The sequence below is a fragment of the Dipodomys merriami genome, unplaced genomic scaffold, assembly GCF_024711535.1.
Source record: "Dipodomys merriami isolate MVZ:Mamm:240054 unplaced genomic scaffold, mDipMer1.0.p SCAF_8, whole genome shotgun sequence".
NCBI lineage: Eukaryota > Metazoa > Chordata > Mammalia > Rodentia > Heteromyidae > Dipodomys > Dipodomys merriami.
The window spans coordinates 42,628,953-42,701,041 of NW_027206401.1; the positions used below are offsets into that span (position 1 = coordinate 42,628,953).

Below are 72,089 nucleotides of genomic sequence, written 5' to 3' on the forward strand. Positions count from 1 at the left end.
ACCTGCACAGAAATTCTAGTGACAGCAAAGACAGGTGTCAGAAGGGCAGGAGCATGGAAAGAATGAAACAAGTTTGATCAGATCAGAAACAAGGCCTATGCCATGTGGGCCACATTGCCTAAAGTAAATAATTTGGATATTATTGTGTACAAAGTCATTAGAAACTCATGAGCCTGAGATCTGAGATTGAAGTTTGAAGTTTGAAGCCTACCCAGGCAGGAAAGCTGATGGCACCCTTCTCTCCAACTAACTACACAAAAAGCCAGAAATGGAAGTATGACTCAAGTTGTATAATACCAGCTTACAGTGAAAAATATAAGGGACAATGCCCAGGCCCTGATTTCAACTGCTGGGACCAGCACAAAAATATATGAATATTGAATAAAGGATTATACAAACGCAAATAAAGGGGTAGATTGTAACTGTCCAAAACTAGAAGCAAAGTTGAGAAGCTTCCGCTATGGTTCTATGGATAAAACCAAAGTACTTCCTAATGAGTGAACTAATGAGTGAACTCATTCCTAACTGAGGAAGCTTTTGAAAATGGAATGGATGTGGTATGTGAAATAAAGAAGAGACCGTCTATTGATTCCAAAAATTTTGGCAGGAGAAACAGAAAATATGTTGTTGCCACTCCCTGGAAAAACAAATGTTTATGGGTTTGGAAAGTTAAGAGTTCAGTTATTAAAACTTAACTTGAGTTAGGTAATAAAAATTAAAACATGGATTACATATATAAACTTGGAGTAAGGGGGAAATTCAGAGCTATGGGTATAGTTTGGGAAGCTATAGTTATATGTATGATTGTTAAGACCATGAAATTATTCTAGTTGGGGAATGAGGTTAGAGAAGATGTACAAGAACAGAATACTGGAGTATTGCATTTTTGGTGCTTAAGAAAAGAAGCAGGTAATAGAGACATTATACAACCAGACTCCAAATTATACTGTAAAGACAAATAATATATAAAAAAAAAACATGATACTGGCACATAAACCAGATACAGAGACCAATGGAATAGAAGATTTCGATATGAAACCATACAACTGCACATTCCAAAAGCACTTTCTGGAGAAAAGTTAGTATCTTCATGAATGGTGCTTGGAAAACATTCTGTCTATACTCTGGAGAGATGCAGGAGATGAGTTTGATGGAGTATCTTGTGTGTATGTATCTATGTCTATACAATAATGCATACCCTCTATACACACCTACTACATAGAAAATACATGGAAGGAAGGGTTGGGAAGGTGGCTTAGCTTGCCTAGCATTCATGAAGCCCTGAGTTTAATTCCTCAGTACCACATAAACAGAAAGCTGGAAGTGGTGCTGTGGCTCAAGTGATAGACCAAAAAGAGTTCAGGGATAGTGTCCAGGCAGAAAGGATTGACAAAAAAAAGTTGGAAGGAAAACAGGAAGAATTTCTAACGGGAGGAAGTGATCAATTGTGCCCCAGCTGAGAGACTAAATATGGCCTTTTTAAAAATTTAGAATTGTGGTCTTCATTTGGGATTCTCCTCAAGGTACTTTTAGGGTATCTCAGTGGCAAAGACTAATTATATGGAAAAGAAAATAGCCCCAAAGAATAAATGATAGCTTCAGTTCCTATGAGGGCTTCACTGTGAAAGGAAGCAGAGGACTGTACCTTGCAGGAAAGAGTCCAAGGGCAGGTTTTATTATTGCTTTAGGATGGGATTATTATGTAGGCTTCTATACAAACAAGAAAGAGGCCATAGGAAAATGGATAATGAGGATGATGGTGAAGGAAAGAATAGTTTCAGGAGCAAAGTCTTGGAGGAGGTAATGCAGAGAATCAGATCCGCAATTCTGAAGGTGGTCTCGGGTGCACAGCATATACCTCTCCATTAAAACAGAAAAAAGACAAGGTCAGGAAAAATATTGAAGGGCACTGAAGTACTTGTTGATGGGAGGATGTAGAACTCTACTGATGACATCTGTCTTCTCTATTCAAGAGAATGGTCACAACAAACAGGCATGCTTTTTAAAAGTGGTAAATAATCCAGGTGCAAGTGGCACACACTTATAACCCTGCATACTCATGACATATGGATCCACCATCAGAAAGCTGGAAGTGGATCTGTGGCTCAAATGGTAGATGGCCAGCCTTGAGTGAAAAAGCTAAAGGACAGTGTCCAGGTACTGAATCCAAGCATCACTACCAACACACACACACACACACACACACACACACACACACACACACACACACACACACACACACACACATATACACACACACACACACACACACATTCACACAAACACAGAAAATAAAAATACATCTTCAGGTTCTTGGAAACCTGTGCCCAAGAAAAATGAAATCTTTTAGCTTATGAATTATTGGATTAGCGGACATACAAGTCCAAATTTGAAAAAATAAAAAGGCTGAAATGTTGCAAGGCCTCATTAAAGAAAATCAATCTTTTCTGAGCTATCTTAATAATGTATGGAGTCATAATGCTGAGCAATTACAGAGCAGTTGTCAATTAGTGAAAGATACCTTAATTAAAGCACAGTTTGGGGTGTTTTATTAATAATTTAAACAGATCACTGAGCAATCTATGTCCCCATAATCATAGCTACAGCAAATCAGATGGTTGAGCAAAATGACTACTTATTTTATAAGAAGAATGTTTAAGAGGAAAAGCTTAAGAAGGTATAAACATACAGAAAAAGTTATATTAAATGGTGTTTTTTCTTAATAGTTTTATAAGCAAGTAAAACATTTCTACAATTTCCTCAAAGCCATCAGATTCTATATGAATATTCAGTTTCAAAAATATTCTTTTTGTAGATTAACACATTATTTTAATTGCCATTGTGATTCAAAAACTATTAAAAACCATTATAAACTTTCATATACAACCTCAGCTGCCTCAATATTTCAGTCACATTAGAAGAAATATTTGATTTTTATTATAATTTAACATAGTTCTATATTCTTAACAAAAACTGCTCCATTCAGTGTTTAGCAGCTATAGATAGCCTTAATTATGTCAAATTTCTGTTTGAACTTTTGGTTTTCATAAAATTCTTCATCTCAATTCAACAAAAGTTAGATGGTTTTGGGGTTTCCCTTTTATAGGAAATCTCAGTCTGCATTTTCTTTTTGGCATTCTATTCTGGATGAATTTTAATAACAATAACAAACATTGCATAAATTTTATATCCTAAAACTCTTTCCTGGAAAGAACACTTTAGAAGAAGCTGACAAGCTTTAAGTTCCCAGGTGTTAACTTGGGGATGTTACTTAACTGCTTTCTCCTTCTATTACTTAGTCAGTGATGATAGATAGCACAATCTACTTATTGCATATGATGTAGAGCATACTCGACATAGAACCTGGCATATGGGAATTTAGCAACTGAACAACATTTTCCTGGGCTAATGTACATGTCCTTATTAATAATTTATAACTCAAGAGTGACTCCTCTGTTCTCTTGGTGTTTCCTCAGGCATTGACACTCTTTTCCTTATATATATTTCCATATCTGCCTCAGTTTCAAGACTCATAACACTATATATAATTTTATTATTAATGACACTTTAAATTATATGACACAAGTTCAAATCATATTAGCTTAATTTAAGAAGGATGCATGTTTTCCCTTATGTGTGAAAGTTAAATTCAGTTTGTAAATATAGAAATCAACATGCTGCATGCTATGTAAGTGCATATAAATGTATTAACCAAAATATGGTAGATTTGAGAGAGAACTCAAATAGTGTAATTCCTTAGAAAGACAAAGTCAAATGAAAACAGAATAAACACCAGGAAGCCAGGCTTCAACGGGCTGGAGTGGCGTCAACAGGAGAAGAATAGAAAAATGCTGAGGAGAAAAGGGACAGAATGAAGTCAAGAATTTGATACCCTACAAAATTAAGAAGAGTGAGGGAAGGGGTGAGCAGGGGAAGGATGGGTGAAAATGCTTTGTTAAATGGCAACTCCTTTCTAGAACTATTTATGCATACTAATAAAAAATGTCAAAAAAAACCTGCAACATTTACTGCATAATAAATGGGGAAAAATAAAGGGAGGGATAATACAAGGTAGAACTTTGCGGTTCAAAATATGTTACCAAGACTTCTTCTGTTTCCTTACCTCAGGATTTTGCTTTCTTCTTTATGTTGGCTGTATTCTTCAACAGAAGCTTTCCAGGTAAAACAAAATACATCTGTGGAATGTTCCAAGTCAACCTTCTTAAAGCTCAATATCACTTGGTATGCAGGCCAAACCTTGGAGCAATAGCTGTAGCACACGGAATAGGGCAATTTGCCCAGCTATATCCAAGCCAAAGGCAGAGGGTTAATAATCCCCAAGGCTTTCATTGAGTAGAGAAGTATAGTTCTCCAATTTTATAGGAAAGCTTTTGTTTTTGCTTTATTTTTATTTCCTTTGAATCAAAATATGTTTAAAAAATTGGTCAAACAAGAAAAACAGATATCTACTGAAGAAATGATTATTTTTCTTCAAAATTGAGAACTCCTTGTGTATGGAAACAGTGTGTATGTTCTATATCCTTGTCTTCTAAAAGTAAGCACACTTTATGTGTTCAGTAAATAGAGGTAGGCTGTGTAACTTTAAGTAAAATTAAGTGGTCACCAAAGGACCTCACTGGTCATGTGATAGTTGAGCAAAGACCTGAAGCAAGTAGACTAGTATGTTCCTATGTTCCATTTGTCTGAACTAAGAAATTACATTGGTTTCTTTTGACTTTACTCAGGTTTCAGCATTTCCTCTTTATTTTCTTTTTACTGTTTCAGAATCTCAGAAACTAAACTGTACTGCTAGTCACACATTCTTAGAAGACATGGCTTAGCTTAGACAGGATGGATTTTCAATCTTTCCTTGTTATATAATCAGAACTTTTATGTGGATTTCTGGTCAGATATTTTATAGACTGTCCCTCAATCTGAGTTTGATTGAAGTGGGATTTTATTCCGTTTTACTTGGGGGTTTTGGTGACTAAAGCATTTTTTGGTTTTATTTTGTCATTTTTTTAAAGTTGGAATAATTTTAAAAAATCATGCTTGGTGAATTACTAGAAGATCATCCTCTTAGTAATGGTTTTGAGCAAAACAGGGAAAATAGGATCAAAGGCCCAGTGCAAGAGATTGGCCCTTAGAAGATTTAAGAACAGTTTACTCATAGAGAATGAAGGCCGAAAGAACATTGAAGAGCAAACACTTGCAAGAGGCCAACTGGGTGGGTGGTAAAGTCTTATGGATGATTTCTTGTGTGTGTGTGTGTGTGTGTGTGTGTGTGTGTGTGTGTGTGTGTGTGTGTGTGTGTGTGTGTGTGTGTGTGTGTGTGTGTGTGTGTGTGTGAAATGTTTTTTTAGTGTCAAGGTGATGTACAGAGGGGTTACAGTTTTGTAAGTAAGGTAATAAGTACATATCTTGTCAAACTTGTTACCCCTTCCCTCATTTTTCTCCTACTTTCCCTCCCCTCCCAACATCCCCCAAGATTTACAGATCATTTCCATCATATTGTCTTGTGAATATCACTGTTGCATTGGCTCCCCCTTGTCCTTTCTCTCTCTTTCCTCTTTTTTATTGTCAAGGTGATGTATAGAGCATTACAGTTACATATATAAGGTAATGTACGTTTTCTTTTGATTGTATATTTGTCATTTTGTGTTTTGTAATAAATTATTACATGCATAGCATCTTAAAATTTTATAGCATCTTAAATCTACATAGATTTCATGTTCTTGATATTTCCATGTATCCAAATACTAGGAGTGGCTAAAATGGGTGCTCTGCTGAAGATAACAGGTGGCTACAATTGAGATGTCAGCTAGAAATACTGAGAACTCATCCGAAGCACACTGGATGAGAAGTGTTCCTTCTAAGTCTTCCTATGTGGGATAGTTCCCAATGCAGTGTTCATAGATGGAGGCTTTTGAAAGTGTTGGCATCCTGACAGTTTTGATGTATCTGTTTATACCTTTAAATTTTGATTTCATTACTGGAAAGTGGTTGAAATTCAGATATGGAGTCTAGCTGGATTCAGTCATTAATGAAGGCTTCCCCTAAAAGGGGATACCTTGTACTCATTTTTATTTTCTTGGTCTGGAGCTTGAAAGCACACACTATCCTTGAGCTTTTTTGCTCAAAGCTAGAACTATATCAACTAATCCACAGCACCTCTTTCAGCCCTTTCTGGTTAATTGGAGATAAGAATATTATGGACCTACCTGATCTCAGCCTCCCGAATAGCTAGAATTATAGGTATGAGCCACCACTAGAGTCTAGCTTCCTCAACTTTTCTTTTGGCTTTATTTTCTTTCTTTCTTTCTTTCTTTCTTTCTTTCTTTCTTTCTTTCTTTCTTTCTTTCTTTCTTTCTTTTTTCTTTCTTTCTTTTCCTTCCTTCCTTCCTTCCTTCCTTCCTTCTTTTCTTTCTTTCTTTCTTTCTTTCTTTCTTTCTTTCTTTCTTTCTTTCTTTCTTTCTTTCTTTCTTTCTTTCTTTCTTTCTTTCTTTCTTTCTTTCTTTCTTTCTTTCTTTCTCCTGCCTGCCTCCCTCCCTCCTTCCCTCCCTCCCTCCCGCTCTTCCTTCCTTCCTTCCTTCCTTCTTGCCTTCTTTCTTGCCTTACTTGGTTTCTCTTACATAATTATCACAGTGAATAAAAATTAACTGACACATTCCACTTACCAGACTATTATAATTTTTCCCATTAAAATTCATTTTCCTGGATCTTGGCTTTCTTCTTCAAATCCAGTAAGAGAGAATATCTAAGTATTTTTGTCTTTAGCCCGTATGTTAGTTTGAGTCTGTCCAGGAGTACCTACCATTTGATTGGGGATCTCAATTACATTCAAAATTCTTTCGCCTTTGGTATCTCTGTTAAAAGTTATAGATTTTATCCACATTCAGAGTGAGAGAATTATGCAAGTTTAAAACTGATAGGACATCATCTTCATTGACATTTTCTTCCTTTAGTTAAAAGAAGGAACAATCTCTAATTGTGAGTGAGGTTAGTAAAGAAGACAATAATGTTTTCAGATGATGGTAGAAACGAATGTATCTATGTAAGAATGTATACACCATTTGACATTAAATAAGTTCTTCAGAGTTGTAATGTTCAAGCAACGTGTATTATCCTAGGATAGACATATTCAACAAAATTCTCATATTTTAGTTAAATATAAAATTTTCAGAGTGGCATTTATAGATTTTTTTTGGGGGGGTAGTCTGATCATGGGGCTTGAACTCAGGGCCTGGGCGCTGTCCCTCAGCTCTTCAGCTCAAGGCTAGTGCTCTACCACTTGAGCCACAGCACTACTTCTGGCTTTTTTTTCTTTTTGCTTATGTGGTGCTGAGGAATCGAACCCAGGGCCTCATACATGCAAGGCAAGTGCTCGACCACTGAGCCACCTTCCCAACCCCATTTATAGAATTTTGTCATAAAGAACTAGACAGAACTGATTCAACGGTGATTTATTTATTATTCATGAGGGATGATGACTAATAGAGAAATAGTATTCAAAACTTGGTTTTCTGAACCTTAACATTGCTTGAAAAGCATGTCAATATTTACCTTTTAAAATTTTCTGATGCATGTTCTATTTTAATAGCTGTGTTAAATTTAGCAAAACTACTTAATAGGAAGAGCACAGGGATTATGCAAACGGTTCAGAAGCTATCCTACAGAATATATTGTTCAAATATATAATTGATTAAAATTAGTTTAAATGGGATACTTCAAGAATTTTTGCCACAAATTTCTTAACTTGACATGAGTCATATTTCTATATAAGTAGTGAAGGCTTTCTTATTCATGGTTTTCACAGAACATTGTTTTTAAAGAAGACTGACTAAAAGCTCATTAAAAACCACATGAACTAGAAGTGCTTTTATGTTTTCATATTTTAGTTAATGAGAGTAAAAGGCAATTACCTAGTCTAGGAAAGTATTGTTTGGCTATAAATATCAATCACTGAAACATCTATAATCTTCTTGCAAGTAGCTTAAAAAAATAAGATTGATGAGAATTAATAAGAACTATTCATAAACAGATGTCTGTATATGACAAATGGTTTTGTATATGCAAAACATCTTATGAATTTTCCTTCAATTCGACAAACATTTAATTTGCAAACTACTTTGCCATGGGCCCTGGGAATATAAATGTAGAGGACATGTTTACTGGTTAGAACTTTAAAGATGCAGATGCTGCTGCATTCATTCCATTGAGTATTGGGCCCATATCTTTTAAAATACATTATTGTGTTTTCTCTTTTTTATGCTTATGTTCCTAAAAATTGGAAACCAAACCAGTGCCCTTTTTCTGGTTGATCTGGAGATACTCTTGTATAAAATTTACTTAGGCAGTGAGAGCTAGAAAACAATATATAAAGTTAGTATATTGTCAATTCATCAAATGTATTACTGCATATATAGCTAATTCAATTTTCCATTCTACAGCTAATTTTCTCTTCTATATGTATATATTATCTATTATTATATATTATATGTAATAAGTTTATAACACTTCATATATATTATAAATATATTTTAGCTATATAGTATAATTATATATATTGCTTTTCATTTTCTGAGAAATGCTTTGAGACAGATATAATTAATTAGACTTAATATACCCACAGATACAAATAGGCATAACTTAAAACATAATGTCTTTTCAACAAAAAAAAATCTATAACCGGGCAAACAGTGTTTTAAAAGGCTATTGTCTTAGTCATATGCAAATTCCTTACACTACAGTGTTATCTGGCAAAAATTAAAAGAAATATTCAATTCATAAATGATTAAAATATTTCAGAAAAACTATGTGAAGGACTTGTAATTCATGTATCCTGGTTATATATATATATATATATATATATATATATATATATATATATATATATGTATGATTGATTTCAATTAATCATGTTTTGAAATAACAATGTACTCATGTACTCTCAGTATATTTAAAAGAGAAAATATCATAAGATTTGGTATTATTATTCAGAAGCTGTTAATAATCATTTTCATTATATACGAATCCTCAGAATAAATTCTTCTTTAATAGCAAAGGAACCATACTGTTCTTGAGAAATTAATTTATGTCTTTTAACAGTGAACATTGTGCCAAGTATTGTTGATTAAGCATCACCTTTCATAATGGCTGCTCAAAATCATAGAGGTAAGGTCCTGACCATCAGAGTAATAAAGTGTGTTTCTGCATTATTCTGTTCACATTTAAAGTTGGGGTCAATGTAATTCACGAGTTATATTCCTAATTTTGCTCTTTGAACTGAGACTATGTTGTCATGTGCTATGCCATTAGCCACTCACATTGTTTCTGAAACGAAGCAGATTTTTAAAAAAAAAAATAAAGGCAAACAAACTAAGAGTGAGAGACAGAAAGATTGAGTGGTTGGCAAGCAGGGAACTTGGCAATGAATGCAAAGTAAGCTGCAAAACTCAGGGTAATGTATAGTTCCTCACTCCCAACTTGCCAAAGTGGACCTACATTTAATAAATGGATCTATATATAATAAAGAAGGTAGACTAATAGTATCAAAATTCTGCTTAGTGATTAAAATTCAAAGTAGCTTTAAAAAGGTCGAATTAGGAGAAACCAAAGAGGATCAGCCCAGACATAGACACCTGGCTAACTTCTTGCATGTTTTCATTTCTGATCTTGCATGCCATTAGACATAGTGAAAGCTCTTCCGGAAGCAGAGCCTTGTGTGGATTTTTTTCTTTTCTTGTTATATGCTTGGAGTGTATTCAAATCATTATTGTAAGTATATAATCATAGTACCTCTGAGTGCCACAAAATGTGGAAGACATTTTTATAACATAGTCACACTTTTTATGTCATAAGTTACAAACTAGTGGCCTCTGGGCTTGATTCAAGCAAGAAACATTTAAGAATAATTGGTAATATTTTGCCAACATGTTGTAGTTAGAAAAATTTATACAGACACACAAAAAAGCAGATAGACGTCTTCATGTCAGTGACTCATAAAAGATGAGCAACACTAACAGGAGCCTATAAACAAATACTCTCTTTAGGTAGGAGTAGTGCACAATCTTTAATTCCCTTGAGTGTCTTAAACCTGATGAACTCATTTACATAGCCAGATCATCTCCCACAGCCTTTGCATTTTTGGAATATATAATGGTATTGCTATGTACAATGTCCATCACATAAATTCATTTTAACTTCAATTGATTGGGCACAGTTTGCCTCTTACAGGAAAGGAGGGGTTTTGTATCTGACAATAAGAGTCCTGTAGCTTCTTGAATTAATTGCCAGTACACTGTTACTAATGTGAAGCCAGCCATCTGTGTAAAGACTATATGAGGACATTCTTTTGAAAAATTCCGAGGAGCTGGGAATGTAGCTTAGCAGTAGAGTGCTTGCCTGGCATGCATGAAGCCCTGGGTTTGATTTCTCAGCACCATACGTATTTTAGAAAAAGCTGGAAGTGGTGTTGCTCAAGTGGTAGACTGCTAGCCTTGAGCAAAAAGAAGCTCAGGGACAATGCTTAGGCCCTGTTTTCAAGCCCCAGGACTTGCAAAAACAAAAACAAAACAAACCACTGAAACTGTGAGCCAGAACAAACTTTGGGATGGGAATGTAACTCAGTGGTAGAATGCTTGCCTAGCATGCATGAAGCCCTGTGCTCAATTCCTCAGTATCACATAAGTGGAAAAAGCCAGAAATGGTACTGTGGATCAAGTGGTAGGGTGCTAGTCTTGAGCAAAAGAAGCTCAGGGACTGAGTTCAAGTCCCAAGACTAGCAAAAATTTTTTTAAAATCCATTTTGAATTGTGTTTTAATATTCATCTGTAGTGAAAAAAACTTCATAAATATTGTTTCTACAGAATCAAACGACATGCATTCTAATTAGAGATAGGGAGGCTGATAGGTCAAACCCAGCCCAGGCAATATCTTCACAGGCTCTATCTCAGTCAATAAAAGCTGGACACAGGAGTGGGTATTTGTCATCACAGCTATATGGGAAGCATTAATGAGAGGGCTACATTCCAGGACAATGAAATCATAAATTCAAGACAGATAACTAGCATTGGCATGAGGACAGCTTCATGATCATGAAAAACACAAAAATAACAAGTTGTGGCCTGAGTGGCAGAGTGCTTTTGCTAGCAAGTGCAAGACCCTAAGTTCGAACCCAAGTACCAACAAGGAAGAAGCAAAGAATGAATCAAGAAGGAAAATACAAATAAAAAGAAGAAACAACATTAAATTACCAGGAATTTTATTTAAGATTAGGAAATTAGCTACAAACACATATGCAGGTAAACCAAAATTTGAACTCAGCTGAAATGAACACATAAGGTACTTGTCACTAAATAGTTTAGTAAGATACTATAAAGAAAAAGAAGACATCAGGTTAGTCATATGTACACAACTATTGACCTCTTCTGCTAGTCCTAGACATATACTAGTTATTGCAGATAAGGGAAACCATAGGACCTATGTTTCTATGGGTCTGGCTTACTTCACTTAATATAATTTTTTCCAAGTTTATATAACCTGATGCTAAGTGAAATGAACCACAAGATAGGGACACAAGAGGTTTTATCTTTTTTGTTGTTATTTTTAATGTACTTAAAATGTACTATGTGATTTTTTGGTTTCTCTGTATGTTCTTGAACCCCATGGTACAACCCCTGTTGTCACTGTATTTGATTCTGGTGTCCTGCATCTTGTATATACATTTTCTAATTTGGGAAGGGGGAAGGGAAATAACAAAATGTTGAAATAAGGATGACCCATTATAGCAATGAGATGTACAAGACACTATGTTGAAAACGAACTTTACAACTTTGCCGAGAGGGAGGGGAAGGGAGGAGTTGGAGAGGTAGGGAGGAAAGGGATGGTGGGGGAAAAGCAAAGGAAGGAGTAACAATACTCGATAGAAAATGTACTCATTACCTTGCTTATGTAACTGTCACCCCTCTGTACAGTATCTTTACAATAAAAATATTTATTTAAAAAAGAAAGACAATTTCCAATAATGTACTTTAAGTACAGTAAATCAAATTTTCAAGTGAGACTTTTGCAACCGGTTTGAAGATTTTTTACATAAAAAGTAGTCTTCTCCATTTAAAAATCAATATGTTAATATTCTTCTAGGTGGTCATTGTATGTCTGGGGCATTACAAATGATATAAGAAAAACCACATTTAAGGGGAAGCTTGGTGACTCAAGTCTGTGGTCCCAGATACATCAGAGGAAGAAGTAGCAGGATCCCAGGTGACTCCAGGCAAAGACCTAAGACCCTTCCTGAAACAAATTCAAAGCAAAAGGTGATGCAAGTGTGACTGAAAAGGCTGAGTATTTGCTTTGCAACCAAGAGGCCATAACTCTAACCCACATACTGCACCCAAAAGTCACTATAAAGTATATACTAAAGTATATTACAGGGATTGGGGATTTAGCTCAGTAGAAGAGCACTTGCCTGGCAAATGTAAGGCCTTGAATTTGGTTCTCAGCTCTTGGGGGGATAAAAAGCTATAAAGTGTATACAAACAAAAGTATTTTTGATCCAACTTCACTTGTATTTTAAATTCATAAGAAACCTCATGAATTTTTTGCCACTAATTTTTCTATCTGGTTGTTAAGTAGCACTACTTCCAAATTGTCTAATCTTTCTGTAGATTATTTAGGATTATACATATAAAAGCATATTTAAATTGTCCATTCTTGCTTTACTGCAGTGGAAAGGGCTTCCAATAAAATACTCAGTCAATTTGTAGCCATAGGAATCCTTGATATGTTTCTTATTGCAAAGGGGAAAAAATTAAGTTCTGCCAGTAGTTTTACTTTCTTAGAACTTTTGGTGGATAGTACAGTTCAGATTAAAGAAAATTTTTTCTGTTCCTAAAAGGCTGAAAGTAAACATGTACAAATGTTTGTATCAAGCCCTCTGCCACATTTTACTTTTAGCCTGCTGGGGTGTGTGTGTGTGTGTGTGTGTGTGTTTTATCCTAGTGATTTGTACCAATTTGTGTCCATTAGAACGAATGGAATTTGTGTAACATAGCCTATCTACTCCTAAGACTCTTCCTTATGCTTTCTTGTTTTAATGCAAGCCTGGGCATCTTCAAGTCCCTATATTATATGAGGTAATACACCAATAATGGATGTATTTTGTTTCATAAAACATAGAATTTTTTGCATTTATGAAGACATTATTTTCTTTCTCATTAAACATGCTCCAATAGAAAGGCTATTCTTCAATACTTTTTAGGAACTCTATTCTGCTTAATTTGGATTTTTTTATTAACTGTAAATAAGTTTGTTCTCATCCTACATTTATATCTTTTTTTTTTCTTTCTTTCTCTTTTTTTTTTAACTAAATAGACTACTTAGCTTTTCTAATTTCTGGTATATTTATGTCAGATTGTGTGTGCTTCAATCATGTTTAAAAACAGATTCTTTGTACTTTGGCCACTGTGTAACTATAAATATTAATTTATAATTTAATGAGAATCTTTGTACCTACTTGCAAGTTGTCAAACTGTTACATAATTATCCTTTTTTTTTTTTGACTTGTTTTGTCACCCATGGGGCTCAGGGCTTGGGCAATGTATATGAGCTCCTTTAGCCAAAGGCTAGTGGTCTTTGATTTGAGCCACAGCTCCATTTTCAGCTTATTTGGTTAAGGAGATGAGTCTCAGGTTTTTCTGGGATGTTGTTTTTGACCTGCAGTCCTCACATCTAGTCTCCTCAATAGCTATGATTCTATGCATGAGCCACCATCATTTGGAGATATGGACAATTTTTAAAGGAATATATTTTTTTATAATTTCAACATTTAATGGTTGTTTCTTGAGGGTCTGTAATTTTTTAAAAAATTTTGTGTAACTCTCCAGATATAATTAAATATGTAAAACAGCATTTTAAACTATGAAAACTGGTTTGTTGCATATTCCTAGTTCATGAAATTGTGCTGATTTTGTTTCTGATCTTATGAAACAATTTTATGAAGAAAATAATATACAATAAAACTTTATCTGGAAAGACTCATTCATGTGAGCCCAAAAATGCTTAGTCAAAGAATGTTTTCACTTATTGAAGGTGCGGTATTCAGCATAATTCCATTGGATCTAAAATTATATGGGAGAATATATTTGACAGTTAAATTTTCAGTTCATAAGCATTTCTGTAATTCTGATTCTCAGTTCCTAAGGGGAGAGCATGTATTTCAATGAAAGTTTACTTCATGAAATTTAGCTTTCTTTACTTCATATTTTTAAGATCAATACTAAGACACTACATTTTACATTACATTACATTTTACCTTATTATCAATTTAACATAGTAATAGTGTTTTGATAATGGATTTTGGTAAAACCAATTCAGAAACATAAATTATGTTTATGTGTGATTGTAAACACTATTTAAATGTGGTTAAGTCACTACTGATTCACATTTTGAGCTGTTTACAGCGATCATTGCTTAGCTTTTAAACTATTTTTTAATTCAATTATCTTTAAGTAGTGTGCAAAGGGGTCTCAATTCAACATCAATTTATGAAATTAATTATGATGTCTCACTCCTTTAATCATTCTCCCTCCATTTATTTCAACCTCATCTATTCTTTTCTAAAGCTAAAAAATGAAAATCTATGATGTTCTATCAAAACTCAAATCTTGCATTGAATTAAATACAGCAGAATTGCCATTGTGCCTAAGTTTGAGGTCAAGAAATACTTATTTCAAGGACAATTTCTATAGGCTTTTAAACACATTAACATTTCTTTTTTATGTAACATGCGAAATAAGAAATATATGTTTATTAAAGTAAAATACAGAAAATTAATTAAAATGCCCCTGTTTTGATTTCTCTGGTTATCTTTATTTTGTTTGATACTACTAATGGACAACTATATAATAAAAAAGTCAATTGTATTGAAAAAGGCTTCTCCCTTCATGGATAGTTGATCTGACATCTCAGTTCTATGATCTAAGATAAATTAGTCTCTAGGAAGTAGTTAAGTCAAAATGTACATGAAAGTTTAATAGCAAACTACTACATTCAGACCACAAAATGTTTAGTCAGGTGGCTGTGCTTTAATGTGGTATTAAAAATAATTTAGAATGTGAAAGGATTGTTCTGAGTTAGACAGTCCTTTTGCTTGTGGCTAGACTAACTTTTCATTTTGCAATGGCAAATATTTACATGGATAACTGAAATTTTGTTGATCTTCAAAAAAAGTAACAAAAAATAAACTGCTTTTTCAACATGACAATATTTGGCAGTGACAACGATCAGTTGTCATTCAAAATTTCCCAAGTTCCTTATGTCTATACAACATAGTACTGGAATTTGTAGCCATGTTAATCAGGGAAGAGAAAGAAATAAAACACATCCAAATTGAAAAGGAGAAAGTCAAATTGTTATTAACATATTTTTAAATAAACAACGCCCCAAATCTTCCACCAGAAAATACTAAACACATTCTGCATAGTTGCAGTATACAAAACCCAGTAAATGACTATGCCCATTGTGAATAGGCTGAAAAATATAAATTGCTGCAAAATATAAATTGCAGATTTATAAAATATACATGTACATTATATATGCATGTATACTATATATACATATGCAATTTATATTTTGGATATTGCATATATATTGCACATATTTGTTACCGCTTGCCTACAATCCTAGCTACATGGGAGCTTTGGGATTGGGAGGATTATGGTATGAGTCTAGCCTAAGCCTATATGAAAACCCTTTCTCAACCAAGAGCTAGGCATGATGGCATACACCTGTAATCCTATGTGTGTATTGAAATTGTGACAATTACAGCCCAGTTACCCAAGGAAAAATGTTCATGACACTTTATCACAAGGGAAAAAGCTGAGCATGGTGACCTGTGGCTGTCATCCTGGCTGAGGTGAAAACACAGTGAGACCCAATTCAAAAACAACCAGTGCATAGAGGGATGGAGGCATGACAAAACCATACTGTGCCAGTGGAGCAAGCACAAGTCCCCAAATCTAAACTCCAACACTGCTAAATATATACCTATAAAGAGATGTCATATCATTGGTAATTTTATAAATATATAATTTATAAATAAATATATATTACAGAATCTAGGAGAAACCATTATGATTAAATAATTTGTACTTTCTAGCACATGGTTGGGAATGAGGTTGTAAGTGCTGAATCTGTCCCTACTGAAAATATATAAGAAATGATGCACACATATATATATACATATATATATACACTACCTTTTACCTATAAATAAGAAATAAAACATGATAAAATGAATGAACTTAATATAAGATACTATGTTTTCATGTATTTTTATTAAATGAAAATTAATTTTATATAACAAAATAGTTATTTTTCAAATTACAGTCTTCAAACAAAAATGTTAAGCTACAACACAGGTTCACATTTGTAATAGCAGTCTTTGAACCACATTGTTCCTCAAGAGGAACAAAATTTGGTCTCTCTCTATACAAACCAAACAATAGAGTGATAAGCCATAAAAATAACTTAAAAAGAACCCACTAAAATCCATATGTTGCATATATTATACCATTTTGCATTTTAAGTTACTCTTTGAATTTAGCAAGAATTTTAAAATAAGAAGTTGGTATTTCCTTTTAAACTTGTAATTTTTTTTAAACATAAGCTTTTAGTATTAAAAACAAAACAAAACTAAAACCACAAATAGAAGTAATTTCTAGTCATCCTTTTAGTATTAAAAACAAAACAAAACAAAAACCACAAATAGAAGTAATTCCTAGTCACCCTTTGGTATCCATGGAGGATTGGTCCATGACTCTCAGTAGATAATAAATGTTCAATTCCTTAATACAAAGTAGTATATACTATATTAATACAAAGTAGTATATACTATTTGCAGATACACTACACAGATCCCCTGGTAGACTTTAAATAATCTACAGATTATTTATGATACACAATATATTGTAAGTGCTATGTTAATAGTTTCTACACTGTATTATTCAGAGTAATGAGAAGTCTACTAATATTTAGTACAGATGCAATTTTTTTTCTGAAAGTGCTTTCAATCCATAGCTAGTTAAATCTGTAGAATGAAACTGATGGATACAGAAGGGTGATTGATGATAGCTTTTCAAAAAGGAGAAAAGAAATGGATCTATTGCTATGAAAACATTTTCCAATCATTTGTTTGGAAAATTCCTCTTTTCTCATGAAGACAGGATCTATTGTTTCTTATGTAACAATGTGAGTGACTCCAAGTGACAGACTGGGTAATGTGCTGAGAATATCTATGGCTGTGGTGTGAGAACAGGACGGAAAGTGGTATTGGCCTTGGTGAGAGACAGTTGGCCTTGTTTGTACACACTTTCCCTTTTCTCAGAGCTATTTCATAAAAATCATTTTTTGTCATGGTAGTTTCATATATATAAACATAAAAAATAAAGAAATTTCTCTTTAATAATTATTTCTCCAAAAAATTTAAGAGTGTCTTAAAAAGGCTATTAAGATGAACATGCTGATAGCATCATTTAAAATAACAGTGGCAAACTAGGAATAAGGAAAAAATCCACAGGTTATATTGCATGCTTATTGGTTATATCAAGATATCATTATAGTGGTTTATTCTTATAATTTCCTTCATGAAATAATCAGATTGTTACTATGGTTATGATTCCCATTCTCTGAGAGTTAGTAATTTTTAAAGTTATAAATAAGTTTAATAGTAATGCTTCTTTCAAAATGATGATTATTTTACTCAAACAACTGTGTAAAAATAAATTTTCAGCTAATGAGCTAGTTTATGATAAATTCCAATGCTACTTTATGACCAAAGGTCTTCTATATAAAAGGTTTATATGTATCTTTTGGTTACTACCCTATTGTTTCTTTTGATAGAATACCTAAGAAATTGGGGCTGGGAAATGGCTCAAGTGGTAGAGCAACTGTCTAGCAAGCTCAAGACCCTGGGCTCGAACTCTAGTACCATCAAAAAAAAAAAAGAAAAAAGAATACTTATGTTAAGTAATATAAATTAGACTTTTTACTGTAATTACAAATAAAGTACAGTAACAGTGTATTTTATTATTTTTTGTTTTTAAAGGGATTTTTTTTAGCATAAAAGTGATCAATTTGTCATAATATAAAAGCTATCACAAATATTTCAACCTGATACCATGACATTTTCAGATGGGCATAGACTATGCATTTTCAGACTATGCAGAGTTTAAAAGTATTCTTTCTCTGCAATTACTCTAAGTATAAAATAATTTTCCTAAATCTCTAGTATCTGAAATACTAATTTTTCTAGTGTTTTTGGTTAAATAAAAAATCCTTAAAGTAATAAAAGATAATCCAATGGTAATAATTTACCATTTTACTTTTTTAGCTAATAGGTTTTGATAATATCTTCATAATAATTTTTTTTTTGGTTGGTTGGTTGTGGGGCTTGAACTCTGGGCCTGCATGCTGTCCCAGTGCTCCTCAGCTCAAGGCGAGCTCTCCACAGCTTAAGCCATAGTGGCACTTCCGGTTTTCTAGTGGTTTATTGGAGATAAGAGTCTCACAGACTTTCCTGCCCGGGCTGGCTTTGAACCATGGTCCTCAGATCTCGGCCTCTTGAGTAGCTAGGATTACAGGCATGAACCACTGGCGCCCGGCTCATAATAACTTATTAAACAACTGTTTTCACAATTGAGAAGCAAACTCTACAGTTTATAAAATTTGGAGTTTAACATAGCAAAGTAGAAATAGTAAGCATTCAAAAGACTTAAAATACTACAGGTAACCCAAACTCAGCAAACACCCATGCAGATGCTGCTGTGCAGGAAGTACCCTCTCCCAATACAATATGCTTCACAGTAGGCTTGTGATACATAATACAATGAATGAACTATTAAAAAGTTCTAGGTTCACAACAAAATTGACAATAGGTGAATACATTAAGAATCTAATCACTAGAGGAGAGTTATGCAGAATCCAAACACTAAACATACAGCTTTGACTGAATTATTGAAAAAAGAAATGAAACATATACAATATTTTAGGTGTTTTTTTTTTTTTTTTTCTGGTCATTCATGGAGCCTGATCTCTGGGCCTGGGCGCTGTTCCTCTTTAGCTCAAGGCTAGTGCTTTACGACTTGAGCCACAGTGCCACTTCTGGCCTTTTCTGCTTATGTGGTGTTGAGGAATCGAACCCAGGGCCTCATGCATGCAAGGCAAGCACTCTACCACTGAGCCATCTTTCCAGCCCTTTTTTTTTTTGTAACTTCATGAGACCTACCAACTATACAAGAGTCTTATTTCCTGGGGCTCAGAAAAAAATTAGGAATTTGTGCTGCTTTTGAAAAGTAAAACGTAGTTTCTCTATTATGAAATGAAAATTGCTATCAAGTCAGAAATACTGGAAATCATGCCAGCAGGATTTCCCAACTTCTCTCTCACAGTTTCTCTGCTCAGTGTAGAAATTATAATATTATTTTTAAAGAAGCAAAAAGAAAAGTTCATTAAAGATAATAAGTGCATAATCATGTTGACTGTTTTCTCCACAACACCAAGCAAATGACATTTATTGACATTTAGGTGATTTTTAATATGAAATATAGTCAATGCTTTATGACACAGGAGTCTGATGATCTAATGAATAGGTTCTTCTCTCCTTACTATACCTTTCAGACCACTTACGAGTTAGTTCCAGATAAAGACTGGGCTTGTGGGGCCGATAATCTAGGTACACTGTATTACTGGTTCTTTTAGGAACAGCTTTTTCGATCTGAGTTCCTTCGTGCCACTCGTTAAAAGAAGTAATCGAAATTAAGCTAGGCTGGGTCTGAAGTGCAGCGCTCAGGGCAACTTCATAATACTTCCCATTGATCCTGTTCCGGGTGTTCTGTGTGTTCCATGGACGTATGCTGGTGTCTATGTATCCCGGACCAACACTTGGGATGAAGAGTAAGTTATGTTTATCACAAAAGGATTTTAGGTTAGCCCAGTTCTGATGTGAGGAGCCATAAGTAAAGCCATTTGTGGCAAAATATGTGTAAATTCCATCAAAGCCACCTTGAAGAATATCGTTCTTGTGCTTTTCTTCTACTAAAAGTGCAATGAACAATCCATCATAAGGAGAATTGCGAATACTCTGAGATCCTGTCATGGTTAAGAGATTGGCCCATTTTTCAGGCTTTGTGATATAGGAATCATAGATATAGAACATAGGAAGAACATTCCCGGTCCTTGTCTTGTATCTGTAAAAAGCTGGATGGTTTCCATATCTAGAATACACAAACATAAGAGTGAAATGAAACAACTACTTTAAACTATTTATTTATTAAAAATAAAGATAATTGGCATAGTTTAAACATACTTTTCTTCTTCTTTTGGAGGCTTGTTATATACATGTAACAATTAAAATTCATTTTTCATTTTACACATTACAAATGAGTTAGTAGACACATTATGAAACAAGATTACTTATTTCATCCTAAGGTTTACAAATAGTGACTAGCATCATAAAAGGCCCATTATTTTCCATATGACTACATAAGCTGCTTTCTCTTACCAGTAAAAATGTTCCTTTGTTGCTGACAAGTTTAATTATAAGAGTTTGGTACCCATCATAGATTATTATCAGTAAAATGCTTTTTTAAAAATTAATTAATTTATTTATTTTTATTTTGAAAATACCGTACGGAGGGGTTACAATTACATGAGCAAGGTAATGAGTACATTTCTTTTCAAGTATTGTTGTTGCCTCCTTTGTTTCCTCTTACCATCCCTTCTCATCCCCCCTCTCCATCCCCCGTTCCCCCAATCCCCCCCATCCCGCCCCACCCCGCCTACCCCACTCCCCCCCCAGGCTAAAAGTTGTAAAGTTAATTTTTCGACATAATGTCTATCTACAAATTTAATGCAATACCTATCGATATTCCAACCTCATTCTTCAAGGAAATAGAAGAGGCGATCCAAAAATTCATATGGAACAATAAAAGACCCCGAATAGCAAAAACACTCCTCAACGGAAAGAACACTGCTGGAGGAATATCAATACCAAAATTCAAACTCTACTATAAACGCATAGTAATCAAAACAGCTTGGTACTGGCACAAGAACAGACCTCAGGACCAATGGAATAGAATTGAAAACCCAGAAATGAACCCACAAACCTATAGCCATCTAATCTTCTATAAAGGAACTGAAAAAATAGAATGGAAGAAAGACAGCCTCTTTAGTAAATGGTGCTGGCAAAATTGGTTAATCACTTGTAGAAAACTAAAGCTAGATTCTTATATATCCCCCTGCACCAGAATCAACTCCAAATGGATCAAAGACCTCAGAGTCAAAGCAGATACTCTGAAAACATTATAAGGATGGAATAGGAGAAACCCTAGGTCTCCTTGGTACAGGATGAAATTTTCTTTTAATAGAAACCCAGAAACATAACAAATCAAAGAAAGTTTGGACAAATGGGATTGCATGAAATTGCAGAGTTTCTGCATGATAAAGGACATAGCTAGCAAGATCAACAGAAAGCCCACAGATTAGAAGATCTTCACTAGCCATACAATAGACAAGGGTCTTATATCTCAAATATACCTGGAACTCAAAAAATTAAATCCCCAAACAACAAATCCTCAAAGAAACAACTGCCTGTTAAATAAGTCTAAAGACTTAAAGTAAAATGCTTTTAAGAATGAAACTAAATGGACAGATTATTTAAATTTAAAATCATATTAGATATAAATGAAAAGATATTGGTCACTGCTATAAAAGCAGTTAGAATTTCACAATCTGAAAAAGTCGAAATTCTATGTGCATTAAGGTTTTTCAAAATGTCAGTTTAAAATACTGACATTGAGCCAAGTGCCAGTGGCTCACATTTGTTAATCTAGGTGCTCAAGAGGGAGAGGTATAGAGAATAATAGTTCAAAGACAGCTTAAGCAAAAAAATCAACATGCAGAAATCATAAGCTACCTTATAAACATACAAAACAGTCAAAACAGAACTCATTCTTCACATAGAAACGGAATTGCAAGGACTTTCAGAAATATTTCTGAAAATGTGATTTTATATGAAAATACTTCAATTTTATTAAAATATGATTACAAACTATATTCAAATCTCTCAAATTTACAAGTACTCTATAGGTAACAGTAATTATGGTAGGATCATATAACAGTTCATTGTTAACACTGGGGAATATACTCACTTGTCTATAATGTATTTAATATTTTCATACATATTTTGATCATCTCGATTGCTATATGGTTCTATGTGAAAAGTGACCTGAAACATAGAAAAAAAATTAGAGAAAAAACTATGAAGTAAAAGTAAAGCTGAAAGTACATTCCATATATTTAATAAAGCAACATATTCAACAACCTAAATCTAAAGTAGATGTTTATTAAATGTTACCACAGAATTATTGGTAATAATATTTAGTAGTTGTTTTATCTGCTAAATATTGTGTTAAACACTTTATGTGTACTAACAATCTGCCTAGTTGCATGGTATAATTACTATTAGAATTTCTAGTTTCTAAATAAAACAATTACGGGTTAAGATAGGTTCAGTAATTTGCCCAGTGTATTTGAGGCAAAATGAACCTACAACTCAAATGTCTAACCACCATGTATTGCTACCCTTTATGATATTATTCCTTATAAAAGGAAATCTTATGCATAAATATTCTATACAAAGGCTGATCACACACTGTAATCTTTCTATCTCTATCTCCAAAGTAGCTGGGATTACAGGCATGAGGTACCATGCCCAGCAACATTTGTCAAATTGCTCTTGTTTCCTGAACAACTAGAGTTCAACTACATGACTATATGTTCAAATATTTTCAATATATTTTTCTGCAGTAGCTTCAAAGCTTCTGTCTGATTTTAGGTTCATTTTTCAATTGACTTTTGTATAGAGTGAGAGAAAGGAATCTAGTTACAGTATTGTACATGTAGAGATGCAGTTTCCCAAAGTCATTTTGGGGACAGATTGTCCTTTCTCCATCCATCCTGATTTTTGGCACCTTGGTCAAAATTAGCTTCCTGTAACTATGTGCATTCATTTTGCTGTCTTCTATTCCATGACTCTTATGTGTTGGTTTTCAAACACCCAACACAAAATTACATTATTGAAAAGGAAAAAATGAAAAAGGGAGAGTCCATGGACAGTTCACTATGCTTCAAAGAGAGCTGAATAATCACTTAAAAAAGAATCATATGAAATATGTATAGGTATCCAAAGCATATATAAAAACACCAGTGCAGTTTATGCAAATAAATAATAAATGCTTACAAAAGTGGCAAAAACATGATCCATGCATAAAGCAGAAAGAAACACTACTGGAAAAAATATTAAGTGAAGTAAGCCAGGCCCAAAGAAACATAGGTCCCATGGTTTCTCTTATTGGCAATAACTAGTATATGTCTGGTACACGCAGAAAAGGTCAGATAAGATGATGTTAAGGGAAATGAACCCCAAGATAGGGACACAAGTGGTTTTTTCTTTCTTGCTATTGTTTCTAATGTATTTATAAGGCACCATGTGATTTTTTTGCTGCTTTGTATGTCCTTCCCCCACGGTATAACCCGTTTTCACTGTATTTGATGTTGGTATAATTTGGGGAGGGGAAGGGGAAAAAAAACTGCTTAAATAGGGATGCAGATTGACCCACTGCAACAATGAGATGTCCAAGACATTATGTTGAAAAACAAACTTTACAACCTTGGCGTTGGGGGTGGGGAGATGGGAAGGGATGGGAAGGGGAAACAAAGGAGGAGGCAACAACACTCGATAAGAAACGTACTCATTATCTTGCTTATGTAATTGTAACCCCTCTGTACAGTATTTTCACAATTAAAATAAAGAAAAACTTTACAATTTAGGTGGGGGGGTGGTGTAGCTGAGGAGGTGGGAGGGAAGGGATGGTAGGGGAAAAACAAAGGAGGAGGCAACAATGCTGGATAAGAGATGTCCTCATCACCTTGCTCATGTAACTGTAACCCCTCTGTACAGTATTTTCACAATAAAAAACTTAATTAAAATAAATAAATACATAATTTAATAAAATGTAAGATTACCACCAGCACCTGAGTTGGTTCTCCCTTGCATTCCTGAGCAAAAAAAAAAGAATTGGCAGTTCTTATTAGATGGGTAGTCAGGATGTGATGCAACGATGTTGCAGAGCAAACAATATCCTAATTTCTGAGGATTCCAAGGACAGGCTGGATTTTGAGAACTCAAGTTTGTATATTTACTCCCTGTGGCCCTGGTTGTAGATTAGGTAAAAGTCAGCTACACATTTTTGTCACTCTGGTCCCCAGAAGGAATGAAGCATTACTCTGCTCACGGAAAGGAACTGGGACAACAAGTCCCATACAAGCATACAAGCTTCCTAACATCTCTAACTTAAACAGGTCATTAGGCAAAAACCCGGTATCAAGGGGCCAGGGAAGGAAGGACTCCCACTCTTTCCAGGAGGGAACAGGAACCTTGCCTAAACAGTGACAGAATGCAGCAAGCATCTCTGTGATGTCTGGGGTGGAGGGCACCATGAGTGGAAGGGACCAGTTTTAATTTTTATACTCTCTGAAAAAGCAAACTAGTGACAGTTACAAGCAATACAGACATGCTCTAGTAGGTATACCTGCAAGGGTGGACAGCATTGAAACCCTTTTGGGAAAATCACAATTTAGATATTAGTGCTGTTCATTTACACATCAAAATTATAATGGTCTCTAAGTGATATACAAAGAAAGTAACGAAACCTTCAAATACTTTTTGTTATTCTTGCCTGTTTGTAATTTAAAAGGTGCTAAACTAAAATGATTGTTGAAGTGAAAAATCAAAATTGCATTTACAAAGGATTTAGTGACGAATGTAATTTAAGACATTATGTAATCCAACTTAATGAGCTATAACAAAAGCTTAAATGTAAGACAAATCTATGTCCTAGGAACTGTTTCTAAATAAAAAGAAAAGAATTCAAGCAGTGGAAAACATTTTTCTCCTCAAAAAATAGAAAGTGAACAGCTAAAGCAATCCTAACCAAGAAATAAGAAGCACATTAAGAAGTCTTAAAGTCAAATTAAAGAATGCAACCATTAGAATATAAGTAAAATAACTTTGGAAAAATTAAAGGGCATTGGGAGGAGTAGAGTAATTAAGCAAATGAATATTCTGCAAACTAGGGTGAAAGGGCAGAATATTTCCTTGCTTTGAAGATCGGCAAGAAAAAGAGATGCCACTGAACACAGTGGACTTTGAGTTGTAGATATGGTCAGTCATGTAGTCCCAATCTATCAGCACAGAACTCAAAGCAACATTAACTTTCTCTTATTGCTTTAGAAATCAAAGCGATTCTAGTGTTATTACAAATTAAACATATTATTACTTTCACATATAAGCAAGCAAAGCATTCTGTTCTTATTGAGACTATGAGTTATTACGTATTTAACTTTTTACCAGTTTTACAATAATATCACAATAGAAATCACAGGAATCGAGTAACAAAAATAATAATATAGTTTATGATTTTACAGATGAGTGGCCAAGTCAAGAAAAAGAACTAATTAATGTAAGATTCCAGAGCTATTGAGCTTGGAATAAGCCCTGGTCACATTCCTGGTCTAGATCTGATTTGTTCATATGCTGGGAGCTTGATCCTTGGTGTGGTGGGGAACCTGTGAAAGCTGGGACTTATTGGGAGGTGACTAGGTTTTGCTGAGTACCCTCTTTGGTTAAGGTGTTTCTCATACCTCTTCCTAAGTTCTAATTGGAGAGAAGCAGGCCTGGCTGCTCCCCTTCTTGCTAGCTTATGGTCTGGTGAAGTGAGCTCTCTTACATATCTGGTCCTACCACCCTGATACTGTATGCCACTACGCCTTTACCAGAGACTAGAGGAAGCCAACACCATTGGCCAGGTCCAGCGGAACAATGAGCCAAACAAACCTTTCTTCTGTATAAAGGTACATGGCCTCAGTCATTCACTAGTGAAAAACTGAAAAAGCTTACAGAAGATATACTTTTCTGTATTATAGAGAGTTCTTCACAAGAGACCAGGACAAAATACTACTCAAAATTTTTGGAGATTATTAATTTTTCAAGTTCTAAGTTTTCAGATCAGTAGATATAAAATCTAAAGCACAGAGAGATGGAATGTGGGGGCAACAATTACACACATAGCTAGTTGGTGATATCTGCCCCACACACTTTCTACACAGAGCTCTCAGTAGGTTACCTTTTAAAATCACCCAATAGCCAGTTTCTTTACTCCCATCTCAGAGCATTATTGCAAAGCTTGGACAGCAGAGTGGCCCTTAGAGCTATTTTGTGGAAAATAAATCAATCACTTATCCACTCTCAGTCCTGGCACCAGAACCTTGAAATTTGCCTATTTACAAATTTCAAATGTAAATGAAAACTCACTGAAGGGACATAGCAGGTAAAAGCTCTTGCAAGCAGCTAATGTAAGATTTGGATTAAGTTTTCATTTGAACTGGAGATATAATTCAGTAGTAGAACCCTTGTCTAGCATGTGTACTGTCCTGGGTTTGATCTATTTAAATTTTATTTTAATTTAATGATTATGGGCTAGAAGTGGTAGCTCATGACTGTCATCCTAGATACAAGGGCAAGGGAGATGGGAAGATCAGAGTTTGTAGCCAGCATGGGAAAAAAATAAGTTAGCAAAATGCTATCAGTCTGAGTGTGATGGTACACATTTGCAACCTCACCTACACAAGAAGCAGATAGAGGAGAATCAAGATCTAAGGCCAGACCTGGACAAAAAGGGAAGGTGAAATCATATTTGAAAAATAAACTAAACTGTTCCAGTGGTATGCTTAGCAAGCACATGATTTTGAATTCAAATCTAAGTACCATCTTCCCCCCACAAAATGGCATGATTGTAAAGTAGAAATAGGAAGTAACTGTATAGAATAGTATTAACTATTTAATTATGAATTCATTTTAAAAGAAAAATTAAAACGAGTTAGAAAATAAAATGTAGACAAAACTGCAGTTCTTATGTTTCAAGTTTGAAATGAATTATTTCAAGTGATTATCTTTTTCTGCTCTTTCTTGCTTTCCACTTTGTTATGCTGAGGACAGAACCCAGGGCCTTGTACATGTTAGGCAAGTGCTGTATCACTGAGCTCCATTCTCAGCCCTTATGTGCCCTTTTACAGAGTTCCTTTCAATATTAGACACACCAGACCTCTCTCTAATAGGATACATAAACTAGAAGAAGTTACAGGACAAATGAAAGACCTACCTATTTTTAAAGTGATAGCAGTGTGAGAACTCAAAGTAAATGATCACTATTAAAAGGCACTCTAATTCAGAGTTTTTAATTTGGCAAGACACTACATTAAACAAGAACAAATTTGCCAGGTGAACTGGCTCAATATGCCTATTTGGGAAATGGAGATCAGGGTACTATGGTTATAGGCCAACCTAGGCATAAAAATTCCAATTATCCAACCTCTAGGGAAGTGGAATAGCTGGTAGTGTACTCCTGTTATCCTCAATGACTAGGCCAAGCACAAGTAGAATAGAAACCCAGGCCAGCCCAGGCATAAAGCGAGACTGCCTCAAAAAACTCAAATAGTGTAATTCCTTAAAAAGACAAAACTGAAGTTCAGCAAAATAAAACACCGATCAAGTAAAAAGAGGTGGGGGTGGGGTCAAGAGAAAGGGATGGACAAATAAAGATGAGAAGAGGGAGAAAATTCAGTCAAGACTCTAATGTATATCCTACAAAATTAAGAAGAGTGAGGAAAGCAGTGGGTGGGAGAGGGATGGCTGGAATGCTGAAAGGGGTGACACTGATCAAGACATACTGCATTCATAAATTGCTCTGCCCCCCAAAAGGGCATCTCTTTTACAACAACAACAACAAAAAGAAGAAAGGCATTAATGAAAGGGGCTAGAGGTGTGGTTCAAGAGGTAACATGCCTGCCTTACAAGCTAGAGGCTGAGTTCAGTCCCTAGTACTACCAAAAATACAAACAAACAAGATTAAACTTCAGGGCATGCCTGGTGGTATAGATGTAAAACCATCAGTAAGAGGGTAAGGCATAGATATGAAATATGATTGCATAGGACACAGAATAAACAATGCCAAGAGGAAGAAGAGTATCAAGAAGAAAAAAAAACCTCATGAATAATCTTTCCTTTTAAAGCTGTTTCTTGAACTGCATTGAATTTCCACAGGAAGTATATGGAAACTGGACTACGCATTATGTTTCATTGATTTCTTTCTCCATACTAAATTAATGACATATTATTTTAATTTCTGCCATTTCATAGCATATTTTGTTTTCTAGAAAGACTAGTTTTTTTCTCCATTAGCAAACATTTTTTTAAGAAGCCTTACTTTATTCCAACTTAGCCTATCAAATTTTGTATTTAAAATCTCATTGAAATTTTTAACTAGGACTAATACACCAAGTTTTTATATTAAATAAATATAAATGCCTCACTCTTTGTTAAATTAAATGTACAAATGGGTTTCATTGTGTTATTTACATGTATGCATACATTTTGATCAAATGGCCTTGCCGCAATTCTCAATCTTCCTATCAAATTCATATTCCATTTATGTCACTATAATGCCAAAGATTTCCTTCTGTATCTATTGATGTTATGTCATTTTTAGTGTACTTGTATCAATGCTTTTCTGTAATTTAGGAATCCAAGTGAGTTGAGTATATTTGGTTGCCCTTCTGAACTCATTAGTTGTAATAATTTTCAGATAATGGATTTTATGAGCTCTGCAGGTATTTGCAAAGAACAATAATCTTATTTTGAATATTTTTCTGTATTTTTAGTCAAAATGATATTGTTCCCATCTTTATAGCATGTGAGCCAGGTTTGACCACAATTTGAATTTAGATTTTATACTCTTGGGATCATTCTCAGACCATTGCTAATACGCATTTCTTATCCAAGTGTCTTTAGAAATTTGAATTTATTTTCATTTGTGAGGTCTGTTTGAAATCTCTTCCTTATGTTATCATTGTTGAGCTCTGAATAAAGATTGCATTATCATTATAAAATATATCAGGAACTTTTCTGTGGCTTTATCTCTATGAGAGGCCTACTGATCCCTATCATCTCCTGAGACTCCTAGCCTATATAGAGTTCCCTTATGCACTGCTCCAGGGTTTATTTATCTGTAGACACTTAATACAATGAGAGAGATCTGATAATATATCAATTCTACAAGTAAATCATTGGTGTTTTTTCTCACATCAGTTTATGACTACAGCAAGCTTCCATGTCCTAAGGAGTCTCAGGAATTGTGAGTTCCTTGTGTTTAAGCACTTAAACTCCTATTCCAAGAGCTATAAAGTACTGAAGCTTGCCACCTACATGAGAAAGCTTATAAGTGGATCCTCCAGTCGCAGTAGACTACAGCAACAGCAGGAGCCCTCCTGAGACCTGAAACCACACTCCTAGCTAAGACACTTTCAGATTCTTTGTTTGCTGCTCCCAAGATTCTTTTTGTTTTTGTATGTTTTTTATTGTAAAAATAATGTACAGAGGTTACAGTTACATGAGCAAGGTAATGAGTGTATTTCCTATGGAACACTTTTGCCTCCTCCTTCGTTTTTTCCCCCACCATCCCTTCCCTCCCACCTTTACCAATACCCCCCCCCCACCTCCAACAGGCACCACCCACGTCCCCCGCAGATGAAGTTGTAAAGTTCATTTTCAAAATAATGTTTTGTACATCTCATTTTGCAATAGGTCAACGTGTATCCTTATTTAAGCATTTTCTTCTTCCCTTCCCCTCCCTGAATTAGAGAAGTGTATATACAAGATGCAGGGCATCAACATCAAATATAGTGAAAACAGGGGTTATACCAAGGGAAGGAACATACAAAACAAAACAAAAAAATCCCATAGTACATTATAAATACATTAGAAACAATAGCAAGGAAGAAAAAAGGTATTTGTATCCCTATCTTGGGGTTCATTTCGCTTAACATTATCGCATATGGTCACATGTACATAGCTTTTGGCCTTTTCTGCTTATCCTACACATGTACTAGTTATTGAAAATAAAGAAAACCCTGGGACCTATGTTTCTTTGGGCCCAAAATTCTTAATAGTTAGAAACTTTATGACATAACAAATATTTGTTTGAAGATACCAACTTTTGAATGTGTTTTGTTGGACATCAGTAGATAATACACTTTACAAAGCCACTAATTTTGAATGTATTGTGTCTTCTTAATTAAATCTTTCCTAATTAAATCTTTTCACCAAGTTGGTTTCAAACATGCAATCCTCCAGCCTCAGTGTATCATGTAGCTCAGATTACACACGCGTTGCATCACAGCCTGCTTAATTTTCTTTTTATTTTATCCTTATTAGTCCTTTATTGTAATTTATAATTCACATCTCACTGATAGTGATAATGTAATAATCAGTGCTAGTTTTATATCATGCTTAATTTCAGTTTTGATTTTCTTTAAAGCATGCTGTTTTTAATTATTATTATTATTATTATTTTTTGCTGAACTGAGGCTCGAATTATGGGCCTGAGTGCTATCCCTAAGTGCCTTTTGCTTATAAGTGGCCACGGGACCACTTTCAGCATTTTCTTTAATTGGAAAAAAGAGACTGACAGTCTTTCCTGATTGGGCTGGCTCCTGAGTAGCTAGGATTACAGGAATGAGCCATTAGTACCTGGCTTTTTTTAAAATTTTTTTAAATTTATTGTAAAGATGCTATACAGAGGGTTACAGTTACATGAATGAGGTAATGAGTACACTTCCTCTTGAACATTGTTACCCCGTCCATTGTTTTCTCCCTACCATCCCTTCCCTCGAAACCTTCCCTGAGGTTCCTTTTTTTTTTTTATTGTGATTAAGTGATTACATAATTTCTGGAATTTCACAGTATTGTGGAATAATGATGCTCATTTAAATTCACAAGTTCATTCTAACTTTCCTGGAGCAAATTGTCTATCACAGTCTATAACATATAGCAGTGTACACATGTTATACACCATACATGTGATCAGCAGCATGGGGATATTTAGTAGTGGTTCCACCAGATGAGTGGGAGTTCTTTGTTTCTTAAGTCCTGTTGGTTTTGTCGTATCACCTAACATTTTGGATATAGCATCCACTTATCAGGTAGACCATGTACCGTTTGTCTCTTCGCTCTTGGCTTACCTCGCTCAACATGATTCCTTCTAGCTCCATCTATTTCCCTGCAAATGCCATTATTTTGTCATTTCTAATGGCTGCATAATACTCCATTGTGTATAGATACCACAATTTTTGGATCCATTCATCTGTGGTGGGGCATCTGGGTTGTTTCCATCCTAGCTATTGTGAATAGTGCTGCAATAAACATGGAGGTGCACGTGTCCTTGTATATTGGTTCCTGTTGTTCAGGGTAGATGCCTAGAAGTGGTATGACTGGGTCGTAAGGGAGGTCAATCTTTAGCTTTCTAAGGACCCTCCAGACTGCTTTCCAAAGTGGTTGTATAAGTGTACATTCCCACCAGCAGTGTAATAGGGTTCCTCTTTCTCCACATCCCCTCCAGCATTTGTTGTTGGCTGATTTGTGGATGTGGGACATTCTGACTGGGGTAAGGTGGTATCTCAGGGTTGTCTTTATTTGCATTTCCTTCACCACCAGGGATGATGAACATTTCCTCATGTGTTTCTTTGCCATTTTTATTTCTTCATTTGAGAAGTCCCTCTTTAGTTCCCTTGCCCATTTAGTAATTGGTTTGTTAGGTTTGGGAGGGATTAGTTTCTTGAGTTCCCTGTATATACAGGATTTTAACGCCTTGTGTGATATATTGCTGGTAAATATTTTTTCCCAATTAGTTGGTTGTCTTTCTAGCTTGGTTGCGATAGATTTAGCTGTGCAGAAGCTTTTTATTTTAAGGTAGTCCCATTTGTCAAGTCTCTCTCCAACTTGTTGTGACCCTGGGACTCTGTTCAGGAAGTTCCTTCCTGTGCCTATTAGTTCAAGTGTTTCTCCTACTCTGTCCTGCAGTAGTTTCAGAGATTCAGGTTTAATGTTAAGGTCTTTAATCCATTTTGAGTTGATGTTGGTGCATGGTGATAGGCTGGCGTCCACTTTTAGTTTTCTGCATGTGGCCACCCAGTTTTCCCAGCACCAGCGGTTGAAGAGGCTGTGTTTCTTCCATTGTATGTCTTTGGCTCCTTTGTTGAATATCAGCTGGCTGTAGACCTGTGGATTTATTTCTGGATCTTCTATTCTGTTCCATTGGTCTTCGGGTCTGTTTTTGTGCCTGGCTTGTTTTTAATATTTTAAAGTTTAAACAATTTTTGTCTAGATTTTTTTTTTTTCATTTATCCCTCTTCCCTTGGACCCAACCCCTCATTTGCAAGTATCTATTTCCTGTGCTTATTTTATTGGGTCTTGACTTTGACTTTCTAAGAAATTAAGAGTTCTCCCTAGAAGCTGGGCGCTGGTGGCTCACGCCTGTAATCCCAGCTACTCAGGAGGCTGAGATCTGAGGATCGCGGTTCAAAGCCAGCCCGGGCAAGAAAGACCGTGAGATTCCTATCTCCAATAAACCACCAGAAAACCGGAAGTGGCGCTGTAGCTCAAGTGGTAGAGTGCTCGCCTTGAGCTGAAGAGCTGAGGGACAACGCCCAGGCCCAGAGTTCAAGCCCCACGACCGACAAAAAAAAAAAAAAAAGAGTTCTCCATAGAATCTACAATATATCAGTTCATACATTTGTAAACACTTGCATACCACCCAACATGTTTACTTACAGATTGATAGGCAAAAAGTGCTCCTAAAACATACTCTGTAAATATAAATTTTATAAATTAAGATTAATGCTACTAGCTACATATAACCAAAATTTTGAAGGTCCTTGAATTTTGAAAACAAAGCTTATTTTCTTATTTTCCCATAAAAAATTTTTTCCCGCAACATCATTTAAATCTCTTCAACTATCATTCCTATTTGTTAATATGATTAATTTTAGAAAAAAAAGGAAGTCTTATCACTGGAGAAAACTTACTCCTCATTAATATCTGATCTTACAATTTTCTTTAGTCTTCAACCTACTTTCTAAATGTAAACTGGTATGTGAATGTATATCAAGGTTTAAATGGAAATCAGAATTTTTCAAAAAATATATAGCAGTTTACTTTCCAGACACTTTAAAAGAGCTGGAAGATATATGGTATAGCAGCACTATTTAGGAGACATTTCGCATTTAAGATGTTTAGAAATAAATATTCACAAGTGTTTGCACTGCCTACACAAAAGAACCCATCAATCCTTTCTTCTTGCTAAATTAAGCAATAAATACAATAGTATAAACAGAAAAATTGTAAAGGAGCTTGAAAATTTGATAATTTGGACAAGTCTTGACCTCAAATTATATGAATTTTCTTTATGAAGCAGTGATATTTAAAAATATTCTCATTAATTTCATACTTAACAAATTTTTAATGAAAATGATCACTTCAAAAAGTATTCCTTTATGGCTAGAGAAGTTGAGCATTTCTTCATGTGTCTATTGGCCATTCTTATTTCCTCTTCATAGAACTCTCTCTTTAAGTCTTTAGGCCACTTATTAAGGGGTGGTTGCTTCTTTGAGGATTTGTTGTTGGGGGATTTAATTTTTCAAGTTATAAGGATATTTTAGAAATGAGGCCCTTGTCTGTTCTAGGGCCAGAGAAGATCTTCTCCCAATCTGTGGGCTTTCTATTGATCTTACTATGCCCTGTGCCATGCAGAAGCTCTGCAGTTTCATGCAATCAATTTGTCCAACCTTTCTTTGATTTGTTATGTTTCTGGATCTCTATTAAGAAAACTTCGGCCTGTACCTAGGAGCCCTAGAGTTTCTCCTATTCTTTCCTGTAATGTTTTCAGGGTATCTGATTTTATTTTGAGATCTTTGATCCATTTAGAGTTGATTCTGATGCAGGGTGATATATAAGGATCTAGCTTTAGTTTTCTACAGTTGTTTAACCAATTTTGCCAGCACCGTTTACTGAAGAGGATGGCTTTCAAAAGAAATGCAATTCAAAACATTGAGATTCCATCTCACCCCAGTGAGAATGGCTATAATCAAGAAATTTAATAACAGATGCTGGCAGGGATGAAAAGGGAACACTACTGCATTGGTGGTAGGAGTATAAATTTGTTCAACCACTCTGGAAAGCAATATGAGGATCCTCAAAAGACTACACGTAGAGCTCCCCTATGACCCAGCAATCCCACTTCTGAGCATTTACCCAAATGATCACAAACAAGGGCATACTAAAGCTACCAGCACAGGTATGTTTAGCACAGCATTATTCACCATAGCTAAGATATAGAACTAACGCAGATGCCCCTCAGTAGATAAATGGATCAAGAAAATATGATGTATACACACACACACACACACACACACACACACACACACACACACACACACTCACACACACACACATATGTATATATAATAGAAGTCTATGCCTCCATCAGAAAGAATGACACCACCCCATTTATTAGGAAATGGAAAGACTTCGAAAAAGTTATATTAAGTGAAGTAACAGACCCATGGAAACATAGGTCCCATGGTTTCCCTTATTTACAATAACTAGTATACATCTAGGATAATCTTATCAGACAAGCAGAAAAAGTCAAAAGTTATATACATATGACCATATAAGATGATGCTAAGCAAAATGAACCCCAAGATAGGGAAACAATTGTTTTTTTCTTTGTTGCTGTTGCTTTTAATGGACTATGTGATTTTTTTTTTTGTTTCTTTTGTAATGTTCTTCTCCTATGGTATAACCCTTGTTGTCACTGTATTTGATTCCATTGTCCTGCATCTTGTATATACATGTTTCTAATTTGGGGAGGGAAAGGGAAATAACAAAATGCTGAAACAAGGATACAGGTTGACCCATTGCAACAATGAGATGTACAAGACATTATGTTGAAAACCAAACTTACAACCTCTGGGGGACAGGGGATAAGTTGGGGAGGTGGCCAGGGAAGGGATAGTAGGGCAAAAATAAAGGAGGGGGTAACAATGCTTGATAGGAAATGTACTCATTACCTTATTCATGTAACTATAACCCCTGTACATTTTACAATAAAAAAATGAAAAAAAATTAGTTCTTTCCCTTATCTGAAAGCGTTTAAACTACATATAGCGTGATAATAAATTTAGTACCTTCAGATTATATTTATGAGCTCTGTCCAATATAGTTGGTACCAACATATCAGTAGGTTCTCCATTCTCATCTTTTGAATCAGGCGGGTACCAAGAGAGGGCTAATACACCTAGGAGGGGGTAGGGAGAGGGAGAGAGAAGAGAAATATGAGCAAAAACAACTGCAGGTATTCTACAAAAAGACAAAGTGCTTAACAATGAGTTCATAAAATAGAAAAATATACAAGAGCTTATTACTTTCATCAAACTATATAAGGGTGCTTGATTACTATTCTATAAGAATTAATCTTTTTCATATAATATACTGTACTTGAATTTAGAATAAGCTTTAGGATTACAGAAAAACAGCTCAGACATTAAAGCTCTTGTATATATAACAATATTTGTTATAACTGATGAATAGATACTAATACATTTTTATTAACTAAAGACAGTTTACATTAGCATTTACTTAGTTATCTTAGGATTCATCTTTAATATTGTAAGTATACACTTCAACAAATGTGTACAAAGTTTCATTTGCCAACTTCTACAGCATTAGACCTATTAGTTTTATTGTAAACACTTTATATTTCACCTCATTATTTTTCCATTACTCTTGACCCCAGGCAATAACTGGTACTTTACCATCTGTCAAAGTTTGACTTTTCCAGAGTGCTATATAACTGGTATGAGCATGTAGCTTTCCCCTACTGACTTCATTCACTTAGTAATTTTCATTGTAGTTTCTCCATGTCTTAATTGATAGCTCTTTTCTTATTACTGTGCATAATTGCTTTGGAATAATTATAAAGATTCTATAAAGACTGAACTAATACAGACTATCTTTTAAAAGAAAATTTGAAAAAAGTGAAATAATTGCAGTTCTTTTCTATAGCACCTTTCATGTTAGTATTGATAAATTCCAAAATAAGCTTTAAAAATAACAGTTTGCACAGAAAAATTATTAACTGGAGATAGTCTAATGACCAACTAATTTGAAGAAATGAGACACACCATTAGAAACATTTCTTAATCAACAGACTTCTTCATCATCAATTTCTTAATCATAACCAATTTCTTTAACCAGTCTTAATCAGCAGACTTCTCAGTATGGAGAGAAAAGAGTAATGATACTTAAAGAGAAATATTTATGAATTAGCAAGTACAGGGCAAGAAAGTTTCAGAGAACTAAGCCTTAGTTTTAAATTTACATTTATTTACAGTGCAAAGTATAAAGCATTTTCACCTACAGAACAAGACCAGACTTGCATTAAACACAAAATTAGATGTCTTTGTCTTCTATCCATTGAAAATGAAAATTAAAAAAATGTAGGAAAGAATTTAAAATGCTATACTAGACTTTCAGGAAAGCTGTATTTAGCCAAACAGGGAGTCATAATCTTGACAAGATTGATAAGAATAAAAATGACAGAAGAAAATTGATCAAACTTTAGAGTTGCCTCTTAGTCATTTTTCCTATCAATGCAATTTTTGACAATAGTGGTCCATAAAAGAAATGGCGGGAAAAAAATTAAAAGAATAGCACTCGACAGAAAGGTTATGGCATGAAACATGAAAACAAACAAAGCATTCTTCCATGAAATTAAAACAGAACAAGATCTGTGATTTTAATGACAGTGGAGTATTTCTAAAATGGATGGCATAATAGTAAACCAACATTACCTTTCAAAACAATGATGATTATTAAATAAATCATAGAGAATAAGAAATATCTTAAAGCCAAAAAGTTAAAGAATAAAGAATTACTGGGGCAAAATGAAGAGGAAATAATATGTATAGGCTATTACGATGGACCTCATCAGTTCTCACTTCTCAATGACTTAAGATCAAGCTAACCTCTATTCTGCACCTTTATTATCTATTAAACTATTTTTATTTGAAGGATATCCAAAGTATGAGATAAAAACTCCATTATATAGACTACTGATTGATACGTTAGTTCCTTTTGTAAACAGACTTATTGTTTTTCCCTCACACTTTGTCCATCCCTACAAATTCTGTCTACTATGTATGTTTTTTTTTCTAAAATGGAAATCAAAGCATTACAATAGTTTGCTAGAATTTCATTTATTGTTTTTACTTTTCCTCTTCCATCCTTATACTCTAATTCATGATTGGCATTTGACACACAAATAATCTTAAAAAATTCTGTTGGTCATTAAACTAAACACATTTGCCAGGGTAAAACACATGTGAGTAGAAATATCTACCTACAAGACAGCAAATATACAAAACATCCCCCAAGTCCTACTAATAACTTCCAAATTATCCTGATTCTCTTAATACTAACCATCTCAATCTTAACCTTTGCTCAGAAAAGGAAACCTAGAAGAGTTCTTTGTTAGGATGACTGTATTTCAGTTTTAGTCACTGTATCAAGTGTAAATTCCACATATCTAACCCCACAGTCCAGTTTCTTGTAGTAATTTTTGACTAGAACACTTATCACCTATGTAAATCAGGGTTGGGAAGTATGTTACGATCCACTACTGTGAAAATATATCTAACAAAAGCAGAAGACTATTCCAGAATAAAAACGATTACATCGTTAACCACATTGGTGAAGTTCAAAATATTGTGCTAAACAAAATAAACAACATAAAAAAATGGTGTCTATTTTTGTGAAATAACAGTCACAATACCTCTAAAGTAATAGAAATGAGATTCACAGCCTTCCTGAGAGGGAGTAGCAGCTACAGATGAATAAAGCAATCATGATGAAACATTTTAGACTGTAAATTATTTTATTTCTTGATTAGGATGTAGTATTTCTGGAAGAGCTTATATGATATAAAGTCATAAATTGGATGAATGAAATTAAAAATAAGTAAGAAATACCAAGATACATTTGAAAATTTAGGAAATTAAACAGCGTATTTTAAAGGTGTTAAAAGATATTACCTTGATTTGTAAAATCTATATGTATGTTTTAATTTGGAGCTATAAGTTTAGCAATATAATTAACAATAGTTTGAACATTAATTAGTAATTGAATAGCCCAATGCAGTATTTTTATTCACATACATGCACATGAATATAATGAAAATAAACTAATTACCAATTGAAGCTGCGTGCATTTGTCTCATGTGAGTTTCTATGACAGAGGGATCACGGGAGCTGTAACTTCCCAGCTCAGGATAAAAGCTAGCACCAATGTCATCTGGAGGATTGTGTCTCCCTTGTGGGTAATTCTTGGCAATTCTAGGGTCCCAATGCTCCAAGACTGGATGATTCCAATGTATGTATTTACCATCAAATTGTGGATTTCCATACCAACTATAATAAAATACATGTAAGAAGTAATTTAGTGGTGGTAATTCTTCTGTGTTAAGTTCAGAGGCTTTGGAAGGTTTCATAGTGGTTTCAACCGTTTTTAAATTCTTGATGTTTGGTTCATTATTGGTTCTTTCACTTCTTTGTATATCAAAATTTTTTCCCAAATGAATACTTCGTTGATGAAGGTCAGGAAGCAGGTCAAGTCCAAAAGGTGCTCCAAAGGCAGTTGTGTTTGGCCTCAATGTCTTTAAACCCATCATCAGAGAGAAGATAAATAGAATAAAAAGTGACAAAATGATACAAGTCCTTCTCCGGAATTTTGCCATGATGACATGCTTTAACCTCTGAAGTAGTAAATGTTTTGCTGCAACTTTTGAGAAAAAAAAATCATTAGCAACTAGTATTTTCTGATATAAGGGGAAACAAAACTTTAGTCATTACATTACAAAGTAACAAAATATATACATATACACACAGAACATATGACATGATTAGTCAAACACATCTATCAAATGGCAGTAGTGATTTGTAAAATCATCATGTGACTATTAATTATATCTAGCTAAATATAAACTTTTGGGAATTTTACTTTAAAAAATGAGATATATTTTGGATCATAAGAATAGACATGGCAAAGGAATATAAACCTGTGTTTGATACTGATACTGGGTCTTACCTACAGATCTTGTGCTCCTCTACTTCCAATAATTTGGTGATTAACTGGAGATAATAATCTTTCTGATTTATCTGCCCTGTCTGTCTTCAAATCTTGATCCTCAGAACTCAGCCTTCTGAGTAGCTAGGTTTATAGGCATGACCAACAGTTACTCCTCAACACAGTAGAGGAATATATATAGACTGAAATTTTCTAAATCTAAACTTTATAAATAATAGCTAATAAAAGGAAATACACACGAATACATAAAAGTGCTTTCATAAAATGGATTGTCTTTTTATTTTTTATTATCTTTATATAGTTGTACAAAGGAGGTACCACTTATAAAAGCAGTTTTTGCATCTGGATCAGTTTTATCCCGTCAATATTCTCACTCCCCTTCAACCCACCCCTTCTCTTAATGTCAATTTTTAAATTTAATTTTTTAATTTAAAATTTTAATTTAATTTTTAAAGCTAAATAATGACATCACAAAAGGGATAGTTAAAGGTTTTAATGTAATTTGAAAATAAAATAGAATCAGGCTTTTTATGTACATATGAAAATAGAAGAAATATCGTAAGTTAGATTTGGGGCAACAACCAGATGCTACAGTCTGACTGTGTGTCCCTAAATTCATGTTAGACATTTATTATCTTAGTCAACAGTGTTAAAATAGAGACCCCAAAGGGAGATGGTTAGGTCTGCCGAAATAAGGAGTTTGACAAACTAGGTTTGTTCTCTTCTGCTATTTCCTAAGGGAATCTGGAAGCAGAGAGAAGACCTCACCAAACAGTGGCTGCTACCAGAGCCAATTCTGTACTTCATAGAATAGATGATTGTGAGAATATAATTTGGGTCCTTTATGAATTACTTAGTTTCAGGTATTTAGTTATAATCACATAACAGCCTAAATATAAAATAATAAATCTAAAGCAGGAATCATCAATATACTCAGGAAACCAGTATAAGTTTGATGAGAAACAACAGTGTATCTACATACTAGCAAAACATTCCTTCAGGCTATATTTAATTGCAAAGGGAAATACAAGTTAATAGAGAATCCATGATCTTAAGCAAATGATCAAAATGATAATGATTCTCTATGGAGTATTCAATGAGAATGACAGAATCACTGCTGTGGTATTCTAATAAAAAATTAATCTTACCTACTCATGAACAATCTATTAAACAAGAAATATGCAAACATATATACACATGCATGTAAATACACATACATGTGTATTCACTCAAAACTATATATAATGGGAAGTTTCTATCTCTGAGTCATGTGTCTATGACTCAACCAACTACAGATGGACAGTATCTGAAAAGAAAAAGACATTTCTGTACTATAACTATGTATAGTTTCTTTTCTTGTCATTTTCAATACAATGCAGTATAAAAACTACTTATACAGCATTTACATTGTCTTAGCTATTGTAATACTGACATTTATGAATATGAGAAAAACATGAGGTTATATGCCTCTATAATTTTTTATCTTGAAAATCCCAAATTACTGAGAAAACCAAAAATATATACTCTTAAGAATTTTGATAACATATGTGGATATATGACTTGTACTACCTTAATCATACACATAAAAGGAAGAAATACACTTAAAACATTAATAGCTACCTCTGGTTGAGAAAATGCTAGCAATATTTATTTTTGACTTCAAAAAACCAGAAGGAATTTAAAAGAAAACTCTGTCTAGTATCAGTATTTTAAGGAAATGAATGATAATATGAATACTGAAGACTCATAGAAAATGAAAAAAAAATTACTGATTCCAGAAGTTATTAAAGTATTGGTTTAGTGTGGGGTGTAGGTTAGGGCAAGGTCTCACTACATAGCCCACGCTGGCTTCAAACTCATCATCCTCCTATTAACCTCTGGAGGTCTGGGACTATAGATATGTTCCACCATACTTAACTAATCTTGAAAATAATGTCAGAAAGTGTAATGATTTCATTGAAAAGTAAATACAAGGGGAGGAAAGTGAAGAAGAAAAAGGGGAAGAAAAGGAAAGAAAAGAGAAAAAGAAACCTAACAAATGGAAGTATAACAAATTTTAGTCAGAAATTATTATATCTGGGCAGCTAAGAGATCCAGTATAATGTGATGTCAGTTATTTAAGCAGTTCTTTTCTGCTATCATGGAACTTAGAAAGTCATAAAAAGTCCTCATTTTAAAATTATTATCAATTAAATTATATGCTACTGCCTTTTTGATAGTTTTCTTCTAACTTTACTCTGAAGTAAGTCACAAGGGATAAATATAGGAAAAGACATCTGGGACTTTCAGAATCAGTTTCTGTACAGGTCTAAGTCCGTTTCACTATAAACATATCCAGAAGTTCAGTCAGGCACCACTTAAAAATTCCACTTTAAAATTCAAAAACAAAAAAAAGAAAAAAACCTTTTTTAGGCCACTTTACAGGTGATGAAACTGAGCAGTTACTTTTTCAATGCTTGGGCTGATAAATAACATAAAACAGCCAATGGAGAGGTGAAGAAACTAGCCATAGCAGAGTAAATCAGGCTCTCCATTTTGAGCCTCCATCCTATTCTGCCTTCCTACAAGACATTAGAGAAATGAAGTTCAGACAACATAACACAGTGAAGTTCTGTGACCTGGATGAAAGCTGCTGAGACTCCAATCATGTTTCCACCTCAGCAATGGTCAACGTTACCTCCTCTAGGCCTTGTAGCCCACATTTAACTTATGAAACCTTATTTCATTGATTTTGTGTTCATGCACTCACTATTCAGGGGAATAACACCTTTGGAAATGTGTTATGGATAGTGAATGGAAAAAAAATTTCCCAGCATTCTACCCTTTTCTCAGAGGTTAGGAATAGCTCAACAAGAGCAATGTATTGTCATAAAGTGACCTACTAACAGCCAGAGTTATGATCACCAATACCTAGATTATCTTGAATTTTACAGCCGTGTGTGTGTGTGTGTGTGTGTGTGTGTGTGTGTGTGTGTGTGTGTGTGTGTGTGTGTGTGTGTGTGTGTGTGTGTGTGTGTGTGTGTGTGTGTGTGTGTGTGTGTGTGTGTGTGTGTGTGTGTTCATTCTAGGGTTTAAACTCAAGGCCTGGGTATGCTGTCCTGGAGATGTTTTGCTCATGCTAACACTTGATACATGGCTAGTTCCACCTCTGGCTTTTTGGTGTTTAACTGGAGATAAGAGTTTCATGCACTTTCCTTCCCCCCTGGCTTTGAATCTTGATCTTCAAAAGCTAAGCCTTTTGAGTAGCTAGGATGACAGGCTTGAGACACCAGCTACCTGCTCCATTTGTCTTTTTAAAGTCACATAAATAAACCCTATCCTCCCTTGTCCTAATTACTACAACATTTTCATTTTCCCTTAACATTTAACAGCAGGATCTTGCCTCAACAAACGGTTATTGTGTTGTAACTGCCTATATTTGGAGTGGTTTCTTCAGAAAAGGGTAAAAATACTTGTCCTCCTCTGCTGGACTGGGAGTCTTAGCTGAAGTGTACAAAACTGAGCTTGGACTGGTGGATGGATGGCCACTAGTGGAGAGATGACCCTATGGGGGTAGAGGTAGGACGGAGTTGGGTGGGGTGAGGGATGGATGGGATGGGTAGGGTGGGGGTAACGTGGGACTGGGGTTCAGGGTGGGATGGGATAGGTTGGGTGACCTCTTAACCCCGCCCCTCCCCCCCATTGGTCCAGAAGCCCGCAGGGGCAGTCAAGGGCAACCTACCTGGGCACCCAGGCCCCTCGGCCTCTACTGCGGGACTCAACCTCGGGGTTCGAAGACAAGGCGCCCCACACGCTTCTATCTGTCCCTGCTCAAGGAACAGCGGGAAAGTGAGGCGACAGGAGGTCGGCTCTGAGGCTGCGGCCCAGGGGAAGTGGGGCGGGATCAGGCAGAAAACAAGCACTAAATCCGAACCAGACAAAAGCAGGAGCGCAAGTGCAGCAGCGGGGGGGGGGGGGGGGGGGGGGGGGGGGGGAGGGAGCCCAGGCTCCGCTCCGCGGCTCCCGCGTCCGCCGGGACTGTGGGGTCAAAGGGCGCGCGTGAGGCCCGGACAAGCAGACTGCCTGACAAGCCAGCGCGCAGGCGCGGGCGGGTCCCGCTGCAAACACCTCCACAGGTCCGTAACCCTGAAGCTACTCACCGAGCGCGGAGGTCGGGGGTCGGGGGTCGGAGGTCGGCCACGAGCAGGGACTGGGCGGACCCGGCTCTTTCGTGGGAGGACCGTGAAGCCCCACAGGTCCTTCTCGCGGCTCCGGCAGCCCCGCCTCCCGAGAGACTCGCGCAGGGCGTTCCGGAAGCCTGGGGGCGGGGCCTGCGGGGCGGGACCAAAAGAGTCGGGCTGGGCGTGGCCCGTTGGGGGCGTGGCCCGCTGGGGGCGGGGTCTTGAGGGGGGGGCCTACCTTTCCTCTGTGAGTCCTAATACTAGCTGGAACAAGGGCTTAAGTCACTTTGGGGTCTTATTACTTTCCCCAAAGTGAGATGATCCACCTCTGGCTCCTAAATTATGTTCTAAGACTCATCTGAGATGTCCTAACAAGAAGAAAGTCGTTCTGCTTTTTTTCACTCATTTTTTTTTGTTTTTTAGTGTGAGGTTGCTTTAAATTTCAGTCCATTGTTTCCCAAGTTTTTAAAATGAAAACCTTTGTCCTCTTTGGGTTTGCTTTGTAATGGGTCTTTCCTTGGAAGCGCAACAATACTATTAAAGGTGACATGTTAAATTAGCCAATGCATTGAAAATCACTTTGGGGTTGAAAGAGTTTAAGGCAGGAAGGAAGAATAAAAAGTTTTGTCGTAAAGGTTACAGCGAAGGGTTTCTGTCTTACATCAGCCTCCGAAGCCAAGAGAATTCTGTATTTTGTTTTGGTTACATAGTAACAGGGAGTCAAAGTCAACTGACTGTACAGATGTTTCTTATATGAAACAGTTTTGTGAAGTCTTTCTCCTTAAAACTCACTGGAATTCATAAAGCCAGTTTTAATTGTTTTCGTTAATATGCATACGTGACTATATTTCGTAGTTGGACATTTTAAAGAAGAATTATGAAAAGAATAAACAAGTACCTAGTACAAAGCTTAAGTTATAATTTTTAGTGTTAGTTCCTAAGTTTCTCCAAAAGCCCTCTCTTTCCTCCTATCACGTTTATTCTAAATTTTGTATTTCATATTACCTTGCTTTTAAAAAAGTATTTGTAAAATTGCATTGAGGGTGGTTTACCTGATTCGGTATTTTACATATATGAAACTTCATTTTTCTTATTAATTTATCATCAAGTATTCAGGTTCTGAAATTCCTTAAAGTACAAAATCCATTTCCCATTAACTTTTGGCTTGGTATATCATCACCTGGTGACACCTGCACTCGTTAGGCCTTTATGAAGTTTTTTCCCGAAAAAAAAAAATAATTGCATTTTAAAGCTTGCCTCTCATTACTAATGGGGAAGTACATTTCTATGTTTACATGCTTGATAAGGTTTCTGTGAAAATCTTGCTTTCAATTTTGTCTCATTTTGTATTGTCTTGGTTGTATATGGTGTTTGTTTTTATATGTAAAATACTTGTTATCTCTGTATGTGGTAAATTGTCCTTAGTGAATTGTCTTTGCACTTCCTACAGTGTTGGAATGATCAAAAACTTTATACTGTATGATACTGATTAATTTATTTTTTTACATTGTAATTTTATGTCTTTTGCTTCATTACATGTAAGATTCTTCCCAACATTTGATCATAAAATATTCTCTTTTACATTCTTCTAAACTTTTTAAAATTTACTTATAAAACATTTTGGGCCAGGCGCTGGTAGGTCATGCCTGTCATCCTAGCTACCCAGGAGGCTGAGATCTGAAGATTGTGGTTCAAAGCCAGCATGGGCAGGAACATCCCTGAGACTCTTACCTCCAATTAACCACCAGAAAACCGGAAGTGGAGCTGTGGATAAAGTGGTAGAGTGCTAGATTTGAGCTGAAGAGATGAGCAACAGCACCCAAAAACTCAAAGAAACAACTGGCCAATAAGTGGGCTAAAGACTTAAAGAGAAACTTCTCTGAAGAAATGCTCAACCTCCCTAGCCATAAAAGAATGCAAATCAAAACAACATTGAGATACCACCTCACTCCAGTTAGAATGGCTATAATCAAGAACTCTAATAACAACAGATGCTGGAGGGGATGTGGACAGAAGGGAACCCTACTGCATTGTTGGTGGGAATGTAAACCTGTTTAACCACTTTGGAAAGCAGTATAGAGGTTCCTCAAAAGACTCCACATAGAGCTCCCCTATGACCCAGCAATCCCACTTTGGGGCATTTACCCAAATGATCACAAACAAAACCATGCTAAAGCTACCAGCACAACGATGTTTATTGAAGCATTATTTACTATAGCTAAGATATGGAACCAACCCAGATGCCCCTCAGTAGATGAATTGATCAAGAAAATGTGGTATGTATACACAATGGAATTCTATGCCTCCATCAGAAAGAATGACATTACCCCATTTGTTAGGAAATGAAAAGACTTGGAAAAAATTATATTAAGTGAAGTAAGCCAGGCCCAAAGAAACATAGGTCCCATGGCTTTCCTTATTTGCAATAACTAGTATATGTCTGAGTCAAGCAGAAAAGGTCAGATAAGTTGATGTTAGGGGAATGAACCCTAAGATAAGTATTCAAATGTTTTTTTTTCCCTTTCATGCGATTGTTTCTAACACATTTATAAGATGATTTCTTTGTTGCTTTGTATGTCCCTCCCCCACGGTATAACCCCTGCTTTCACTGTATTTGATGTTGGTATAATTTGTGGAGGGGAAGGGAAAAACCAATTGTTTAAATTGGGATACAGGTGGACCCATTGCCACAATGAGATGTACCAGAAGTTATGTCGAAAAACGAACTTTACAACTTTGGTGGGGAAAGGCGGGGTGGAACTATGATGATAGAGGGAAGGGGGGGAGGGTGGGCAGGGATATGGGAAGGGACGTGAAGGGGAAACAAAGGAGGAGGCTACAATGCTTGATAAGAAATGGACTCATTACCTTGCCCATGTAATTGTAACCCCTCTGTACACTATTTTCCACAAAAAATTGGAATGTTAGTCTTATAGTTACTTTAGCTATGACTGACTAGCTCTCATTCTTTCTTACAAATTTTGCAATGAGCAATCCAATATCCATAAAATTAGTATTTGGATTTTGATTAAATATCAGTATTGAATTTACATATTTGAGAAATTCCTTCTAAACCAAGAACATAATTTTCTTAACCATTTACCCAATATTTTGTTTTATAAATGCTCTGTGATTCTTTAAGTTTATACCTTCTTTTTATTATATAATAGCCTATACAGTTTTCTAAATTTTATTGTCCAGGTTGAAGATGTTATTCCTTAACTTACATTTTATAAGGATTGGTGGTATAGCTCAGGACTAACATGAGGCCTTGGGTTCATTTTCAGAACTTTAAAGAAAATCTAATTGATTATTGCTGTTGTGTAAAAAGCCTATCATTATCCAGGATCCACGCTTTTTAAAAAAAATTTTACTTTTGTTAACAACATTGCACATATAGACCATTCTGTAATTTTCTAATAAAGACTATTTTTCTTCTCTTCACTTTTTTTTTTTAACCAGTCCTGGGGCTTGAACTCAGAGCCTGAGTTCTATCCCTGAGCTGCTTTTGCTCAAGGCTAGCACTTTACCACTTGAGCCACAGCACCACTTTCAGCTTTTTATATTTATGTGATACTGAGTAATCAAACCCAGGGTCTCATGCATGCGAAGCAAGCACTCTACCACTGAGCTACCTTCCCAGCCCTCTCCTCTTCACTTGTAAAAATCCCTGTACTTACACTTACACATTAAGATGTCTGAAAGGGCTGTGTTTAGTGGAGATAGTAATAATGGCATTCTTGTTTCATTCTTCACTTCAGTGGAATTTATGGGTGCTTGTTAGCTATTTTACAGAGATTATTAAGTATATCTAATTCTTAATGTTTTACATTGTAATTGTGTGCTCTTTATCAGTTATAAGATTCTTCTCAACATTTAAATGCTTTAATTTTTAGCGTGAATGAATGTTTAATTGATAAAACACTTTTTGCATCTACTGTGATCATCTTTCCTTTCTATTCTGTTTATAGGCATTATTAAAAGGTCTTCTCATGCTGAATGAGAGGGAAGGAATTTAATTTTATAAATGTGTTAATGCATACCCACTTGCTGAAAAGCTGATTACTTTATCACTGTCTATGTAAGTAAATTAGTGTTAAGTAGATTCTTACTATAATGTTCTCCGTTGTCTATCAGATTCTCTGCACAATCATGTGTGTAAGCTGAATTGAGATTACATCTTATGCTCCATCCTCTGTGGCTCCTCTGCAGATTCTCTGACTACTCTCCTGGTCCAGAATGAAACGTTAGAATGGCATTAATGCAAACAATGTGGTCATTTTTTCTTTCTGTTTCACTTCTTTTCAAAGAGTTTTTGTGTTATTTATTTAATTGATTTTTTTCCTGCTGCATCTCCCCTTGGTAGAAAATAAATATTTTCTTGTTGCTAACACACACACATACACACACACAACAACAACAACAACACATACATTCACACACACACTAATCTTAAATACAAAATATAAGAGATTTTCAAATATAGGACAATGATATGTACTGTCAAGTCTGTTTTTTATTACTCATATTTTAAAAAATAAATAGGATACAATATTATGTATTTTTGAGCTTTGGTTAGAAAAGTCTCGATGTAACAATCAAATCCCCCCATAATATAAGCTAATAAAATATTCTTAAAATGCTACTTAGATTCACCACAAAAAGTCTCCAAAAATGCATGTTAATTTATGTACACAGAATTTAACGGTGTGTATATGTAAATGTGTGTAAAAAAAATCACACTGCAACCTGCAGTGATGGAAAGGGAATGAAAGAGAAATTGCTTTTTTACTCTAACTCTGTGTGGTGTTCGTTCTTTCTTTGTCAGAACACATTTATGGTTGTTGTAATTAAAATTACAACAGAAAGGACTGTCCCATTCATCTAACAGATGGATTCCTAGAAGTAGAGCTGTGTGTAAATTGATTTTGTCTGCTAAATAGACATCCTAAATGTGTTGCATCAGGGTGATCACTCACTCAGAATACAAAGAAAAATAAATGTCCTGAAGAAAAAAAAATAAAGGGGGAAAAATCCACACATTATCCATTTTTTCCCCACAAATTACATTAACACAGGAAATACTTGTAGCCTTTGGCTTCTCTTAAGTGTCATTTATTACTAAAAAAAGCACCACTCTGCAGAATCCTTGAGGTTTATCTCTTCTTACGACTTCCAGCAGACATTTATTTTCCTTTCAGCATTAGTAATGAAGATCCTCCCCTCTATTTCCCAGATTCAGCCAAATGCCTGTATATTTTAGCCATCTTTTTCCTGTGTCTATTTAAGGGGACCTGACCACTGTCTCTTCAGTATTACTTGTCTCCTACTGTGTCCCAGTCCTAAACACAGATTGCCATTTTATAACTTTGTTCATTATTCCTCTTATTTCAGAAGTGAGATTTTTGTCTGTATGCTCTCCACTTGCATTAGTCAGTTATTTTTGTAGGTAACACAAATGGAACCTGACAAACCACAGCACAGATAGATGACATAAAGGACTGTAGAAGAAGAGGAAGAAAAGAGGTGAGGAAGAAAAGTGAATGCTGTGTTACAAGGGCAATACCTAGGAAAGAAGAGGGCCTAAGAATTAAGGCACACAGCCTAACCTTCCCGAACAACTGGGGCATTGATCCTTCCATTGCTGTTCTGAATACTCATTTCTGCCAAAACCACCATGAATAACTTCTCAACTCTATCTTTTATTATCTGCCTTCTTTCTTCAAAACACAAAACTTTGTAGGAGTCAATCCCATTACCCAAGCCTCAACTATATGCCTGTGTCTCCTATGGCTACCCCGTAGTGGAAAACTTCTCATTGAGCTTCTTTAACAAGACAAGGAAATACACAATCTGGTATTTTTGCAAAATAAGAAGGATTTTTTAAAATCTGATATGACAAATAAAAAAAAAACAAATAAATAAAAATAAAATCCTTAAACAAATGTCCTGTAAGTCATTATACAAAGTCTTAGTGACCAGGCATAGTGTACTTTGCCCATAGCTATCCTACTACATGGTGTTTCATTTTTTTATTCCCAACTGCACTTACATTTTTTTTGCTAATTAATTGTTGTTGTGATTCTTCATATCACATCTGGCTTTCTGAATGTGGTACAAGGGTTTCCCTGGACACAGTTTGGCATTGAAAACTGTCCCCTGTGTAGAGCACTGAGCTGCTTTTATCCCATCTGTAATCTTTCTAAGTATCTGTGTATTTATTATTGACAGCATTCTGCTAACAAAAAAAAAATCTAGTCTAATTCTATAGAAATTCACCAACAGTTGTATAGGTCAAGCTAGAAGTTCGCCTTTAAAGTTGATGAATGAAATGCAGAGGTGAATGAAATGCAGGGGTGAATAAAATGCCGGGCTATACTCCCTTCTGTCCTTCTGGAAGACACTACTACTTTTTGATCCATGGATTCAGATGCTTCTAAGAATTAAAATCAGTGTCAGTAACTCCTAACTAAACAGCTCAAGCTCTTCTAATGAAACATTCTCTGAGTCAAAGCACTTTTTCAAGTCAAGAATAGCTATGTTCTTCCCATAGACGAGTGGTGAAGTTTCACCTCTTGATGACTGATATTGTTAGTTTCTAATGTGTCAGTGACACTCCATGGACCATCTGTGCTGAGCGAGACCTTGTTCCACACAAAGGCATGGTGTCAGCAGAGGCAGTACAAATCTGTGTGGCTAGTTGGGCTATCAGGGAAATATATCATGCCCCGTAAGCTACTTCCAAAACTTATACAGAGTCTCTTAGCATTTGAAAGAAGGCAATTTCATGCATTAGTGTCATGCCTGAACTAGTCATGGTACACAAAGTCATGGTACACAGTCCAGATTTTAGGGAGTCATTTTCTAAAACAATGTGGTTTATATTTCATCTTTCCCAAGATTTATGGTTCTTTGTACAAATTGACCTAACCTGTGTCTTGTCTTAAGGCTTTCTTTTCTTCTATGAAAACTGTAATGATCATAAAGTCAGAAAAAAGAAAAGGAATGCCTTGTTTCTGAAAGTAGCTAAGTCCCAAGCATAATGATTTCCTATGGTAGCTATTTCAAGGTACTTTTATGTGTCTGCTAATTTTAGGAATTACAAGATGGTTCTTTTTGTTGAAAGAAAAAAAAAGCCACAGATTTATTTACTGGTAAGATATTCTCCTACTAGAGATCCTAATTAAAATGTGAGTAGACCTATCTTCTGTGTGATTGTTCCTTTATTTGTTAGCATACACTAGTTGTACAAGGGAGGCTCAATATGGCATTTCTATATGTGCATAAAATGTACCCCCAACAATTACAAAATCCCCTTCCTTACCAACCTTGCCCCCTCACCCCTGTTTTTTGTTTTTTGTTTTGTAAGTCATGGGGCTTGAACTCTCAGCCTGGGTGCTGTCCCTGAACTCTCCAGCTCAATGCAAATGGTCTACCACTTGAGCTACAGTGTCACTTCTGGTTTTTTGGTGGTTAGTTGGAGATAAGACTTTCCTGTACAGGCTGGCTTTGAACCATGATCCTCAGATCTCAAAACTCCTGAGTAGCTAGGATTACAGAAATGAGCCATCGGCGCCTGGCCACCCTTGCCCCTTCTTAGAGCAATTTCAACTTTTTAAACTTATGCTCATGTGTGCATATAAGGTACTACATCCATATTCACCCACATTCACCCTGTCTGGTACATAACCACCCCCTAATATACCTCGTTTGTTGTATATGTTTTTTTATAGTATATAATATCAAGCTGATGAAAGCAGGTATGGAGACTAATTTACAGCTGGTTTGAACAACCAGCACATAGAAAGTGCTTATAGGAGGATAAATCATGACTCCCAAATGTAGAAAGATCCTGATCCTTTACCCACTAATTTTTATTTATTTTCCAAGCATGATTTTGCAAGGGTGATTTAGGATATCATCTGGGTGAACCTTTAATAGAATTCTTAGTGTCCTTCTAACAGAGAGGCAGAGGCGATTGGACAGAGATGCACCTAGTGTGACTGCTGAAGCAAAACATGGTGCAGGCTTTGAGGATAAGGGAGGAGATCACAAAGAAATGCAATGGATGCATTTCAGGTGCAGAACCTGAGAAAAGAAGGAAATTTACCCCATCCTACCCCTGCTTCCAAACAGATAGACACACTGAAAGCTCCTTAAATTCAGTGTTATAATATTGACTTAAGATATTGAAATTCTTGAACTGTAAGAGCATAAATTTATGGGGTTTGTTCAGTAATTCTGGTAGATATAGAAAAATAAATAAATGTGTTTAATAAATATGTATTGAATAAATGACACAAGGAACAGTAGTGACTCAGTGAATATGATTTTCAGTAAAATATCATGTTAATTATTAGGTGCTCAGGTTGGTCTAAAATACTGTGTGAGAAGAAAGACAATAAGTCTATTGCTCATCCTTTCTGCTAGAATCTTCAAAGCTTCTTTTAAAGGAAAACATCCTTCTTTTAAACATATCTCAGTGGCTAAGACTGATTGCCCTTATATAATCTGGGTTTTTACTTACAAATTTTTGCACTAATTGATTTAGTTGGCTTTGGTTTGTTGAATGAATAAATGTCAGTTTCATGATAATTAGTTTTACTTGATTACATATGGATTCAAAACTGGTTGAAGATCCTACTCACATGAGCCATGTAGGATCCTACCATCTACTAAGATATTCAGAGATATATATTATGTGCCATGAGTTATACACTTTCCACTCTTTGTGTTCCTTCAATTATATTTACATATGGCTGTACTCCCTTCTGTCCTTCTAGAAGACAATTTTCTTCATTTTTAAAGCATTTAGAAATATTCGATTGAATATATATGGTGGGCAGAAGTTCATTCTTCATTGTCTATGTAGGGAATGAATTGCTCTCTGTGTATGTATTTATACATAGGTGTGATATTTTGGTAGTAATATTTTCAGTTAAACTTTGAAAGTAAATTCCTTTAATCTTTCAAAATGACAAAAATGAATAAAAGTTATCATATTACAATTTTTCATTTCATAGCAGAGAAGATAGATAGATAGATAGATAGATAGATAGATAGATAGATAGATAGATAGATAGATAGATAGATAGATTCTATAAATGTGCTCTCAATAACACTTTATGGTTCATTGGTAAAGTATAATGTATTTCCCTCAATAAAAAAGAGATTTAATAAAAATCCATTTAACTGTCAATTATAGGTATAGAATTTGTTGCAAGATACAGAACATCTTTATTCTACAACATTAGTTTTATATGTATGCAACTTATTTAGGAAAAGTACAGGAAGAAATACCAAAATAACAAGAAAATATAGTCCTCAAAATATTTTGAAGTGAGTATAAACGCTGTTGATTCCATTGAAACATGAGAAACTTCCTTTTCAAGTTTATGAAGGATAGTTTGTGGGTTTATGAAGGGTAAGTTTGTTTGCAGAATTCAGTACTTAGATGTTTTATAACTGAGGTTTACAGGTTTGTTTTATTTTTCTGTCTATAAATTAAAGGCAGTTCATAGTAATCAAAAGCCTTAACATTGTTGGATGTGTTCTTCCATGGTTAAAATAATCAATCCCAGATCAGTTTCGTGTCATATCGTATTTATTGAGTCACATTTCTACTTCCTTGTACAAATGTTTATCATAAGAGATCACACTAAACCCACTAAACATTCCCATATATGTGCCCCATCAAAAACCTTAAAATCAACCACATGTTCAAATCTACTTTGGTGAGACAACACACTCTCAATTAAAAGTTAATAGACTTCTGGAGAGGTCCCTGGTTCTACAAACCACAGTATCTGTATACACATTTAAATATCTACACAGGAGTTAAGAAAAAGAGAGACAAAGAGAGAACAATACAAGAAGATGTGGGTAGAACTGATTTGTAGAAGTAAATATTCCAAGCATTTGATAAGCACAATTTCTGGGAATTTTGGTTTCATTTCTTATATATAAAATTAAGAGCAGTTTATAGTTGTAAAATAGGCACCCATTAATTCTAAACTTATAGTAAAAGAACAATAAATTTATTAGGCTCAGAGTCGATATAATTCACTTGCCATTTTTCCTAGTACAAACAGCTAAGGAAAGAAACATTTTCTGAGTAAAATATATATTCTTTGAAATATTCATCAAAATAAATTGGCATACACTTCACCACAGGTGCATATTCTGATTTGCAGAAACCAACCTTTCAGCTGCTGATGGGATAAATTACTGTTTAAGAGTATCTATTCACGGCAATCTTTCTGTTTCTACTATTACTACAACTGTTAAAAGCATCTTCTGCAATTTTGATAATAATATAAAGAAACAGACTATTTTATATTTTTTCAAGACTAGTTCTGTTTTTTCTTTTTGCTATTTTGTGTGTGCGTGTGTGCGTGCACACATGCGTGTGTGTGCGTGTGCACACACGTGTGCATGCATGCACTATTCTGCAGATTGAACACAGAACTTGGTGCTCTTGCTTAGTGAATTTTGTTCAAGACTTGCATTTGATCACTTGAGCCACACCTCCGCTTCTTCCTGTTTTAGATGTTTGAGATGCATATTTTACAATTTTCAAAGAATTTTCAAGTAACCCTTTGAGTTCCACAAAGCATGCTGAATAAATCGGATCAATTTGGAAGGACAAATGTTCAGAAGACTTTGGTAACGTTTACCCAAGGTCCAGCAGCTCATAGATTTTGAGACTCAAAATATGCACATATATATTCCATACTACATAAAATAAAGATTCATGTCTCCATAATGTTAACATTGTAGAAAAGAAGATTAAACATGCATGTGGCTTGTCAGAAATCCATTAATAGAAAAGAAGTGTTATAAGAATGCAAAGAAAAGTAGATTGCTTGTGTATGGAATTATTGGGGACAGTTACACAGTTAAGCAGACTTAATTTACTCAATTAAGTCTTCGGTGCTAGAAATGCTATGATTTTCCCTATGCAAGAGTTAGAATGATAAGGGCATTTTAGATCATGATTGAAGAAGAGTGTTTCTATTAAAACTAATGACAAAAAGGAGCCCGAGAGAAAAAAGAGCCATTGTGCAGTCAAGCACAGTGATTCACAGTTATATTCCAACTACTTGGAAGGCAGAGATTGAGAATACTGTGGCTCTAGGTCAGGCTAGGCAAAAGTTTAGCCAAATAAATCTGGAATTGTGTAATATGCCTGTAATGCTAGGCAGAAGTATTGTGGTTCCCAAAATCAATTAAACAAAATAAAACAAATTACTAAAAGTAGAAAGGGCTAGAGCCATTGCTCAATTGGTAAAATAGACTAGCAAGTACAAAGCTCCAAGTTCAAACATCAGCACTGACAAATAGATACAATAAAATAAAACAGCTGTGCAATTAGAATTAACATCCAAGAAGACAAATGAGGGAAAAGAATAGGAAGGTGCCTACATTTTCTATTTTATTTGTATGGAAATGTTGTTACTAAAACCAGTTTGATATTAGGCTATCCACATAAAATCCTTACTGAACTTGAAGCTTGGTGAGTACACATCAAAGTTAGCATTTTTCCTCCATTTTTTTCTGTTTCTCTCATGACCACACCATGAACTCAGTAGTCTTTTTGTGCCTGTCTATATTTTCTCTCTTATCCCATTGAATATTCAATGTTGTCATCTGAAATTCATTCCATGACCTCACCAACTATCAATATCCTGAGAACTATCCATCCTAATTTTCCAGTTTAGGTTTTCCACGGACAAACTTATTTGAACTTCTCTTTATTTCGGATTTCACCACTCTATTTGGTTATGGTTTGAGTTTGGGTATGTCCTCTAAAAGTTCATATGCTCTAATTCTGGTACTGGCGTGGCACTGCTGCTAAGTGGTGAGATTTTTCTAAAACATGAAACACTGTGCATGATAATTAGATTATGAAGCTGACAGCCTCAAAAAGTTCAATACTTTGTCACAGAGTGAGTTAGTTCTTCAGACAATGGTTTATTATGAAGTAAGACTAGCCCACAAACATGACCCTTTCTGAATCCATTTCATCATTCAGCCAGTGAACCCTAGCCAGCCTCCAAAACAATGGAAAAAAATTTAACCACTTCATCAGTACTCAGCGTCAGGTATTAAGTTGATCAGCAAAAATCGGTTAAGACACCACTCCCAATAAAGATGCGACTAGTTCTTATTTGGTTCTAATTGATTTAACAAATGTCTTAGGCTATTCAACATAACGTGTAAACTATAGTCAGAATAATCATTCTAAAATTCAGAGTTTTATGTAATTCTCATCTTTATAACTGTGATATTTTCTCTGTCCTGTAGAATAAAACCCAAATATATAACATAATTAAGGGTTTTCATGGATTTCGCTTATTATATTTTTCAATCTCAAACTTTCTACATTTCACCCCTTCATTCTAGCTGTCATGAGGTACTTTCAGTTCTTACAGATTTTTTTGTCATGTTGTTATTTCCATAATGCTGTTTTTCTCTAAAGAACTTTGTCTTTCTACTTTTATAAGGCTAGTTACTCTTCAGGCTAGCACTGTTTAGCCATTACTTCTTATAAGTTTTTCTGATACCTAAGTTGATATTAGATTCCCCATTTTTTTCTTACATTGACTACCAAACTCATTATATCTTTTATTGACCTTATTGTGTCAAATTTCCCCAAAACAATGACCTTTCCTACCATAGTCATTATGCCCAGAAGAGGGCCTGATAAAAAAGAATGAATCTCACAAATCTGACAATGGCTAGATGAACAAAGAGATATAAAGATGAACAAATAAAAATATGAAAAGGTAGGGAGAATGAGTTCAGTGTTTGATATGTTGCCTTGACTTACATATTAGAATATACAGATCAGGAATGAGCAATGGTAGGACCAGAGCATGTGGGAAATACAAAAGTGGAAGTTCAGTCTAAGAGTCATGTCTAACATAGAGATAACAGAATCCATAAGACTGAATTTGTATATTAGAATTATAGATTAAAAAGAGAATTAATTACAGCTCCCACTTGTAATCCTAGCTACTCAAGAGGCTGAGTATCAAGGTTCAAAGCCAGGCTAGTCAGGAGAGACTCTTATCTCCAACAAACCACCAGAAAACTGGAGGTGTCATGATGACTCAAGTGGTAGAACACTATAGGACAGTGCCCAGGCCCAGAGTTCAAGCCCCACCACTGACAGAGAGAGAGAGAGAGAGAGAGAGAGAGAGAGAGAGAGAGAGAGAGAGAGAGAGAGAGAGAGACAGACAGACAGACAGACAGACAGACAGACAGACAGACAGACAGACAGACAGACAGAGAAACAGAGAGACAGAGAGACAAAGACAGAGAGACAGAGAGACAGAGAGAGAAAGAAAGAAAGAAAAAGAGAGAGAGACAGAGAGAGACAAACAGACAGACAGACGACAGAGACAGAGATGGAGAGAGACAGAGATCTAAGGATTAGGGAATAATACCTATTTTTCTATACATCAACCTTTTTGCTCATGTGAAAAAACCACACAAGTGAAAACTCTAAGGACTTAAGAAAAAGAAACGTGGATGAGAATTTATGTTTGTGAATGAAAAGCTGTTGATGAAGATTTTCAGAGAGATGAATTCATTCAGCATTGTATACCTAAGTTGTCTATTTGTCAATCTAATGTTATTTATGATCTTGTAATGATCACTACAATGTCCAAAGGATTGTGAAATCATGCAAAACTTTCATAGCCAATCCTTGGCTAATGAATCACCTTTGAGTGTGATACAAACCAAAGAAAAACATATTGTTTCTTCCAATGAGTAGTGGTTTTCACAGAAGTGAATAGATTGTAGCTAGCTAGCTAGTTAGCTAGCTAGATAAATAGATAGATAGTGCCAGTCCTAGACTCTGTCCCTAAGCTGTTTTGCTTAAGGCTGGAGCTCTTCCACTTAAGTCACAGGTCCACATCCAGCTTTTTGGTGATTATTTGGAGATGTGTCGCCTGGACGTTCCTCACCAGATTGGCTTCAAACTGCTATCCTCAGATAGATGAACAAATAAAAATGTGAAAAGGTAGAGGGAATGAGTTCAGTGTTGGATATGTTGCCTTGGCTAAAACATCAGAATATACAGATCAGGAGTGATCAGAGTAGCTAAAATTACAGGTGTGAGCCACCAGCACCCAGCTATACCTACTAATTTGATAGAACCGATGAGGATAATCAGACACACAGCACAAAGTAAGTTGAAGCTCTTTTTTGAACACTTTGCTTTTTCTGAGATGCAGTTTTGAGAATTACCAGGACTAGGAGACTTATAAGAGGAAGTTGCTTGGGAGGAACCTACCAGTGGTGATGATTTTCTCCCTGATTTTGTCTTGGTCTTTGTCAGGGTTTTGGCAATCTTGTAAACAGAATGAGTATTTGGTATGCCTGATCTGAAGGCTGATTCAACTGGAATATAAGACAGAGGGTCCTTGTAGTGGTAATTTTATAAAATAGAGACAAGAAAACATATACAAATTAAATTGTCATATGATGCCTGTTTATATCTTTTCTTCCAATTATTTTTGTGATGCTAATTTTCTTTATAATTTAAGATACTAGAGAAATAATTCCTTATTTTTGTGTGTGTTTATTGTGAAAATACCGTACAGAGGGGTAGCAATTACATGGGCAAGATAATGAGTACATTTCTTATCAAGCATTGTTGCCTCCTCCTTTGTTTCTTCTTCCCATCCCTTCGCATCTCCCACCACCACCATCAAAGTTGTAAAGTTCATTTTTCGACATAACGATTTGTACATCTCATTGTTCAACTTAATGATTTGTACATCTCATTGTTCGACATAACGATTTGTACATCTCATTGTTCGACATAACGATTTATACATCTCATTGTTGCAATGGGTCCACCTGTATCCCTATTTAAATGATTTGTTGTGAAAATACTGTACAGAAGGGTTACAGTTACATAAACAAGGTAATGAGTACATTTCTTATAAAGCATTGTTGACTCCTCCTTTGTTTTTCCCCTACTATCCCTTCTCTTCCCTCCCACCTACTCAACTACACACCTCCTCTCCTCCCCCCACGCCTAAATTGTAAAGTTCATTTTTCAACATAGCATCTTGAACATCTCATTATACAAGGGAAGGACACACAAAGCAAAAAAAAATCTCATGGTACCTTGTAAATACATTAGAAACAATAGCAAGAAAGAAAAAAACCACTTGTGTCCCTTTCTTGGGGTTCATTTCGTTTAACATCATCTTATCTGACCTTTTATGCTGGTCCCAAACATATATTAGTTATTGCAATAAGGGAAACCATGGGACCTATGTTTCTTTGGGTCTGTCTTACTTCACTTAATGTAATTTTTCCAAATCTTTCCATTTCCTAACAAATGGGGTAATGTCATTCTTTCTGATGGAGGCATAGAATTCCATTGTATTTATGTCTCTTTGTCAATCTAATGTTACTAGATTGACACATTTTCTTGATCCATTCATCTACTGAGGGGCATCTGGGTTGGTTCCATATCTTAACTATGGTACATATGCTACAATAACATAGTTGTGCTGGTAGCTTTAGTATGGTCTTGTTTGTAATCATTTGGGTAATATTCAGATGTCAGTTAACACATATATTCTACTGAAGTACCTTGAAGAAGACAAAGCAAGTCTTAGAAATTATTTTTAAGTATGAAAGGTTATTATTCAAAGACATCCATCCATGCAGTAGACCAATATATCCTATTGTATATTTAAACAAAACTATAAGGGCTCTGTTTCACAACTGGCTGAAACAATTCTAAAATTTAGGTTAGAATTAATTGGTAAAAAAAGAAAGAAATTCTGAAGGAAGAAAAGAAAGTATTATTATTGCATTTTAGTGAGTAAAAGAGGATGATTTTTAGAGAAAGACAAGTTAAATCAATGAAAGAAAATAGATAATACAGAAATTGATTTTGAAGTTATATGGGAACATGTACAATGTGACATTTCTAATTACTGGGGAAAATATAGATTACAAACTAAATCATGCTTAGCTAATTGAATAATCAGTCTGAAGAAAAGAAAATGCACTTAATAACTCACTAAACTAAAAAACATTATAAGTAGATTAAATATTTAAACATACTTTAAATGTAGGCCGAATAGCTTCATAAATATGTTATTAAAATCTGATAAGTGTTTCTACAATTTGAGCATAAATCAATATGAAAACTTCTTGGTCTGAGGATACAGCTCAGATTTAGAATGTTTGCCCGACACACACAAGGCCCAGAGTTTGATCTCTACCAGCAGAAGAAAGAGAAATAAAGGAAAGAATGGTATATGTCTAGGATAGTCTTAGAAGAGGATCACAATAGCTCAATATCTAAATGCACATATGACTCTATAAATGATGCTAAATGAAATGAACTCCAGGATATGGACACAAGAGGTTTTCTTTGTTGTTGTTTTTAATGTACTATGTGATTTTTTTCTTTTGTGTTTTTTCCCCCATGGTTTAATCCTCTGTTATTATTGTATTTGATTTTGGTACCCTGGGTATTGTATATACCTTTATCTAAAATAAGGAAGGGAAGGAGAACAACATAATGGTGAGACAATACAACAGCAATACTCTCAAGACAATATGTTGGAAATGAACTGTACAACTTGGCAGGGCTTTGGGGGGAGGGTAAGTGGGAGAAAAATGAGGGAGGGTATAACAAGTTCTAAAAGAAATGTACACACTACCTTACTTAGGTAACTGTAACCCCTCTGTATATCATGTTGACAATAAAATTGAATCTAAAAAAATGAAGGACTTTGAAATTATCAATAAACAAGGAAATGATACATTGTGCTTTTAAAAATGAGATAAAATAGCCATAAATAATATTCAGAAATCAAATTCAAACAGCTAATATAAACTTAAAATGCTTAATCAAGACTAGCTTTATCACTGAATGAGTCATATATGGTGTCAAGTTGGCAAAAGTCCCATGTTTGGTGTAGTTTCCTAATGTCATAATTTTATACTCTGAATATTTTTAAACAAAGCCCCTTAGTTTCATTTTGCACTCAAAACTGCAGTTTTTGCAACCTCTCTTAATGAATCTTCTTATATAGTCAATAAAATGCCAATTGAAAATTGATGTGAAAAGTCACCTGATGATATATGCAGAAATGCTGATAAAGAAGTATTCTCATATACATTTATCCAATTAGTTGTAAACACTCTAGAATAATTCGTAAACATTTAAATCACATGTATCTCATCTGGCAATTTTTCCTCCAGGAATAGTTTAGTGAAAACTAATTGGACCCATATGGAATTGAACAGATAGGATAAACAATGTGAACCAATCTAAATGTTCATGAATATTAGATAGGAGTTGAAGGATTCATTGACATGTTATATTAATTGTACACATATATTACCCACACACACATGAAAGGTCAAGATGTACGGTGGTACAGAAAGTCTTCCATGATTACTGTTACTTATGCCTATATACATATGAACATAAATGCCTATAAAAATGTGTTCTGAGAAATGTTCATTTTTATTGTTACATTTAGAACAAACTTATTTCTAACAATGACTTATATTTCTGTTAAAAGGAAAAAATTCTGAAATAACAATTAGAACACTTAAGTACAGTAATCATTAAAATATTTACAAATATCCAAAAAAATTTTAACTTTGCACACTTGAGATGGATATTATAAAAAGTTGTGAAAGAAAACAAACAATATTAAAACAATATGAGTGCTTTCAAATCTGCAAATGATTGAAGGAAAAACACTGATGAATTCATTTTAAAAAGAAATTACTTCAGTTGGAAAACTAATAAGCTGGAGGTAGTGGTACATATATTTAACCCCAGTTGCTCAAGAGGGAGGTAGTAGGTTCCTATCTTAGAGATCAACATGGGCAAAATAGGAGGAGACAATCTGTAAATAAAAATAATAACTTATTTAGATTCAAACTTAATTACAAGAAAAAAAGTCAAACTGCCCTTAATGATCTACAAAAGATTTCAGCATTCCATTTAAAAAGAGAGCACACAGAATGTCACAGAATCAGGATGATATATTTTCATCCTTGAGTTAATTCTGTATGTTGATTAAACTAGATACATAATCTCCAATAAATTGCTTCCTGATATTCCTTGAAATTGTGTTACTTGAAAGAGATTTCAAAAGAAGGCAAGTAACAGATATCCAAAATAAATGGAGGACCACCTGCAGCTTGACACTCTGAAGTGTCATGATTAGAGATATTTTATTCAAGTATCTGAAGCAAAACACATTTCTATCATCATTGTTGATTGGAATGGGGCTTTATGGAGATAATTCAGGTTGATGTAGAAGCCAAATTAGGAGATAATCTAGTATAAATTACATGTCTACTTGAATTTCTAAAAGTTACCTTAAAAATCTTTTTGTTGCTTTATACACCTTTTTTGGGGGAGGGTCCTGAATTGGGGCCTGAACTCTGGGTCTGGGCGCTGTCCCTCAGCTCTTCAGCTCAAGGCTAGTACTCTACCACTTGAGCCATTATGTGGCACTGAGGAATCGAACCCAGGGCCTCAGGTATGCAAGGCAAGCACTCTACCACTGAGCCACCTTGCCAGCCCCAATATACACCATTTTTTATGAGCATAATTTGTTGTATAATGGAAATCTACAGCATCAAGTGTTTACTCTTCTTGCCAAATTCAGTTATTTACTAAGACTAAGGCATACTTTTTACAGTCATTGAAGACGTTTCTATCAAAGTAACAAAATTACCTTTTCAGTTCAAAAGTTAAACCCATTTTCCTTTAATTTGTTATACTTATTTTAGTTTAAGTCTTTTGAATATTAATGGAAAGTTTTGAGTATACAAGATAAGTGCTACAGATACCCTTCACCTCATAGTATCTATATCTAACAAGTATTATATATTTGTACTTAGTAAAGATGGTAGATCATATGTTCAGTCATCACAGAAACCAAACAATAATTAAATTTAGTAGAGCCAGAAAGACATTTTGGAGGGCATGGATGTGTCTATAGCACTGATGCTAGTGATAGTTTCATCATTGTATATACTTAGCTCCACTTAACTACTTAAGTCATATATATATATCTTAAATATGCATGGATAAAGCTGTGATAAATGCTGTGATAAATACCTTTACTTTTGCCTATGTGTTCAATTAATTTTAGTAGCTTTAATCCTGGAGGAAAAGTTGCTCAATGAGAGGATAATAATGACTTGATTTGAGTTTTTATGTTGACACAACAATTAGTCAGATTTAATATATATTTTTTATGTGAAACCATCTAAATTATTGATAGATTGGCTTTTGGAGTAGCTGGAATCACCAACAAGAACACTTTAAGCAGAACTCAGTGATAAGCTATTACACATATTTGGTATTTTCTCATTTTTGTATGACTAGATAAGGCACAACAAATAGTGTCTAGGATAATATTGTGGAAACTTCACCTTAAGCTAAGTTTAACCATAATGTTGAAATGGAACTTTTGGCTTAGGTTAGGAAATGGGTGTTTTAGGACCTAGATCTAGACTGTACCATTGTAATAAGGAATCCTAGTAATTGTTAGTTTCAGAATCTGTGGTATCAGAAGAATTCTACTGACAGGGACACATTTTGCAATCCCTTTCCAGGCAGCACTCTTTACATTTCTAGTCAGGGTTACCATCACTCCTTTCACGCAGGAGATGGTTATACCCAGTGGAGCTAAAATATTAGGCAGATAACTAAGAAAGGGATTTAAATCTCCAGAGGAGAAAGCACTGACCTAATCACAGGGGAGAATGAAACCAAGACAGTAATTTAAAACCCACACTAAGACCAGTGGCACAAGAGACAAAGTGCCACAGGAAACAAAGGGTCCATTGGCTGGACCCTTGTTTAGATCAGGCTTTCCTTTATACTTGATTTCCTGTTGGTTGAATTCAGAATCATTAGCTATGGAAGAACAAAGAGGGAGCAGACACTAGGTAAATCCTACAGGTAAAAATTTCATACTGTTTTATATCACTGCTGGATGACACTACAATATGAGTGATAGAATAAATGTTGATCCAAAAATGTACAATGTTACTCCAGTAATCTGAAATTAGTAAAGGAGAAAAGTCACAAACTTAATGATGAATGGAAACATCCAAATCACTTGTATGGCAGTGCTTGTTGATTTTATCACCTCTTTCAATTCTATCAATTCTTGATGAACAAATTACAAATAGTAACATGCTCCAGCTCAAGGCATCTGATACAACCAGTATAAAGTGTAAGTTTCTTTGATTTCAAAGAGAAATTATAATTTGTGTTGCTGACAACATTTTTTCATGAAAGATAAGAAATAAGTAAACCTCCTGGGCTCATACCTAGAATCTTAGCTGAGATCTCAGGAGGCTGATATATGAAGATTGTAGTTTGAGGCCAGTTCAGGCAGAAAAGTCTGTAAGGCTCTTGTCTCCAATGAACATAAATATATATGTTCTGTCTCAAGTGGTAGAGTACAAACCTTGAGTACCAGACCCTGAATTCAAGCCCCAGGCCCAGTATGAGGGAGACAGACAGAGACAGAGACAGACATAGAGACACAGAGAGAAGAAATGTGTAAATTTAAATGCCATTATTCTTGACTATTTTATTGTATATAGCCTCTTTACCTCAGTGTTGAATATCTACCCCTCAACATTAAAAGAGTTGTTTCTCTAATGTGCAGGAAGGAGCTATTTCCTAAAACATCCTCTGTCCTCTATGGAACTCTATGTAATAGCACATAATATCCAAAGTAAAACCTACATTCATAATATTTGAAATAAAAATATGCTATAAAATGCTATGGTTAGAAGGAATAAAACATAGATTTAAAAATGTTGCTCCCAGGGGCTGAGAAGGTGGCTCAGTGGTAGAGTGCTTGCGACTTGCATGCATGAGGCCCTGGGTTCGATTCCTCAGCACCACATAAGCAAAAAGAAAAAAGCCGGAAGTGGCGCTGTGGCTCAAGTGGTAGAGCACTAGCCTTGAGCTGAAGAGCTGAGTGACAGAGCCCAGGCCCAGAGTTCAGGCTTCCCAACTGGACCCCCCAAAAAATTATAAAAAAAATGTTGCTCCCAGTTTTTGACGGGCCATGTAGAAATAAAGTGAAAATGAAAAGTTCTGAAATACTATAATTTATGATTTGATAGAGAACAAGCATATGACAAATAAATAGAACATACCTTTCTATGATCTTCTAAAAGCCAATGGGTCTGGCCATCTTACAGTAGCTCAAAAACATAAATAAATTACAAACAACTTATGCATGCCATGTTGTTAAATTACAATACTACATGTCCATTAATGAGTTGAGCATTATTTGGAAATAAACAATGCATAGCTAATTAACATAGATCAAGAAAGATTACTGTTTGCAAAGCAATACAAATAAATACTTAATTGAATATTTGATATAAGTTTTATGTTCATAATATTTCTAAATTAAAATCAGGATGATGAGTTGAGCTAACATATGTCAACTGACTTATAATTTTTATAATCAAATACCATAAAGGACTATATTTTTTCTCATGTAAAATAAAGAATATTTAAAAAATAAAAATGTCAACATGTGTAGAAAGAAATATAGCTCTCACTCTATAGCTAGTTATGTGCAGAAAAGACATTTAAAAATTAGTATATATTATTTTTACGGAAGGGGTTCTCCTTGGTATTTCCTGCATGTATGTATGGTCCAATGATCAAATAAACATCTAATGTTGCTCTCTTTTTCCCCTGTCCCTCCCCCCTCCACCATTCAGCAACGTTCTATGGGTTACTTTGGGCAATATTCATACATAGACACCATTTAAACCTAATGATAAGAAGCAGCATCCAAATCACCTATGTAGGTGATTACTTTGTTCACTCATCATTCTGTTCCCTTATTCTTGTCTGCCCACATAGTCCTATTATTACGGTCCTATAGAGATGAATCTGTATATATGGGCATATCTTTTAGATCTAGATTCTATAGAATGTATGAGAGAATATGGGATATTTCTTCTTTTGAACAAATTTTGCACATTTTGATCTCAAGTTCCATATTGACATAATTTCATCTTCCTTATGGATGAGTAATACTCCACTCTGTGTGTGTGTATGTGTGTATCACATTTTTTTCAACCATTCATCAGAGCATTTAGGCTGATTTCCTAGGTTGAATATTGTGAATGGTGCTTTAATACAAATGGATGTGCAGGTGTCTCAAATATGATCACATAAATTCCTATGGAAATTTAACCAGTAGTGGTATGGCAAAATCATAGTTCCCTATTTCATTTTTAAGGACTATCCATGCTGCTTTCCATACTCAGTTTACTAGTTTACATTTCTATCAAGAGTGGACAAATATTCCTTTTTTACTCACCAGAATTTGCTATTGTTTGTGCTCTTAAAGAAGGCCATTCTGACTGGGCCGAGACGACATCTTAATGTTATTTGATTTTCATTTCAATTATGGGCAGGAATGTTGAGCATTTTTTCATGTCAACTTTATTGTCAACTTATGCTTGTTCTGAGTTATCTTTTCAGCTTATCTTTCCATTTATTAATTGTGTTGTTTGTTCTTTAGAAGTTTCCATTTTTGAGCTCCTTATATAGATCAATTATTAATCCTTTGTAAGAAAAACAGCTGGCAAAGGTTTTCACCCATTCTGTAATCTGTTTCTTCATTCTAATGGTTATATCCATTGTTGTTCAGGGCCTTTTTGGTTTGAAGTAATTACATGGTCTATCCTTGTTTCCTTATTTTCTGAACTATTGGAATTCTATTCGGGAAGTTATTCCCTGTGCCAATATGCTCCCTTAATTTTGCAAAGTTCAGTTCCATGAAGGTCTTTGATCCCTTTCCAGTTGATTTTAGCACATTAACTTGTTTCTGAACCAGCACCATGCTGCTTTTGTTATTATGGCTCTGTAAGTACAGTTTGAAGTTAGATACTGTAATAACCTGGAATATTACTTTTTTTTCTCAGTAGTGCTTTTACTATTCAAGGGTTCCATATGAATTTTAGAAATATTTTTTCTGCTTTGTAAAGAATGTAATTCAAAAATTGCTTTCAGCTTGGTGCTGGTGGCTCAAGCCTTTAATCTGTGAGAACCTGAGGGTCAGGAAACCCCCTAACCCCCACTTTGACATCACCACCACACAAGCCAGGCTGTTGGGGGGCAGGGCGTCAAAGGGTGGCTTAGCGGGCAGGCCACTGGATGTAGAGAGGAGTGGGTTCCAGAGAGGAGAGAGAGAAGGGGACACCTCCAAGAGACACAGGGAAAGACATGCCTCAAGGAACTGAGCTGTCCACACAGGAGGCTGAGATCTGAGGATCAGGATTCAAAGCCAGCCCAGGCGGGAAAGTCGGTGATACTATTGTCAATTAATCACCAGAAAACTGTCAAGTAGAGCTGTGGTGCAAAGTGGTAGAGTGCTAGTCTGGAGCAAAAGACCTCAGGGACCGAGCCCAGGCTTTGAGTTCAAGCCCCAAGACACCCCCCACACCCGACACACACACAAATTGCTTTCAATAAAAATGATAAGAAAGTATAGAAATTAGAGAATATGAAGGAAAAATTAACTAAATCATTCAAGTGAACAGCATGTTTTAAAAAGAAAGTTTTACTATTTTTCAGCAATCATGCAGTCAAGTATAGAAGATAATTGGCATAGAATTTAAACTTTGGCTTAGCACTGGTGACCCAGGGCTGAACTTCTAGCAGGAGGTTGAAATCTGAGGATCACAGTTTGAAGCCAGATTGGGCAAGAAACTCCATGAGACTCTTATCTCCAATTAACCAGGAAAAAAGCAGGAAGTGGAGCTATATAGCACTAGCCTTGAGCAAAATTGTTCAGGGATATAAAATGCTATTTATAGTGACCAAGATCAGTGGGCCTACCCAGCTATTCACAGGGCCCCATGGGGAGGATCAAGGTTAGTAAAAAAGAAGATAGAATAGATTGGGAGACAACATAGTGAAAGGCTTGTGCTGTAGCATTTTAACTGCCTTACCATTTACCAGATGCAGTATATTCAGATCCCAACTAGAATTCCTACTTCCAATCTTTGTTTTATTTTTAACTGTATTTTTGCTAAAAAATACTACCATTCACATATTTAAACCAGAGGCTCAGTCAATGTTGTTATTATTGATTCTTTTAAGTGTAGAAAGCAGGTTGAGATGAGGGACCCTAGCCCTGAAAAAGTTTGAGGAATAGAGTTGAGAAAAACAGCAAGAAATGTCACTACCCTAGGACCGAGAACAAGACAGTTGCAGTTTTACCAAACTGCTGCACCAGCTGAAATTGCAGAGATTTGCTCAAGGCTAACTACCATATCTTCCTGCTGTTTTTGTGCTTGCTTGCCTAGCTAGCTGAGCTTTCAAAATAGCTGGCCACTTGTGAGTGGCTTCTTTGTGGTTTTTCCCTATAAAATACTTCCCCTGACCTATGATTGGGACTGGTCTTCACTATCTTGATAGTGGAAATCAGTTGCCTTGGCTAACAAAGATTCCTAGCCTGTTTGACTGAGTGCTGGTGACTCCTTTCACCAATTGTGGGTTCGAGTCCCACCGGCCCCAGTAAGTTGGGATACCTCATTATGTATACTTTACTACCTTGACAATAAAATTAAAATAAAATAAATGAATATACTTTACCAACTACTTAAAGATAATCACCAAATCCTAGAGATTCTTTGCTTTTTCAAATTGGGTAGAAGTGTCTAATTCTCTACATCTCAAGGGCCATCATCTTAGTTTAATCTTACATTCTCACCAAAAGAGCTTACAGAATAAATTAAGAATGTGGACTCTGTAGTCACAGAAAGCTGAACTTAATGGCTATTTCAATCAAATGAATGATAATATATGAATTATATTTCCTTTCTCTATTTCCTTTCTCTGCAATATTAATCATGCTTTCCTTAGAGAATTACAAATATTACCAGAGAAGTTGTTTCTCAATGACTATAATTTCAAAATATACAAATTGTAATTATTAGTAAGAGATTTGATGGAATTGTTTCTTTTCATAGAATATACATTATATGGGAAAAAACCAAGCCAGTATTAAACAGTAAAGCATGACTGGATCTCAATGAAATATATTAAGTAAAAAAAACACACGATCTAAGGTTTTTATCTACAAGTTAAATCAGGTTATACAATTGTTTCATATAAATGTACATTTTGTAGTACTATTATGAAGAAGCCAAATTTGTACTTAACACAGTGGTAAATCCATGGACATGACTAGGGAATTTGGGTGGCAATTGGTATTGGAAATGACATTGAGGAGAATTTCAATGTGCTTAGTGATGATAGGTTTCTCAATCTCAAGGAGATTGGTTCCATAAATATTTGGATATACTATGATAATATTATTAATTATCATTAATAATAATATTATGATTACTTATGAATCTTTCCATTCATGTAATATATCAAGGCATAGATAAGGTTAAATAAAATTAATGTGATAAATAACAACTGAGTATAATAGAGAAATTAAACATTGAGTGATGTATTTGATTTTAACCATACACAATTATACATCTGTATACAAAGTTTAGATAAATTTATAAATATTTAAACATGTTGTATTCATTATTTTGTATATATGTGACCAACATGATTGAGAGAACAAGTATAATGGATGAACTATTTAGTTTCTTTTAAAATTTCATAGGTTTGAATCCATCGTTGGGAAGGACTTGGTTGACTTGAATTTTTCACCTCATAGCAACTAGGAACTTAAGTGGAGCCAGAAGGCAACCAGGACAAAATACAAACCCCAAAAACATTTCCACTCCCCTATGTCACCTACTTCTAATGAGATAGCATCTCTTACTCTTCACTGCCTCTCAATATTACCATCACTATTGGAAGGCATCAAAGAATCAATTTACTGATTAGATCAGGTCCCTCAGAACCCAGTCACTACCCTAAACTCACCAGCTGAAAATAGACCTCCAAAGCAAGGGCTTGAGCAGGGGATATGTTCAATTCAAACCATAGCCAATATGTAAAACTTTTGTAAGGAAAGGATTACTACCAGGTCTGCATATCAAGATTGCTTTTTAAAGATCTGAGATTCTCATAGGACTGCTTCCTTGGAAACAGTGGATGTAAGATAAATGAGGAAGATTTTATCTGCCTCATTTGTTTTGTGGAATACAACATCTGCCTTAATTGAGAGAGTCCATGCATTGTTAAAGGCATGGGTGTTGGGTATGTCTGTTAATGATGGAAAAAAACAGTTGATGAGAAATAGAAGGAATAGTGTCCTTGTGTCAAGGTCACCTACAAATCTTACCTCTCTTCTTTAGCAGTCCTCCAGGATAGTGTAGATATGAATGCAAAAGAAGCCTTTTGTGTACTTGGATAGCTGCTGAGGTAAGATGACAATGAAATAAAAATGTTATTCCACCTGTACATCTTGTCCTATATCTTACTCCAATCCTAAAATGTACAGTGTCTGAATCCTGTGTACATGAAATTACTTCTAAAACATTTCCAACCTATAAAGAATCACATATAAGTACCAAAATCTATGGCTGCTCAAATTGCTTTTATAAGATGGAATGTAACATAGTATTTACATACAACATGTGTAGATCTTCTCACATACTTCAGAGTAAACAGATTCCTTACAATGTTTAATGTAATATAAATGGCATGCCAAAAATCGCATGCCCTATTATTTGTAGAATATGGAATAGAATAATATCTATACATATTCAGTGCAGATGTAAGTTTTGTTTGGCTTTTTCTTTTAAATTGTTTCACAGCAGTTGGTTGAATGATTTTGTATGGACTCAACAGATATGGAAGTTCTACTATATTGTGGTAATTCTCTTCTGATTGGCAGTTTGAGAACCACAACCAAAGCTATGATGCTAAGTAGTGCTTTTGGAAGCCAGTTTGGCTTTCAGACTTGACTATGTGTCAAGTCCTTGTGATGCAGGTAACAGGTCAGGATGGTTTTGGGGAGGAGAACTTGAAATAATTTGTTATCTAGCTGTTTGTGTTATGGAGCTTTATGGACCTCCTGGGAAACAAATAAAATGGAGTGTTAGGAAAATGTTAGGGCATCCAAAAAATGACCAAAGGAAAGAATGGGCCAAAACAGAGCTGTGAGTAGGTAGGTGTTAAGACAGAGGCCAAAAAGAAATGCCTTGTCTTTTCTCAAAAGATTTAGTGGTTTGTTATCACTACATGGGAGAAGGAAACTTTGTTTTCTATCCGACAGCTGCCTCCCTTAATGAATCCCTTAATGAATCCCATAGGATAAACTTCCTTTCTAACTTAGGATGGATAAACTTAAAAACTGTGATATTCTTAGGGAATGGGAACAAAATGTGCTGATTCAGTAAGTTTAATGTACCCCATAAGTTGAAGAAACCAATAAGGAGGAACTTGAAAGCTAAGATATTTCTTCTGATCTCCAGGAGAGGTTCCAAGGCCATATGATTCAATGAAAGTAGAATATCCTTGATTGGTGACCAAAACCTTTTTTATGCTAAGAGAATACTAGTGTATAAATGACAGTAATATTGTGATAATAAGTAACACAGATGTCCTTCCATGAAAGAGAACAAGACTGAACAGGTAGATAAGGTATAGTGGATGGAGATATTAAGAGAAAACGTATCAAACTCCACTGCGTTTTAGATAGTGACATGATATGGATAGAAGAAATTAGTGGTGCTGTCCTTTTGACTGCATAACTAGAAAGGATATGAAAATAGGAGGGAGGCTAAAGACCAAGAATGCCTTGGTCTCTAGTTGAACACTGACAATATCTGCCCTTCACCAGATTTTAAATAGTTCTTTGAAATGGGAACCCTTACAATTGCCCTCTCTGTTCTCAGTAAGTCCTAAGTCAATCCACACCATCTTCCAGGAAATGAATAGGAAACCTCAGCTTCTATCAAGGATCTCATGGAAGCAGGTGTGTTCAGCCTCACCAATTCGCTCCAGGTTAGTCCTGTTTTTCCTTTGAGAAATCTGGAACAAAATATGTAATTTCCTCTAAAATTTGTGTGTCACACATGGCAAACAGTCTCAAGAGATTTGGCAAGGCTACAGTGATGAGTGGAATCTAAAAAAATTGGTTAAGCCTTGTTTATATCCACACATGAGGGACTCTATTATAAACTACTTTACTGCCTGATCGTAAGGTTATTCACATCTGCCACAATTCAGTTAATGCTCCATAAGAAAATATTTGGGACTCACGATGCTTTATTTTTATTGTGCATATACAGGACATGCCCTGGGTATTTAGAGAGATGCACCTATTAAAATGTTAAGAACCACCTAAATTATAGCAAGAGGTCACTGAAGCATGTGGTCCACATTATTATTATTCCTTACAGTGTGTGCTTTGAATCAGAGAGAAATGACACAGCTTGTGATGAAGTTAGTAGCTATTAAACAGTAAAATACAACACTGCGTCCTCCCTAAAAGGTAAAGGTGTATGTTCCACATTAATATGTGAGAGACTGTCAGTAAAAATGTGTTCTTTCATGGCTGAGTTGTGTTTAGACCCACAGGCCAGAAAGAACCTTGAATTTACTGAGCACTTGAGTGGCTATTCCTGCCATTGATAATATATGACATACACTAAGGGATGGTTCTTTTGGAAAGGGTTGGAAAAATTGCATTGCAATAAAAACAAATGTGAAGAATATCTTATCTACTGCTATTTAGTCTAATATTAGCAAGTTGTTTATATAATAAACATTATGCTCATTTCCCATA

General features: G+C 35.1%; 1 protein-coding gene across 3 annotated transcripts; it reads right to left on the reverse strand.

Moving 5' to 3' along the window:
- Nucleotides 1-16,318: 16,318 nt before the first annotated feature.
- Manea (mannosidase endo-alpha) lies at nucleotides 16,319-43,407 on the reverse strand. 3 transcript variants are annotated; one of them, XM_070011026.1, is made up of 5 exons: nucleotides 43,291-43,407; nucleotides 38,258-38,845; nucleotides 35,197-35,306; nucleotides 22,209-22,285; nucleotides 16,319-20,273 (listed from the first exon to the last, which is right to left on the reverse strand). In XM_070011026.1, the coding sequence occupies exons 2-5, from the start codon at nucleotides 38,799-38,801 to the stop codon at nucleotides 19,616-19,618; spliced, it is 1,389 nt and encodes a 462-aa protein (XP_069867127.1). In that variant the 5' UTR covers nucleotides 38,802-38,845; nucleotides 43,291-43,407; the 3' UTR covers nucleotides 16,319-19,615. The 3 variants fall into 3 exon arrangements, with proteins under 3 accessions (XP_069867127.1, XP_069867128.1, XP_069867130.1); XM_070011027.1 differs by lacking the exon at nucleotides 43,291-43,407 and adding an exon at nucleotides 42,873-43,057; XM_070011029.1 differs by lacking the exon at nucleotides 22,209-22,285 and having other exon boundaries at nucleotides 20,114-20,273.
- Between the last annotated feature and the right edge of the window lie 28,682 nt (nucleotides 43,408-72,089).

Coding starts and splice junctions, on each gene's coding strand:
- Manea (XM_070011026.1), bottom strand. CDS start 38,801: ATGGCAAAATTCCGGAGAAGGACTTGTATCATTTTGTCACTTTTTATT. Junction 22,286..35,196: donor CTCATAAATATAATCTGAAG/GTACTAAATTTA, acceptor TCTATGTTTCAG/GTCACTTTTCACATAGAACC. Junction 20,274..22,208: donor ATTAAATACATTATAGACAA/GTGAGTATATTC, acceptor TGTGTATTCTAG/ATATGGAAACCATCCAGCTT.